General features: G+C 35.3%; 1 protein-coding gene and 1 non-coding gene across 2 annotated transcripts; one reads left to right on the top strand and one right to left on the bottom strand.

Annotated features, from left to right (window-relative positions):
* The first annotated feature begins 38,035 nt into the window (after nt 1-38,035).
* LOC104895812 (probable mitochondrial-processing peptidase subunit beta, mitochondrial) lies at nt 38,036-46,966 on the top strand. The gene is made up of 10 exons (XM_010682424.3): nt 38,036-38,819; nt 39,960-40,124; nt 40,258-40,395; nt 40,493-40,644; nt 40,930-41,038; nt 41,254-41,352; nt 42,555-42,620; nt 45,029-45,136; nt 46,481-46,597; nt 46,675-46,966. Exons 1-9 carry the CDS (start codon nt 38,190-38,192, stop codon nt 46,565-46,567), a joined length of 1,554 nt encoding a protein of 517 aa, XP_010680726.1. The 5' UTR covers nt 38,036-38,189; the 3' UTR covers nt 46,568-46,597; nt 46,675-46,966.
* Nucleotides 46,967-48,179: 1,213 nt separating this feature from the next.
* TRNAQ-UUG (transfer RNA glutamine (anticodon UUG)) lies at nt 48,180-48,251 on the bottom strand. Its single transcript has one exon. It is a non-coding gene; the product is annotated as a tRNA-Gln (tRNA).
* Nucleotides 48,252-72,089: the final 23,838 nt, after the last annotated feature.

Here is a 72,089-nt window from a genome sequence, read left to right as displayed (position 1 = left end):
TCAGCCCCTCCCGAGCCATTCCTCTCACTCATACACAACGTCTCATTAAAATCGCCCGCAACTAGCCATGGACCATTATAGTGGGCTTTGATATTTTCAAGTTCACGCCACAAATCTTTCCGCAACGAACTATCTGGGCTGGCATACACCGCTGAGAATAGCCATGGGTCATCACCAACTTTCTTAATCCCAACCGACAAGTGTTGCGAGTGAGATCCATACGAAGTAACACTCACCACCGTAGAGTTCCAAAACATCCAAATGCCTCCTGAGAACCCTTGCGCTTCCACCCTTAAGGAAGTACTAAAACCTATTTTGTCACACACTTTTTGGGCTTGGTCTCCACTCAAGTGAGTTTCAACAAGAACCAAAACAGTAGGCTTATTTATTCGAATCAATTCTCGAATCACTGAAACCTTATTCCCAGCACCTTGAACATTCCAAATTAATATCTTTATAGACATATTAAACATTGGGAAGTAGGGATAGCGATCATACTCATTAAGAGGAATCTGGGAAAGCACCGATAGATATGCTTTCCTCAATGCCCGCATCGGGCCGTCCGTCACATACGGAATTCCTATTTTCATCAGCATCAATGGCTTTTGATCCTCCTGTGGCAGGTATGAGTTCACCTCGATGTTTGCCCTATTCGCTAACGGGTGAACCACCATCACTGATGGACCTTCCATTGGCTCTTCCACAAACACTTCGATGGCCGGGGGAACCCTGGACTCCAGAGAGATGGGGACTTGCAAGGGATTCATTAGCTTTCTTAGACTCTAACGGTTTCAAAAATTTCCGCGAGTCTTTCACAGCTACGGAGACCGAATCAAGGGTTTCTTTCTCCCTTATTCCTAAGCGAGATGGTTTTTTCGAGGAACCTTTCTTGAATTTGGAATTACGAAAATTCGGTCCCTTGTTGAGCGAGGATAGCGGAGTGCGAATTCCATTCCCCGAGATTTTAGGAACAATAACTGGGGAAGGATTTCCTAAATTGATAGAGTTTCCTATCGGGGTAGGATTTTCTAAATTGATAGAATTTCCATTGACCAAAGATATCACCGAATCATTCAAATTCAAATCTCTTCCCGCCTCTGTAACCTTAGCCAAACTGGACCTTCCTTCCAAAATTGGATCATTCCTAACTACCTCCTGACTTTTCGCTAATTCGTTACCTTTTTCAGCGGGTTCTTCGCCAATCGTTGCCCTTGAGGTATGCACTCCAACCAAGTTCTCATTCGGAGGTTCCATATTCAGATCCATGGGTTCTTCCGTCTCGATGACCATACCGTGAACATGGACGTTCTCTTCATTCACACAAGTATCAGCATCACCCTGATCCAGAATTTCGAACCGGGAACCTTTCACGATATCCAAACTTCGTCTTCTAGTACTACTACTCACATTACCTTTTCCAGAAGTAACCAGCTCCTCTGGCTTCTTTTTGAGAGAAGGATGATTAGCACCCGTCGACCCACTACCCCTGGGATTTACCTTCCTAGGTTGACGTTGGACTAACATCCACGCTCCATAGGACTTATCATGAAGCTCAAGGTGAGCTTGTTTGACATTGAGGGACTGTCCCTCTCTCGGACCTCCGTTCACCTGAGCTTGCTTCATTTCACCTTGACTATTCACCGACTGGAATAAAGGACAACCATCTTCCTTATGCCCCAAGTGGCCACACTTGAAATAAATGAGCTTTAACCCTTCGTATTGTACCATCCAAACCCGCTTGTTTAATTTAAACTTGGATAACAGGGGCTTCGTAAGATCTACCTCAATGCAAAATCGCACATATTGTCCCCTATCCATTGACTTAGTATTCCGATCAATCTTGATTACCTTGCCTATCTTCTCTCCGATTTTGTGTAACACATATTTATCAAAATATTCCACTGAAAGATTTGGAATACGCACCCAGGCCGTCAAACTCTTTATAGGGGCTTCATCTGCTATGAAATTCGGAGTCCACTTTCTAATAGTAAGATAGCTATCTCCTATCATCCATGGTCCTTGGGTTAACACAAAATCATAATCGTCACTATTTGTGAATCTGACCACATAGTATGCAAACCCAACATCAGTTAGAGCAATGTCACCTTTTAAACTCCATTTCGCTTTTAGGCGACCTAAGAATAGTTCATACCCTAGCCTTTTATCAAATAACTTAATAATAAGGGCATTTTTCCATGGCAGACGAATACGTCTCTTTTCAGCACTTGACAACAGGATTGTTGGACAAGTAACATCTTCCTCCTCCTCTTCATCTGAAATATGATCATCATCGGAACTTAAACCCCCTGAGCCGTCGTCCCCCTCAAATAAAGGGTTACTAGATCTTCCAAATCCCTTCGCCGCTTGGCTATATGACCTATTTTGATGGTTACTCAGATTTATCTCTATGGACTGAGGGACCATAGATACATCTTCACAATCTCCTGAATTGGGTGGACTCTATCCACGCTTGAATTTCTTATTAGATTTTTGAAGAAGATCATTCTCCTTACTAGAAAGCGCTTTCGCTCGCTCCTTCTCACTTGAGAGCATTTTCTTATGTGGTTCTACCCTCTCACTGTTAGTGTTTTAGCTTATTAGGTTTCAATTCAAAACAACAATGCTAAAGTTTTGGTGGGCCAAAAGGAACTTAATATTCCATTTTTTTTAAAAAAAAAAATGAACACTTGCTCTTCTTTCTCAAAATGGCAAGAAAAAAAAATTTTGATCTCACTAATGCACCCTAACCCTAATTTAATTTAAGGTAAACCAATCTTATATCAGACTTTATACTGCAAGTCCGCGATACATGTGGTGTTCTGTTTTTATTTTTTCACTTTCATAATAGAGAGGGATGGACCAAATCCTCACCCGTTAATTTGCTTCCGAATTTTGAACCACTTGAAGTAGGGAGGAAATTTTCTTGGTTGTGCCTCATTCTGTGTAAATCTTTTATTGCAATTTACTGCACATTCGTAACTGTTGTGACATTTACTTTATTACGCAAGTTAAATGTTAAATACTAATTCTTGGAGCAGAGCATATATTATATTAAATGTGATCTTATCTTAGTTCCATTGTTGACTCGTATGAGTATCAAGATTGATAACTCTAAGATACTGGACAATTTAAAGAAGTATCAATATGATTATATAGGAACAAAGCTTTTATTGGAGTATCAATATGATTATATTTAATGTGATCTTATCTTAGTGTCTAGCCTGCAAAAGGTACACCAAGACACCGTACGGGTTGATATGTAAATAGAGTCCAAATTTCATATAAGTTTAGTTCAACAGAAAAAAGGTTTGATTTTCAATTCTCTCAAAAATAAGGTTCAGTTTTGTTCTAATAATAAAAAATTAGTTGAAAAGAATGGAGAGAAAGTGTAGGAGAGAAGTTGTAGTGTGTATTTTTTTTTTTTTTTTTTGACATCAAGGAAATTTGCATTACTGAAAATTGGGAGTACAACCTAATGGTAATACAACCAAACTAAACAGAAACAAGAAACAACAGACATTATGGAAACTACAATAACGCGGAAAAACAAGTTAACATAAACACTAACTAATAAAAGTACAGTCCGAAGAACGTTTGTCTTGTGCGATGGGGAGTGAAGGTGGATGTGAGAGAAAATCTGTTGAAAGACACAACTCTGACGATCTTCATAGAGAGATTGTCGTACAACTGCTAGTAGATCTTGTCCACTAGGCACGAAATCCCAAGGTCTTTGATGAGCCTCCTGGGATTCTCCTGGTTCAACGAACAAAGAAGTCACGTTTGATAGTGACTTTTGACCCTGCTGCGAGGGTATTCGAAGTTCAGTCACACTGGACTGAAACTCGAAAGACGTGGAGGTCTTCACGTGCCCCAAATCAAGTTGGGGGGCCTCCCACAAAATGCGTTTTTGAGGTGTGATGACACATGAAGTCATCACGAGAATTTGGGACGAGTTAGATTGATAAACTACGCCCCACTGACGGATCCTAAGATCCAAAGTGACAAACCCAAATCCAGAAGACCGACAAACAACAGATCTTAAACAAACAAACATGAAGATAATGAAAACATTAACGACCACCCGACACATAGAGCCACGCCGGCAAACAACACCGGCAAGAACCTGCAGCACACGCTTCCTAGGCACACTAAATACACTGACGCCAACTAACACTATAGCGGGGGACGGGGAGGGGACACGCGACTACACCTAAGCCTAACCAGGGGGACGGGGAAGGGGAAACTTAGACTAACCACCTTAAGAGGGGGGGATCGGGGAGGGGAGACTCCTGACCAAGGAAGCTGGGTGTTAAGCACCACGCAGCCGAGCCCAAATGGGGGTGGGATGAAGAACAGACCACAAACAGGGGTAAGCGGGGGAGGGGAACACATCGAACAAGGGAGAGGGTGGACTCGCACAGACTCGGGGAACGACTAAGGACTGGGTAGACCGACGCACTAAAGATGTGGGTGGTGCGAAACTGGGGAGGGGAACGCACCAACGAACGAAAAAGGCGACGAAGAGAAAATTGGAAAAGGCGATGAAAATAGAGAAAAAAAAAACCAAAACGAACAGCAAAATCGAACGCACCGGCAACCCGATCCACGGAGAGGGAAACACAATCGCCGGAGGGACAGATGCAAAACAGGGGGAGAAACGAAGAGGGAGGCGCAGGTGAGGGGAAAGGGAGCGAACGGTGGTGGAGAAAACGGGTGCGAAACAGAGGGCGAGGAGAGAAACTAACTACCTAAACTAATAGCAGGGGCTCGCCGGCGACCGAGGAGCGGCGCGGCGCGGCGCTCAGACCGGCCTCCGGCGAGCCTGTGCGGCGGGGTTGTGTTTTGTTTTCTTAGGTTAGGGTTTGAGAGAGTTTAGAGAGAGAAGTGTTTTATAGTGTGTATTTTTAATGACTAGAGGAAGGAAATGTAGAGGAGAGATGTACATTTTTTTTTTTTGAAAAAGGGGAGAGATGTTCATTGTGTGGATAAAGTAAGAACAAGTGAAATGTAACATCAATCTATGATGAAAGGAAAAGTATAACTATAAAATATAAACGAACATAAACAAAATGATCAATAAATAAAAAGCAAAAATAAGTTTTCATTATATCAAGTTTTCATCAACAAAAAAGTTTGTTTTGATTTGACTAGTACTTCCTCTGTTTTATTTTATCTTTCTCACTTGGAATCTTGACACTATTCATGCATAGAGCGAATCTTCTCAAATGTTCTCAATTCATAAGAAAAAACATAGTCATGTGGGGTCTTGTTTGATTCGTCTCAATTAGTACTTTATTAATATTCAATCGTTATAATTTTTACTAATATATAATGAAAGATATTTAAGTTTTAAAACGTGCATTGGAAGACGTGCACAGGAAGTGAGAATGATAAAAAAACAGAGGGAGTAACTTTTTATATAGCATTCATATCAATCATCAATTATATAAATTAATTGAACAAAATTGAAGTGATAATAATAGTATTTTTTTAAAAAAATTAACATTAATTCATTGATTCAAAGTCATACGACATCTACCATAGAAGTAGAAACTAAACAAATGCATATCAAAATGAAATAAATACAATTCTAATATGACAAAACAACTATCGTTGAATAGATCTATCAATTCTGAAAACCCTCGTCTTTCACATCGCTGTCTGATGCAACCTTCTGCAAGGGGTCTGTCGATCTTTTGTAGTTTTAAAATAGAACTGAATTTAATTCAAGTGATTGTAGATGAAGTCTTTACATCTGTTGCAATTCCGCACAAATTTCGATCAACAAATCAACATCTTGAATTACACAAAAATCCAAAAACAAAGTCTGCAAACTCTCACATGGAGAGAGATAAAACCCAATATATGGGTAGATATAACCCAATATATGGGTAGGAAAATTCTCCATTAGAGAGAGTCTGAAATTTATTATAAACATAAATTTAAAAAAACTAGTAACAAAAGGAGAAAAGGGGTTTACCACCGACCAAAAAGGTGGTGGTAGGTTGGTAGCCCCTAAATTGAAAATTAGGGTTTTATGGGTGAGGAGAGAAAAGAGAGAAAAAGAAAGGAGAGAGGAGGCGGAACTTTACTGATTCGATCTACTTCAATTAGCATGATAATAATAGTATGAAGGTAAAGAGATTAAGAAAAATTCTTATTTCTTAAATGTTAGGAACAAAGCCATCTAATAGTCTATACCTAAATTTCCCACAATACCTTCAAAACTTTTACCTCTCTCCAAAACACCTTCGTCATTTTCTCCTTTGATCGTTAATTAATAGGTCCTTTGATATGAAGTATGAACGACTTTCCTTCTAGGCTCTAGCCTCATTTTCTTAGAAATTAATTTCCAAAGATTAGGGACGAATTCGAACTACCACACAATAAGGTTTAAATTGGAGTCAATACATATGTATGCATGAAGACAATGTCAAGTAGCAAAGACAACTACTTCCAAATTCCAATAGAATGAAAACTAAACATATGTCTTCAAAAATCAAAACTGTATACTCAATCAACGTCCCAACTTGACCTCATTACTCATTAGTAGTTTTTTCACGGTTTGGTGTATTCCTACGAATCATCATCACATGTTTCCTGATTATTTCTTACCTCGGAACTTTTCTTAACCAACTTTCATCCTTCCTGGCGTGTCCAACGGAAAAAATTTGACGTCATTTCAAACATAGAAACTTCAAATGCAGCCCTTCATTTTCGAGCTTATTGTTAGATTAGACTATTAGAGTAATTTTCAAACTCTATTTACACGGTTAAGGCTATGTTCAGTTCACCTTATTTTTGCTTATTTCAGATCTAATCAGATTAGATCAGATCAGATCAGAAAAAATAAATTCAGATTAGATCAGTTCAGATTATGCTTATATTTAAAAATCATTATATCTTTCATTACATATTAGTAAAAATTATAATAATTGAATATTAAATAAAGTACTCATTGAGACGAATCAACAAAGACCCCACATGACTATATTTTTTTCTTATATATTGAGAAAAAATCTAAAAGATAAGATCTTGTAATCAGAAAAAATAAAGTTCAGATCAGATCAGATCAGAAAAAATAAGTTCAGATCAGATCAGATAAGTTCAGATCAGAAAATTTCAGGTAAACTAAACATAGCCTAAACCTTTCCTAAAGAATGGGAGGACTCAACGAATGGGAATCACAAACAGGGATTTTCATTCTCCTTCTAATCAACTAGAAATGATCAAATTGCGAGTCAGGTCGGGTTCGGACCGCGTCGAACCTAAAAGTTGTCATTAGTCAAGCCGGACCAAATTTTTGTGACTAGAACCTGCTTTTTTGGACCAAAATTTGAACTAAATAGTCATTTTTAGATTGTTCAAACTCCGTCCTAAATCAAAAAATCGGGTCAGTCCCAAATCCATGCTAAAAAATCTGACCAAGTCCGAGCATTTTTCGAGCCAGGTTCACTTTGATAAGGTATATAATAAACTAAATATTGATTACACCATGGGATGCACCGAGTCATTACCTGTTGTACAGTTTTATCTATTAAGGAAAATACAAGCAATTACATAGAAGAAAAAATTTGAACGATTTTAGAACTTTATAATATTAAAAGAATATGTATAAGTTGTTCGAATAATAATAAGATTAATGTGTTCCTGATAATCAAAGTATATCTTTATTATAGTAGTATAAGGAAAAGGGGAGATATTCCATATAAATTTATTTGATTACCTATTAGACCATTAGTAAATCAGCTACTCCAACAACAAAAGGATAAAATAAAGTCAATCTTAGATATAGCATAAAAAAATTAACGAAAATGTTGGAGGCAATCAAGTAATAATTTAGCCAAAAAAAAACAATTGAGCACTAGACTTAGTACATTTTTTTAGGTACAAGGCATATGACTTAGTATATTCATGCTGAAAAAAAGTAAAAAAGAGAATTATATCAATAAATTATTTGATCAATCAATACACAATCAAATATTACGTCAAAAAGGAAAATACAATCAATTAACAAAGTAAAATAATTTAATTAACACAAAATACTTTGTTGAAAAAATATAAGAAATCATAAATAAATTAAATCTATATAACATTCTTTTATCACTCATCAATTTTGATTTTAAAAACCTTAAAGAAAGTACAAATAGAAAAAAATTCAGGTTAACTAATTAAGTGATATAGGTTTAACCAACGAAATTTAGCTAACAAAAAAAAAAAATAATTATGTCTAATGTTCAAATTTAATCCTTATAAAGCTAGAATTTATGTTTAAAAAAAATGCGAGGTGTTGAGAAGTAATATTAGACTCGTAAAGTAAATGTCAAAATATATAATGGGTCTAGCACAACAACTATGTCGAGTATAACAGGACCCCTCGTACGCAAATTTATTAAAGGGCCACAAAGCAATGACAAAGATTAATGATTATGCTTGAAAATTATGGAAGAATGTATGAGTGACACATTAAAAATTTTGCTATAAAAAGTTGAAACAAGGTAGAGGTGATCAATATAGACCCGACTCACGAATTCGGCTTGGCCTGACCCAAAATTATGATCCAAGCAGTAGAATGATGAACACAACCCCCTTTTTTTTTTTTTTTTTGAATAGTAAAATTAATTCATTAATAAAAAGTCATACGACATCTACATAAGCAATCGAATCAAACAAATACATAAGTTGAATCAAACAAAAATTTCCTTCATAAAAACTACGATCGTCAAACAAATCTTGCAATGTGGAACATCTCCCGCTTATATCGCTGGAAAATACAGCCTTGTTGGAGAGACAATCTAACGATCCCTTGTAGTCGTGAGGATGATTTTCGTTGGATTTATCTGACCGTATTCGAAAAATTGATAACCTTTGTGATCCCGCATAATTCTTCACCAACAAAATAATTTCACGACAATCCATTAGATCTAGTATCCCGGATTGTAACCTGTAGAAATTCCCCCTCTAAAAGAGGAGAAAAACTCTGTCTTTCGAAGGAGGTCGAAAAACCTTGTCTTTCGAAGGAGATCGAAAAACCTTTTCTTACGAAGGAGATCGAAAACCCTGTCTTTCGAGGGAGAAATCGTTATTGGAAACCTAAAAACAAATAGAAAAGCAAAGGTGGGGGCTTTCCAACGGTAAAAACCGATGGAAGCCCCTTTAAAAATCAACAATGGAGGCTAGGGTTTTTAAAAGTAGAGAGGAGAGAGGGGAGAGAAAAAAAAAGGGTATTATGAACACAACCCCCTTAAGCTTAGATGAATCATTGTCCTTAATGTTTAAACGAGATAATTAATCAAAAGCATGAAGGATGGAAAAGGAAAAGCAACAACATCGACAAGCAATATAAAGCTCTCCCCAACACAAATTCTAATTTTGATGAATTTGACAATAAGAGAGTTTTAAAAAGATGGAATATAAAGAACGAAGGAAAGAGGTTATCTAATGTGAACTAGGTAGGTGCAAAATGGGATCGAAACAAGGGATGCAAAGGATTTAAATTAGAGTGATATATAAATATCATAATGACACTGTAACGACCTATTTAATCATATCGAACGATAAGCATATTAGGTTATTGGAGTTGTAGAAACAAAGATAGGAGCTCATGTTGAAGTTGAGATTTCATCTCATGAGTATCTTAACCCTTTTCTTAGTTTTTATTTTGGTAATGATTTTTGGGGAATTATTAATGAATCTAAATTAATAGCGTGTTGTAGAATTTTGGAAGGGAACTTAAAATATTATAATTAAGATGTTGTATGAATATTAACTTTTATTTCTCCAATTTATTTAGTTAAAGGTTGGTTAACATACAAAAAAAAAAAGTAAAATAAATCTTGCGTTTCACCATGGATAACACTTTGTACGACTTCCTTTGTATCCTTTCTATTGCATTATATATATGGGATTGTGCAAGCTTACCAATGTAAAATTTTGACAATATATCTCTAGTCATATACTCCCTCCGTCCCAATTTATTTGCTACAGTTGCTTTATCACAAAGACCAAGGAGGGAGTAGGGACCATTGCCATAACAAGAATTAATAAAAAAGCAAATAGGTAAATTGTGGGACATATGTACTATATATGGAAATATTTACAAAAATAAGGAGGGAGTGATGGCAAATTTGTAAATAAAGTGTGGGACCTATGTACTATATATGGAAATATTTGCAAATGTAGCAAATAAAATGGGACACACCTAAATGGCAAAATGTAGCAAATAAATTGGGACGGAGGAAGTATTAATGAAAGTTTCTATATGTTGAAAGCTTTAAAATCTTCGTTTATATGAATCCAACAACATACTTCATTCGTTATTTATTAGTTGCAATAACCAGATCGATTGGACGAGACTTTTAGGGGATTATAATCAATCAAAATATTTGCTCATTCCGTTTTATAAGCCGCAGATAATATTAAAGGATGAGATATGTTTGTTAATTACTTAGTTCATACTCCCTCCGTTTCCTAAAGATTTTCCTTGTTACTATTCCTACAGATACCAGGGAGGATCCATTTGTGTGAGGTGTGAGGTGTGAGGTGGGTAAAGTAGGAGAGATAAAGGGGTTAAGATAAATAAGCAAATAAAAAGGGGTTAAAGTAGGAGAGAGAAATGGAGTAAAATTGAATTAATATTGTAATTGTGGATCATATGATAGAGACATGAGAGGGTAAAAAAGAAAAAAAAATCCAATTAAGGAATAAAGCAAAAAAGGGAAGATCTTTTGGAAACGCACTTAAACGGAAAGAGGGAAGATCTTTAGGAAACGGAGGGAGTATTAATAAAAAGTTGCTCTTTTCTTTCTATATTAATTTAAATAGTTTGACCGACACACTTAACAATGCAAAACCTTAACTATCTCCAACTGTATAGTAAAAATTATGAAAAATGATATTGATACGCGGAAGATACACATGGAGCTAAACCTTAAAACATCTTAGCTATTAGCATTATTGTTTATATTATAGTTAAAAATTATGGTGACAATGACACATGTGAATATTATAATTTTATAAAAGTGAAATTGTTGCAATTAATATAGAATAAAGATAGTATAAGAACATAATATGATGAAACTATGTTTTTTATATTTATTAGCTTAATACTCACCAAAAAAACAAGTTTTAATTGTCATATACGAATTTTTTGTGGTCAAAATAGTTATGTAAAGTATGTATGTCAAGCAAAAAGAAATTGAGGGAAGTGTAATTTTTATATGAAGTTGCTAATTATCACCCTAAAATTTCTATTATCACTATTAATACGTATCTCTATGTACTCCTTCGTTATACACCCATAAAGTTTTTCTCCTTTTCTTATACAATCAGCATCTCTTCTTATCAACCAAGTAAGTGTTGGCCCAGTGGTAATGGGGGTTGGCTTTGGTAGGACGGGCCCGTGTTCGGATCCCCGCAACACCCTTGGGAGATGAATGGAACCTAACCACCCCGAACTTGGCCTCGATCCAGATGTAGCCCGAAGGGTGAACCGGGTGCAAACACCAAAAAAAAAACATCTCTTCTTATCATTGATAGTTACACATAACACATTGGCTAAATGTAATAATATTTCTTTTCGCAAGAATAGTACAAACGTCAAGACTGTTGTGGCATATTTGCCACATGAAAAATTTTCAATTTGAGTGGAATATCTAAGTTTCAGATCCAGCGATATTGCCATTTTGGTTGATTTATGGGTAGGTTACGGGCTAGCCAAATAGTTGATTTTATCGTAAACTCACCTGACAAGAAGCTTTGAATACCTTCCACAAATCGCAAAATAAAACAGGCCGGTGTGCTTTAAAGCTTGATATGAAAAAGTTCTATGATCAAATAGAATAGGAGTTCCTATGGCAAACTCTTGAAGCTTTTGGCTTTCCCTCAACTTGGATTTTAAGAATTAAAGAATGGGTAAGTAATATTTCTTATACATTAAAGTTAATTGTCAACCTTCTCTATGGTTCTTCCCTTCTCGAGGTCTTAGACAAAATGACCCTCTATCACCCTATCTTTTCATTTTATGCATGGAAGTCTTTATTCGAAATTATCCCTGCAAAGTCGAGATAGGGATTTAGGGATTGCAAATATTCCTTGTCTTCTCTTCGTTGATGACAACTGCTTTTCTGTAAAGCCACTACTACAACATGTAGAAATTTTAAAAACATTATGGGTGATTCATGTAATCTGCCAGGACAACTAGTTAACTTCCATAAGTCATCCATATTTTTTTTCGAAAAATTCTCTAACAACCGTAAGACAACTTTAGCAAATCAATTCAATATACTGCCAAAATCCTCGTTAGGCCGTTATCTTGGAATCTTTTTTAGCTCCTACAACCCAACTAAAGCTGATCTTAATCATATTGCTCAAAAGAGTGATAAAAAAATAATAATAAGTGGGTCGTTTTACACTTATTCAAAGTAATCTTGAAGCCATACAGTCGTACTCTTGTGTCTCAACCATGCTCCCTACCGAATTGGCTAAATCAATTCTGTTGAACCCTAGTTTTGATAATGACAAAGAAACAAAGGAACAAACTAAGTAGTGAACTAATGAATTATTTAAGTGTATGGTGTCTAAGGTATCAATGCAAGGAACTGGGAGAATACGAAGTCAATGAAGAAGTCAAGAGAGGATTTCAAAGGCTAAGTAAAGAAGTTTCTATGTTGATACTGGAGCAAGCATTGGATCAAGAATAATAGAAGCTAGGCGTTTTATTTTTTAGTTCCAATGTAAAGGAACAAAGAAAGAATGGTAAGGAACTGTGGCAGAATATTTGAGAATGAAGCGTTTGTTTCTTTGTAAGGAACAAACTAAGTGGCACTTAGCAATATGTTAAAGGAACTGAACTAATATAAGGAACTAGACTTAGGCGTTTACTTAGTATAACGATTAAAGATAATGGAGTAAGTCATGCCTAGATTATAGGAAATTAGTTATTTCTAATTTCAAATGATAAAATCAGTTTTAAAAAGAAAATCTGTTTTGGAAAAGATTTTATTTTTCGGAAAATAAGAAAATAAATATCCGGTTGTTAGAAAGATTTTATTTCAAAGATATTATTTTCTTAAAGATTAGAAATTCAGATTTAAAGATAAAAAGAGTTTATAAAAACTGATTTTCGGATAATGCTCAAGGAACTCCTATTATTTAGGAGTAATGGCTGCATTTTATCCACGTTCATTTATAGTTCATGGGATCATGGGACATGATGTAAAACGTGTTCCTTAGGGGAAGGAACATCATGGGTAAATGGATTAAAACGTGTACTCTAACATTAATCCCACGTTCTTCATGATTAACACTATAAATATAGAAGTCTAGATAAGTTCCAAATTGTGTCTGACTAAGTAATTAAGTGAGTTTAACTTATTAAGTGTCAGTGCCTTCATTCTCTCATAATAGCCATTTGTTCTTTGCCTTCTTACTCTAATTCCACTAAGCTTATTTCGATCAATTGTATTTTGGTTTTTGGGGTAAGGGAACTTTGAGTGAAGTTCTGTAAGAGAAAGGCTTTGAGTGAAGCTTGTATGTGTGAGAAAACTTCGAGTGAAGTTGAGAGGAACTGCTGTTAAGGGAACAGTGGTTCAGGAACTTGAGTTTAGGAACTCAAGGTAGGGCTCGAGTTAGAATTAGGTTGTAACAGAGTTGTTTGGCCTAATTAGTGAAAGTGTTGAGTTTAAAATCCCTAGTGGTCGAGGTTGTTTCTTCTTGTTGGGCCCAAGAAGTTTTTCCTCGTAAAAATCCCTTGTGTTCCTTTAGCTTGTTTATTCGTTTAAGTTTTAATTTCCGCAAAAAGTTACGTTTATTTCTACACCTACAATTCACCCCCCTCTTGTAGTGTTCCTAGGGAAATAACAACTGGTATCAGAGCTAGAATTCACGTAAGATAGGAAACCCTATTGAGGAAAAGATCCAAGGAACAATGAATACCACCGAGAAACTTGAAGAAGGTTATTCCACTCAAAGGCCTCCTATGTTCAATGGGAAGTACTACAACTATTGGAAGAACCGCATGGAGATATTCATCAAGGCTGAAAACTATCAGGTATGGAGAGTCATTGAAGTTGGTGATTTCGAAGTCACAACTACAAATGACAAAAATGAGGTAACTCTTAAACCCCTCTCTGATTATGACAAATCTGATTTTGAAAAAATGGAAGTAAATGCCATGGCTATTAAATTATTGCATTGTGGACTTGGACCCCATGAACATAATAGGATCATGGGATGCAAATCCGCAAAGCAAATATGGGATTTACTAGAAGTAACCCACGAAGGAACTAATGAAGTTAAAAGATCGAAAATTGATTTACTTATGAATCAATATGAACTGTTCTGCATGAAATCCAAAGAAAGCATCCGAGACATGTTTACTCGTTTTACTAACATTATAAATGAGTTGGCTTCTCTTGGAAAGTTTATTTCATCTGAGGAACAGGTTCGAAAGGTTCTTAGGAGTCTTCCTAAGGACAGATGGATGGCTAAAGTCACGCTCTTCAAGAAACAAAAGACTTCACTAAGTTCAACTTAGAACAGCTGGCAGGGTCACTTATGACTCATGAGCTTCACCTTGATACTGAATATGGTGAAAGCTCCAAATCAAAATCAATTGCTCTCAAAGCAGATGATGAAGATGATTCGGACTCTGAAGAAGAAGAAGCAGCCCTCATGGTTCGAAAATTTCGAAAGATGTACAGGAACATGAAGAATGGAAACTTCAAAGGTAAAACTAAGAAATTTTCTAACAAAGCTGCTTGTCATAAATGTGGAAGTACAGATCACTTCATCAAAGAATGTCCTCTTTGGGAAAACGACAAAACCAAAGAAAGGAACAAGGAACGCTTTGCTGAAAGGAACAAAGAATCAAAAGCACCTTTCTCTAAGGCAAATGTGCGCAAAGCTATGATAGCTGCTTGGGGAGATTCAGAGACGGAAGAAGAAGAGGAACAACCAACTGAAGAAACAGCAAACCTTTGCCTCATGGCAAACACTGACGAAAAAGAAGATGAAGAAAAATTGAGGTAAGTCAACATGGACTTGAGTCAGAACTAGATGGTAAAACTAGGACTGAAATATATGATCTTCTTTATGATGCAATTCTTGAATGTAGAGATGAACGTGAAAAACGTGAACAAACGGAACAAGCCTTAAAGGTTTGCAAGGAACACATAGAATGGCTTAAGAAAATGAGAACTGATGTCGAAACTAGATTTTTTGATTTGTTGATAAAAACTTAAAAATCAAAGAATGTTATGAGAGTTTGAAAAATGAAAATTATCTAATTAATTTAGAGATTTCACACTTGAAGGAATTTGTCCCTGTTCTGAGTTCCTTTGATATAAGATCAACCCCTTTGAAAGGATACAGATCTGAGATTGAAAAATAAATAAAGAGAAAAATATTTTAAAGGAACAGATCTGTAATCTTAAAAAGGAACTGGTTGTCGCAAGGAACAGAGGCAAAATCATGAAAGTTCCTAAGTGGATTGAGAAACCACAGACCAAAAGGAAGGAAGGTCTTGGTTTTGAAAACTACAAGAAAAGGAACAAGACAAAGAAATATGTTGATCTACCTAGTGATAAGTTCTGTTGTATTGTGGCAAGGTAGGTCATTACATAAATCAATGTCAACTAAAATCTGAGATGATTGGGAAAAATGTGACAATAAGTAAGAAAAAATGGGTTGTCAAAACAAATCCTAGTCAAGAACAGGAACCCACGAAAGATGGGGTTCCTTCAACTAACAACTAGTTGATTTTTGCAGGTTGGAGGGAGGAACAACACTGGTATCTCGATAGTGGTTGTTCCAAGCACATGACAGGAGACAAAACGAAGTTTCTCTCACTCACAACCTATGAAGGTGGCAGTGTAACATTTGGTGATAATAAGAAAGGTAACATTGTTGCTATGGGTAAGGTCGGTAAGTCACCATTACACTCCATTGAAAATGTATTTTTAGTTGAAGGTCTAAAACATAATCTATTAAGCATTTCTCAATTCTGTGACAAAGGAAATACTGTAAAATTTGATAAAGAAAAATGCTTAATCATCAACATTAAAACTAAGAAGGTTATTTGGAAGGAACAAGGAAAGGGAACACATACATTGTGGATCTAGACCTTGTTCCTCAAATCAATTTAACTTGTCTTAGTGTTATTGAAGATGATTCACTTCTATGGCACAAGCGTCTAGGACATGCTAGCTTTTCATTACTTGAGAAACTTAGATCAAAAGACTTGTTTTAGGATTACCATCCATAAAATTTCATATTGATCAAGTTTGTGATGCATGTGCACGAGGTAAACAAGTAAGATCCTCTTTCAAATCTAAAACGATTGTAAGTACCACTAAACCATTAGAGTTAATTCATATGGACTTATGTGGCCCATGAGAATTCAAAGCAGAAGTGGAAAGAGGTATGTACTTGTGATTGTAGATGACTACTCTAGGTACACTTGGGTTATTTTTCTCTCTAGTAAAGATGAAACTTATGATGAGTTCCTTGTCTTTGCTAAAAGAGTTCAAAACCTAAGTGGACATAAAATAATGCACATTAGATCAGATCATGGCAAGGAATTCGAAAATTATAAATTTGATGACTAAGCAGAGATAATGGCCTAGATCATAATTTTTCTGCCCCTAGAACACCACAACAAAATGGTGTTGTAGAAAGGAAAAATAGAACTTTGGAGGAAATGTCTAGAACCATGTTAATTGCTAGTGAACTTCCAAGGAACTTTTGGGCTGAAGCTGTTAATACTGCTTGTCACATAATTAATCGTGCCATGATGAGACCTATCATTAATAAAACTCCTTATGAACTTTACTTTGGAAAGAAACCAAACATCACCTATTTTAGAACATTTGGTGCAAATGTTATGTGCATAATAATGGAAAAGATAATCTTGGAAAATTTGATGCAAGGAGTGATGAAGCAACATTTTTAGGATACTCCTCACATAGTAAAGCTTATAGAGTATATAACAAGAAAACTATGTGTGTTGAAGAAAGCATTCATGTAATCTTTGATGAATCTGACAAACATAATCCAAGCATACAGGTTGATGACTATGAGATAGGGTTAGCACAACCTAGTACAAGGAACACAGATTCACAAGAAGAAGAAGAAGTGAAAGAGGAAAGGAACGAGGAATTCGAAAATAATGATCAATGATGTTCCTGTTCCTCAAGGAGGAGAAGATGTTCCTGTTCCTCAAATGAAGGAACTGAGTCCACCGAGGCTAACAGAGGAACAACTGAGCAGAGTTCCTCATCACTCAAGGAACTCATGAGGAACAACATGTTCCTATAAGAGAGTTTCAACCAAAACCTTGGAGATTACAAAAGTCACATCCTGTGGAACTCATAATCAGCGACATATCCAAAGGTACGCAAACTAGATCTCAGTTAAGGAACTTTTGTGCATTTCATGCGTTCCTATCAATGATGGAACCAAGAAATCATGAAGAAGCCTTAACTGACTCTGATTGGATTATTGCAATGCAAGCTGAATTAAATGAGTTTGAAAGAAACAAGGTATGGCATCTAGTTCCTTCATCTAAACAACAAAAAGTAATTGGCTTAAAATGGGTGTTTAGAAACAAACTAGATGAATATGGAACCATTGTAAGAAACAAAGCTAGACTTGTAGTAAAAGGTTATAACAACAAGAAGGAATTGATTATGAAGAAACCTTTGCTCCTGTAGCTAGATTAGAAGCCATTAGAATTTAATTGCATTTGCTGCTTACATGGGATTAAATTATATCAAATGGATGTTAAGTGTGCATTTTTAAATGGCTATCTAAACGAAGATGTATATGTTGAACAACCCCCTGGTTTGAAAATAAAATCTCCCAAATCATGTCTACAAGCTTGATAAAGCTCTTTATGGGTTAAAACAAGCACCTAGATCATGGTATGAGAGATTATCTAAGTTCCTTTTAGAAAACAACTTTAAAAGAGGAAAGGTTGATAAAACCTTGTTCCTAAAATCTAAAGGAACTGATATTTTGCTTGTTCAAATATATGTTGATGACATCATATTCGGAGCTACTAATGAAACATTGTGCAAAGAATTCTCAAGTCTCATGAGCAATGAATTTGAAATGAGTATGATGGGTGAGTTAAATTTCTTTCTTGGACTACAAATCAAACAAACTGAAAAAGGTATAATTGTTCACCAACAAAAATACATAAAGGAACTATTAAAGAAATATGGCCTCGAAAATTCAAAGATAAATCACACTCCTATGGGAACTTCAACTAGATTAGATGAAGACTCCATAGGAACAAGTGTTGATCAAACAAAATATAGAGGAATGATTGGTTCACTTTTGTATCTAACTGCTAGTCGTCCAGACATAGCTTTCAGTGTTGGTTTGTGTGCTAGATTTCAAGCAAATCCAAAGGAGTCTCACCTCACTGCTGTGAAGAGAATTCTTAGATATCTTAAAGGAACAGATGATCTTGGACTCTACTATCCAAGAAGTGATACATTCGAACTAAAAGGATATGCAGATGCAGATTATGCTGGAGATCTTGTAAATAGGAAAAGCACCTCAGGTATGGCACAATTCCTTGGTCATAGTTTAGTTTCTTGGAGTACCAAGAAACAAAACACAGTTGCTTTATCCACTGCTGAAGCAGAATATGTAGCTGCTGCTGCATGTTGCTCTCAAATGCTTTGGATAAAACAACAACTTAGTGACTATGGAATAAACTTTGAATGTGTTCCTATTTATTGTGACAATACAAGTGCTATAGTATATCTAAAGATCCAGTGCATCATTCTAGAGTAAAGCATATACATATTAGACATCACTTTTTAAGAGAAATATGGAAAAAGGTTTGATTAAACTTGAGTTTTGTCAAACTGATTATCAGATTGCTGATATCCTAACTAAGCCTTTGCAAAGAGATAGATATGAAAAATTAAGGCTTGAGTTAGGCTTAATAAAAATTAAGTGATTGTTCCTATGTCATTCCCCCATGTTTGAATCAATTTGAGTGACTTTGTGTGCTAAAAATAATTGTGTTTAATTGCCTAAGACCATTGCAAATTGGAATGTTGCAAAACATAAACATGAAATCAAAGAAATTAAACAACTCACAAATGTCACATAATACTCCCCTTACTGTTCCTAAGGTCAAGAAACATGCATATTATGAAGGATATTGATGTGTAGCATTAGTTGTTCCTATAGCACAAGTTCCTCAGCATTTATTTTCTTTCAAAAATTAAAATTCATAAAAATCCGAAAAATCTCCCAAAAATAAGGGGAACCAGTTTAATTAAATCTTGGTTCTTTTTATCTTTTCGTTTTCTTCCTTTTTATTTTTATTTTTACTTTTTTGCTTTATTTCTTTCCCGCGTGTCATAATTACTATTACATGCAAAACTTCCTTCTTCAATTCATCTAAGAAACCGTGTTCCTCTAAACGTTTCATCTTCACCAAATCCGAAACCTCATCACACCCTTTGATACTCCATAAAAACCTCCAAACCTTCATAAATCATGGCAAAAACTTCAAGAAACTCACCTTTTCCAACACCAAAAACAACCGACACTTCAAAAATGGAAATTTCTTCATCTCCAACTAAAACCCTTGAAACCGACATAATTCAAGAAAACCCCATAGAGGAACAGCAATTAGAATCTCCTAGAAGGAGCATGAGAAGAAGAAAATTGATTGGGGAAGGATGAAGAAGAAACCCCGGAACAATCTCAGGGGGAAGAAGAAGAAACTGCACCTGTTCCTTCCAAAGGAACTGTTTCTTCGTCTTCCAAGAAAAGGGTCGAACGAAGTGAATCTAGGTATGTCTTGGGCTTTTGCGTCGATTTAGAATGGGCAATAAAATTGAATTTCTAGAATTAACCTCCATTCTAAAGGAACAAGGCATGGAATTCTTGTTTGAATTCGCCTTTAATAATGCTCTTGTTCCTCTAGCTATGGATGAGTTTGTGCAAATTGTTTAATACTAATGGAACTTGCACAACTGAAGTTAGAGGAAAGAAAATAAGGTTTAATCAAGCAACTTTAAGCAAAGTATGGGAAGTTCCTTGCAAAGGAACTGATTTGTATTTTAAAAGGAAAGGAACTGTTTCCTTTCCGAATTTTCCTCAAGACAAAATCTTAGAATATTTTGGAGGAACAGCTGGCCAAAACAAACTTAACCATAACCTACTCTCTCCCCTTCACAAAGTACTGTTTAACTTGGTTTGGAGAGCACTCATTCCTCGAACTGAAAAGAGGAATGAAGTGGGTCTCTTGGATATGTGTTACATGTTTTGCTTGGACCAACACATACAAATAAATTTCCCTTCCCTCTTCATTCAACACTTAACCCACTGCATTGAAAATTATTGTGTTATTGGCTACGGTGCCTTGATAACTTCCTTACTTCATCATTTTGAAGTAAGACTTACTGGTTGGACCACCATAGGGGTCAACAAGGGAACATTTGAATGAGAAGACCCTAATGGACTTGGATTGTCGTCCAAGAAGGTGTTCTCATTCAAGGAAGAATGGCTTCCAGTTCCTCAGGAAAAAGAAAAATGCCCAAACTGACTTAGAAGAAGATGATGATGTAATCTTGGATAACCCTGTTCCTAAGCCGGAGGAACCGAAACCTAAGAGGTGCAAACACATTACCACTAAGCATAAACCCTCTGTTCCTTTGAGAGTGAGAAACACTACAAAAAAAACTACATATAGAGGCAAGCCAAAATTGCATCTAAATATATATTTGTAGCCTCTAATGGTGTTTAGAAGCAATTTTCTTGCTGCCTCTAATTAGTACGTCGCTAAATATAGGTTGCCCCTAATGCCACTTTTTAGAGACAAACAAGTTATGGTGTTGCTAAAGACACTTATGTTTAGAGGCAACCATATGCTTGTCGCTAATTGTTGGTTGCCCCTAATGCCACCTTTTAGAGACAGACAAGTTATGGTGTTGCTAAAGACACTTATGTTTAGAGGCAACCATATGCTTGTCGCTAATTGTTGGTTGCCCCTAATGCCACCTTTTTCAGGTACAAAACTTGAACTGTTGCTAAAGCCACTTACATTTAGAGGCGACCATCAGTCAGTCGCTAATTATAGGTTGCCCCTAATCACTAGTACATAAATAGTCATTTGTGTCACACCTTAGTACCTTATTTACGTCGGTTCTAATAGTGGCGCAACTGGCATTGACGCAATAAGTCCATCAACTATTTGCTTCGGTTCTACCTACGACGCCAATAATGATCCAATTAAATTGAAATTTTAAAATTGATATTTGTGGCTGACAAATTTTTTGGCTATCAATTTTTCTGAATCATGTCAGACAAATATAAAATAAACAAAGGAGGCAATTGAAAATAAAAAAATAGTATTATTTCAACTTTGACCAAATTACAATGATTATTTCTAAAAGAGTATTAAAAAACAAATATATAAATAAAATTCCCTAACAAAAAAAAGTTACAATAACTTATCAATTAATCGATGATAAACCATAAAAAAAAAACACAGAAGGGCCATTCTTAAAAATCTTTATTCTTCCGATGTTTCGAGTGCACTTGGAACTCTCTTATGATTGCTATAAGCCTGTAACTTCTTTGAATCATCCATCATCTGTAAAACAAAAAACAACAATTAAATCAACATAATCAAAACCCATAAAACAACAATTAAATCAACATAATCAAAACCCATAAAACATCAACAAGCAATTACAAACTCAATTCTCAAGCAATCATTGTTGTTGATATATAATATTAAAACATCAATTCTCAAGAACTTGTATTCTTTAGAGCGTAACGAGCTTTTAGCCATATGAGAAAATGACTTGACAGTCAAAGCTATACCTTCCTGCAACCAGCAAGCCCACACAATTTGAAAAGATAAATCAAAGATTTACAGTCATCTATAAATTTTAAGAGATAAGAAGAGAGAAACAATTTTAAAAAGCTACCGAAAAGAACCAACAAACATATAATGAGAGCTGAAACAAGAGGTTCATAGAACTGAGTAAAAGGATCCATGAGATAACATCTTCACTCGATTCCTCATACGAGTAGAAGTATGTTCCTTGTTATGCAAAATTGTCCATGGTTATGTAGTATATTCTGTGCTTCTGCACATTATCTTTTCTTTTCTTCTTAATTTCTGAGCAGTCTTACTTCATTCATACTTACTCTGTTCATACTTCATTCATACGACATCATACGAAAAAAACGCAAATCAATTGAAATAAGAAATCGAAAAAATTGAAAAACCCAAAAAAAAATCGAAAAATCAATTTAAAGATCGAAAAGGCCAAAAAAAAAAAATTTGAAAAACCAGAAAAATATAAAAAATAAATCGAAATAATTGGAAAAAAACACAAAACCAATCGAAATAATTGAAAAAAGCAAAAATCACTGAAATAACTGAAAAACCCAGAAAAAAATCGTAAATCAATCAAAAGATCGAAAATGCCAAAATATTTATTGAAATCAAAGCGTGTAGTTTAGGGGTGCGCTTCTTCCAGAACCTAGACTTTGTTCTGCAAGAATGGCTTTCTCTGATAGAGGCTCGCTTCGCTTTTGTTGCGGCAAAGCAGCTAATGTTATTCTTGCTTTTTTGAATCAATTTAAGGAGGGCTTTGACTACTGCCTTTTTGGTTTCAGGACTTGACTGAGATTACAAGCAAGCTACCTGGGCCTAAAAGACTGCTTCTTGAGTTATCTTCCTTCTTCCCGGCGTCTAATATCAATCGAAAAACCACCCAAGCAAATATATCAAAATAACCAAGAAAAAACAATTAGAGAACTGTAAAAACTCCAAACCGAAAAGAACACAGAATTACCTTATATAATGAATCTAAAAACCCAAGAAATCATATATTTCAACCGAAAAATCAAATAATTGAACCCTAAAAACCAATGAAACCGAAACTAAAAACCTAAAAACATATATAATCGCACCTAAAAAACCACAAACATACCAGATCTGAAGAGAGTGAGAAGCGCATCGGCGGTGGTTGCGCAAGTCGTCTGGTGGTCCGGGATTGTTGTTAGTGTGCAGTGGGGTTTTGCTTGTCGAGAGGAAGAAAATTGAAGAGAGAGGGAGAGTGAAGAGGGGAAGAATCGGAGAGAGAGACAATGAAGAGGAGAACCGAAGAGACAGAGAGAGATAGAACGAAAAATGGCGATATGAGAGAGAAAAGAGATGAGTGATGTCGGCTGTAAAGATGAGAGAGAAATGAGAGGTAGGGTTTTTGTTGGAAAATGATTAACTCTTAGGGTTGCTAACCCTCTTAGACACATAAGAATAAAATATTTATATGTATTCTATAAAAGAAAATATTAATATGTATATAATAAATGAGGATTGTGGTGCTAAAGTGAATTTAGAAAGTATGATCTACAAATTCAGTAGTTTTTGCATTAGGCAACTTCATAAAAACTTATGTGAATCATAAAATTTGAATAATCAACTGCGTAAAACCACTCTAATGAGTAAAAAAAGTGGAACGACTCTTCATATGTTTTAATATTATATATTATAACCAACTACAATAATAACGAGTAGACGATCAATTCCAAACTTTATATAAATGATTTATTATTATAAGCATTATAATTGATATATAAGTTCGTAAATAGCTATGATGGTAATGAGAATAATAATACTAATAAACATAAAGCGACAACGATAATAGGTAAAAATACAAATAATAACAGTAATAGTAGCAATAGTAATACAAATAAGAACAGGAATACTAACAATAACAATAACAATATAAATACTAATATGTTGAATCATTTTAATATAAAATTGATATCAAAATAATTGTAAAACCAATCTAATATTATATTGATTATAAATTTTCTTATTATTTTATCATCGTCTTCCATAAGAAATAAGTTATCTATGGGGACAAAGCCCCCTTTGTGGATGACCTTCATCGTCATGTAAAAGTAAATAAAACCACCTCCTTCGGCTCTATCCATACTCCTAGTGCTACTACAGTTACAAAACCTCCCATTCCAATTCAAGTGCTTCCCCCGCCTGATCCCAAGAGAACTATGTCCTTGGTGCTTTCTACTGACTTCTGTAGTTTTAAGGACAACACTACTTCCATTAAGCCTACCCTTGGTCAAATTCTTTTCTTTGTTGATGAATCATACCTACATGGATAAGATCAGATCAGACGTCTGATCATAGAACTTCATAGGTTGAACATTACATACACTTATTTGCTCCCATATCGAGTTGTGTTTTGCTAAGATGAATAATCAACTGCGTAAAACCACTCTAATGAGTAAAAAAAGTAGAACGACTCTTCATATGTTTTAATATTATATATTATAACCAACTACAATAATAACGAGTAGACGATCGATCAATTCCAAACTTTATATAAATGATTTATTATTATAAGCATTATGATTGGTATCTGTAGGAACAGTAAGTGGGAAGATCTTTAGGAAACGGAGGGAGTAAATACTAATATGTTGAATCATTTTAATATAAAATTGATATCAAAATAATTGTAAAACCAATCTAATAATCTATTGATTATAAATTAGTATAGCGACAGTACGATATAATAATATTGGAACCATTCTAGCTAATACGTTAATGATTATTAATGAGTATCGACTCTTCATATGCTATAATAGTATAACTAACGATAATAATGACGAGTATTATATATTAACTACGAGTATACGATCAATTACAGGATTTATATAACATTTTAATGACTCGATTATGGTAAGTATTATGATTCGAAATAATAATAATAAAATAACATGATAACAATAACAATTATAATATAAATGATAATAATAATAATAATAATAATAATAATAATAATAATAATAATAATAATAATAATAATAATAATATATTGTTAATTGGTTATTCAATAATTTTTTTTGTCACAATCCATAAACATTATCATTCTCAAATCTCATTGGTCAAAAGACAAATACATGAATCCTAATTTCTAGCCTTTGATTTGTAAAAGAGCAAAAATCTTATTGATCTAATGGTCCAAAATGATCCAATTTCTCCTTTTTTTTCAGAAATTCTCATCTCTCCTTTCTTTCTATCCTAACCATTAGATCTAATCCAAAAATGAAACCCTAAATTTCTATCATTTCTCTCATACCAAACCCAAACCCATCCTAACCAATTTCCTTTTGCCTCTCATTAATGTCCTAATAAGGAATCTCTATATTCTTATATGCGAAGTTGATGTTAGTCTTACGTCGAAATAAACCAAAGAGACCAGCATAGATATATGATCAGAAGCTCTTGTTTAAGTTGTTTCTTCCATCATTGACTAGCTAAGGAGCAAGTTGATCTTGTATAATTGAGGGTGTCTATGTAGATTTTGTTTGCTCCCCCTTATAATTAGAGTTTACGTACATATGAATCATATGTCATCTTCTTCTTTTTTACCTTCTTTATGTTCTCTTCATACTTTCATTGGATTAGCGTGATCTTATGTGTATATTTTACTTTACAAACCTCGATATCACTCCATAACATATATCTCTACCATCTCAACATATCAAAACTACCTTGCCTTCATCTGTTATTCCACCTTAGAAGTCAACATATATTAATAATATATCAAAACTACATTGCCTTCATATGAATTCTAACTTGGAACAGTCTAATAGTTTTACTTCTTATTTTTTGGAAGTAACTTTTTGATTTCTGTTTTTTAAGGCAATCATCAAAATCTATATACTTTTACTTCTTATTTTTTGGAAGAAACTTTTTTATTTCTGTTTTTTTAAGGCAATCATCAACATCTATATCTGCTTTTCAGGAGAGACTTGGTGAAATTCCTGAAGATTTGGGATCTAACCGAGCTGGACAACCTTTGGTTAATTAGTGAAACTCAGGAGAGCAGCAAAACAGAGCAAGTGGAGCGGTATTTAGAAGGAAAATGATCTATATGTAAAATGGAATGTGTGGTACTAAAACAAATATTTATTAGTTGGGTTTGATTAATTACGTTAATTTTCATTAATTAGGATTTGTCATATATACTCTTAGTTTAATTAGTTTTGGAAATTATGATACAGATATATATGAGAATTATTTTTGGCATTTCAAGAGTATTTTTGCATTTGTTGCATCGTTACTAATATACCCATAATACCCTCATGAAAATAATTTAACTCCCAAAAAGTCCTCATAATTTCAGCTTCCAATGCACCATTATTAATGATTAAAAATAGAATCTCATAACCTATTGAACTCCTCTACACATTAAACTATGCAATATTAATGTTAAGTTTTTATTTTTTGTTAAAAAAAAAAAACAATATAAGTGTTTTCCAATAAAAATGAATCTTTTTATTTAAATAAGACAAAATTCTACTTTACCTTAATTCCCGTGTAAAAACAGAATCAGGACTTATATTATGAGACGGAGGGGGTATGTACTATATTTATACGTACTATTCTTCTTTTTTATTTTTTTAAATGGTTTTCCCTCCTTGCAGCAACAAATAAGGAGCATCCTTTCTTTTGAAAAAAAAACAAAAGTTGTTCAGTATTCCTCATTTACCTCTCTCACCTTCCTCCGCCTCTCTCTTCTCTTTTGTTTTTGCCGAATTCAAGGGTTTTGCAGAGCTTTCAAGATTCTCTCATGACATCAAAGCGTATCCTCAAGAAACTGAAGGATCTTCACAAAGATCCTCCGACTTCATGCAGTGCTAGTAAATTCTCTATTTATCCTCCATTTTTCGTCTTTCCTTTATCTTCAAAGTTTTTCGCTTTTATAAATTTCTCTCGAATTCGATGAAATTCGTGCCCAATTTGAGGAGAATTATTGTTCAGGTTGATTTTGGCCTTTGGGGTTGATTTAATTTTTTCCTTCTTTTACCAGATGCGGGTTGTTTAATCTGGTTCAGGTCATAAAGTTCTGTTTTAAAGTCTAAAATTTTGGTTGATTTCCAGTTGAAATTAGTTTTGCCTGCTCTTATTAAGTCTCATGATCCTTTTATTTTCTCATATTATGAGTTGTTACTTATTTCTCTTTTATTGATGGTTTATGCTATTACAACATCTATTGCTATAATATTTGATATTTTAGAGCAGTATTTGACTCCCTCTTTCATTGTGTTGGGAACCCAACACATTGTGTCTAAAGAAATGTCGTAGAAATTACCTGCGGTCATTAAAGGGTATCCCTAGAATTATGAGAATGATGTAAGTGGTACTGTATGTCCAATATTTACTGTTCTCTGTCAGAAATTTGTATTATGGAGAAGTTTAAAGTCAGCTTATGTATATCTATTTATGCAGGCTTGTGATTAATCATCTCTAATTTTGTCAACATAAGACTCTACGGGTAGAGCTTTCGGTGAATAATATATTCGCATTTTGATTGAATATGTACTTTGACAATGCTTTGTAACATTAAGCAGCTAGCACATTAGTATATTGTATGATAATAAAAATCCTAATGCCTTTGAAGAGGTGCCTGCCTAGGGCAGATTTAGGTTTACTGGATGACATAGCCTTACTCTAATAATAGAGATGTTCTTTCCATTAGACTCTTGATCCAAAATGCAATGAGCTTCTACAATCATGAAAAGCTCATATTTCTATATGAGCCTCTAGATGTATTATGTAATAACCTAAAGTCTAAAAAAGCTAATCTTCTACCTACGTTAAATGGTTATTGCATGACTTTGGATGTTGTGATTAGTAACACCAAAATGTAGGAATGTAGTATGTTTTGGTACATGTGACTTGTTATGTGGACTTAAATTTGCTACTCTTTTTTTAGGTATACCACTGCAAGAGATGTGGCACATACTACTTAATAGTAGGCATGTTCACATCACAAGGTTCTAGGATTTTTTTTTTCAATATTTATTATTTTTTTTGGGGGGGGGGGGAGATCTAGGTTTAGTTATGCTGGCTGTGAATTGTGATGTATGTTGCTGATCTGACAGTTTCTAATATAGGCATCCTTAGTTACAAAGTAGTTTTCTGGGTTGTCCAACTAATTACTTGGTTCTATCTGCTTAACAATTCTTTTCTATTGATTGTAGTCGAGTTGTGTCACTGCTGTTACCAATATCCTTAAACTCAAACCCACAGCTTCCTTCCTTTTGTGTTTCTTATTCTAATTTCTTTTGGGCAGGGAGATGGGGAGGCAATTGTATGATTTTCTCCTGATTTTTTTTAATGTGTTGGTTTGCTATAGGCTTATAGCTGTTTGAAGCCTTGGAATTGCCAACTGATTTGTGTTTCTGTTGTTAGTAGTGCCAATCAACTTAATTTGAAGCTACAACTCGCTTTTTTTTCATATTTTCTTTTTCTCAAAATTTGTTGCATTTGTCCGAAATTAGTCGCAACATAGGGTGGGGGTGGAGGCACAAGTTTAAGGGGTGCATATGAGGAGGAGAGAGATAGAGAGAAATAAGGAGAGGGACTCACGTGATGAGGAGAGAGATCGAGAGGATACATGGGAAAATACAGAAATGCTGCAATTAATTTGGAAAATGTTGAGTCCCTTATTAAGTTATACTTATTAAGTTATAATGGTATGATGGTATGACATAATGTTTCTAGTTTATATGTTCGGAAAATGCTGTAACCACAAGTATGCAAGGTTGTTTCTGTATCCTTGGGGTAGTATAAAACTGAGGGTCATATAGATGCTCGAATCTTCTGGTTCATATGCTAGTTTTAGGAGGTTTGTCATTAACCTTGCAATTATGTCATATTCTATAATAGTGAAAACTGGAACTTTGACATATGTTCTACTATTTCGCTGTCCATGTATGTGCACAGTTACCAAAGCTACCTGTGGAACCACGCAACAAGCATTAGAATGGAGAAGTATGGTATGTGGTTTGCTACCTTTGAATGTTATGTTTGCAGAAAATTCTGTCGTATCCTACTTGCCTTCTTGATCGTTTGTTTCTTTCACTATATACTTTACTGTCCAACTTTCACTAAAAGTCATTGGAAAGTGTAGGAATGAATCATTGCAAAATTTGAGGATGCTAAGTTGAAAATAATTTAGCCATACAACAGGAAAAGTCAAACATATATCAGAAGGTACATGAAAAACTAGACCTCAGGGATGGTGAAAAAGAAGACAAGTGTGAACAAGGATCTCCTTATGGTGGTGAGTGAAAGAAATCGAAGGATCCTAATCTAAGATAAAGAGATCAATAAAAGATGGAGGATGTCAGAAGTAGTTCTGCATTTTTAGTTGATTGTTGTCAATTATTTCACTCTTGCTTTATTAATTGACGAGCACTCTAATTATAATTATCTAAAATTATTTTATTGGACTTTTCTGGATTTTCTAACACTTATTCGCAAGAGATGATTGACGAGCTAAGAGATATGTGGGCGGCATATTTGAACAATCAAACACAAGACGATAGAGATTGAAGGCAACGACGATCAAGCTTGAATTGTACATAATTTTTTTTTAGAATTCTAGTTTTAGTAGATAGCATTAGATTATAGAAACTTTATGTTTAAGATTTTATTGGAAGAAATTGATGCTTTGAGAGAAATTATTTTTGCATATAAATCAAATGTACCAATTTTTTTTTTTAGAAGATGAATAGAGTAAGCAAAGAATTCATGTTTAATAGTATTGTTGTAGTTATTTATATATTGTTTTTTATAGAAAAAAAACGTATATACAAGGATCTGCAAATAAATACAGGATCATTTACAGGACAATGTTTGTATACTGTATTGTATTCTAATTTTTTTTAAACGTGTAATAAACCTAAGAAACTCGTTGTGGTCAATAACTGGTTTCCAATGGTAGGTAAGGAGACTGGTTTTAGATGTTAACTGGTCTCCTATCCTCTTTACATATGATATGTACGCTTACATAAGAGACTGGTTTTAGCTGTTAACTGGTCTCCCAAATAAACAAAGAAACCATGCATTATAACCGGTCTCCTAACCTAGGACACCTGTGAGATGGAGACCGGTTGTAGTATGGTTTCCTAGGCCGTTTTCAACCGGTTTCCTAGGCCTTTTTTGTAGTAGTGTAATATTATAATTTTTCAACAAGTTATTCTAATTTAGTTTTCTTTATTCTTTGTTTTTTATTAAAGGGTTTGGTTAGTTTCAGATTTGGATTCCAATTAATTAGTATTACTTGAATTTTTGGTAACATTGAAGATTGAAAAGCCTTACAAAATCAGTTTTATGATTTATGGAAAAGGTTTAATTAGAATATAGATTATATTGTTGAGAAATATTAGTATTGTTTGAAGGAATTGGAGTTAGCTTATAACTTATAAGGAATTGGAGTTAACTCTTAAATTAAATCTAATTTAATTTTTTTATTTAATTAATTATTAAATGTAAGTAATTTAATAAATTTATATATTTAAATGAGTTTGTAGATATAAAAAAATAATTAAATTTTAGTAATATCTGGTTGAGTATTGTCGGGTTTGAGTTTGAATGCAGGTCTGTCTGGTCAGGTCAACATATAATCTTGCCAGGTGTCGGTCAGGTTTGGGTAATCCCAGGTCAGGTTTCGGTCAGGTTTGAGGACTGACCCTCACAGGTCGAACCAGGTTCAAGTCAGGTCAGAATCAGGTTGACCCAGCGGTCAGATCTGTTTCTGACACCACTACGGTCAGGTCTGGGTAATCCCAGGTTAGGTTTCGATCAAGTCTAGAGACTGACCCTCACAGGTCGAACCAGGTTCAAATCTAGTCAATATCAGGTTGACCTAGCAGTCAAATCTGTTTTTGACACCACTAACGACAATTCAAGTGACACTAAAAAATATCTTTAGATGCAACAATAATCTATTGTGATGCTGAAAAAAATGGCTATCGAGACAACTAAATTCATGTGATATTAAATACATGGCTTTATAGACAACTAACTACAGTTGATGCTGGAAAAAATGGCTTTAGAGACAACTAAATTCATGTGACGCTATATACATGGCTTTAGAGACAACTAACTACAATTGATGCTGAAAAAATAGCTTTAGAGACAACTAAATTCATGTGACGCTAAATACATGGCTTTAGAGACAACTAACTACAGTTTGATGCTGAAAAAATGGCTTTAGTGACAACTAAAGTCATGTGACGCTAAATACATGACTTTAGAGACAACTAACTACAGTTGATGCTAAAAAAAATGGCTTTAGAGACAATTAAATTCATGTGATGCTAAATATATGGATTTAGAGACAACCAATATTCATGTGATGCTAAAAAACATGGTTTTAGAGGCAACCAACATTCGTCTGATGCTAAAATGTATCTTAGAGGCACCAGAATATATACTTGACACTAAAAACCATATAATTAGAGGCAACCATGTTTATGTGATGGTAAAAGGGGGTTTTAGAGGCAAGTCGGCCAAATGATGTGCCTCTATAGCCAATTTTTTTTGTAGTGAAAGAGCACTCGTCGAAAAATTGCTCCTGTTCCTGTTCCTTCCAACGAGGACTCTCCTTTAGTTCTTTCGGATAATGAGGAACAGGTACCCTATACTCTCAAGGAACCAATACCCCACCATCTCCCAAACTCTCTGTTCCTTTCACAACAAAACCCTCCATTTCACCTTCGTCCTTCTCTGTTCCTTCAAGTTTTGAGCAGTTGAAGGATGAAATAAAAGGACCAAATCCTTTTGCTTCCACCTCCACAACTCTTCCACCCACACCACCATTTCTTCCTCCCATTTATCACCCTTCACCTTCTGTTTCCATTCCTGGAACAGATGAGCCTTCCACTCAAACCTCCCAGTTCCTTCACAACATCCCCCATCTGCCTCTAGTTCCAAGGGTAAGGAACAGGAAAATCCGGATGACACTAACTGGGTTAATGAAGTCTGCCTTCCTGCACAACATATGATAAAATTTTACAATCATCTTCATTGGACTTTGGATGCCAAAACTGATACTATGTAAGTCTTATGAAGAAATTGAGTGATACCGTGGTTGCGCAGCACAAAGAAGATGGAACTATGGCTCGTACTTGGAGGAGCTGAAGGAACAGGTTGAACTACATCATGGGGTGGTGATGAAAAAGTTGGAGGATGTGGTTGAAGAAGAAGTTGTGAGGAACACCATTCCCCTTCCCTTTCTTAGTTCTTTTTATTGTTTTGTTGTTCCTGTTTCTTTCATCAAGGAACACAACTTTTGTTTCTTCCTTTTTCTTTTCTTTCTTTGTTTTGTTATGGAACAAGTGCTATATAATCAATGACTTTTGCTATATTGTCTATGTTTCTAAATGCTTTGCATAATTTCTTCCTTGGAATGGCTAGTATTATGTGATTGATGTTTGAGCAAGTTTACTCTTTGATTTTCTAACTTAACCACTAATGGTGCTTGCATATTGGTCTTAAGGTGTTAAATCAATTCATCAATTCATCAGAGTCTATTCTTTTTGAGGATGACAAAGGGGGAAAAGGATTTAAGGAACAAACTGTACATAAACTTAAAAAAAAATGAAAAAAATGAAAAAATTAAAAATTGGATAAGGTAAATGAAAAATCAAAAATAGGTTAAGGTAAATGAAAAATCAAACTTCAGTTACTCATATAATTGTGTTTTATTTTTCATTTTCTTCTTTATGTTTTTATTTTCATTCACTTATATTATTTGTTATTTTCCTTAGTTTGTACCTTTGTTGTCATCATCAAAAAGGGGGAAATTGTTGAACCCTAGTTTTGATAATGACAAAGAAACAAAGGAACAAACTAAGTAGTGAACTAATGAATTATTTAAGTGTATGGTGTCTAAGGTATCAATGCAAGGAACTGGGAGAATACGAAGTCAATGAAGAAGTCAAGAGAGGATTTCAAAGGCTAAGTAAAGAAGTTTCTATGTTGATACTGGAGCAAGCATTGGATCAAGAATAATAGAAGCTAGGCGTTTTATTTTCTAGTTCCAATGTAAAGGAACAAAGAAAGAATGGTAAGGAACTGTGGCAGAATATTTGAGAATGAAGCGTTTGTTTCTTTGTAAGGAACAAACTAAGTGGCACTTAGCAATATGTTAAAGGAACTGAACTAATATAAGGAACTAGACTTAGGCGTGTACTTAGTATAAGATTAAAAGATAATGGAGTAAGTCATGCCTAGATTATAGGAAATTAGTTATTTCTAATTTCAAATGATAAAATCAGTTTTAAAAAGAAAATCTGTTTTGGAAAAGATTTTATTTTTCGGAAAATAAGAAAATAAATATCCGGTTGTTAGAAAGATTTTATTTCAAAGATATTATTTTCTTAAAGATTAGAAATTCAGATTTAAAGATAAAAAGAGTTTATAAAAACTGATTTTCGGATAATGCTCAAGGAACTCCTATTATTTAGGAGTAATGGCTGCATTTTATCCACGTTCATTTATAGTTCATGGGATCATGGGACATGATGTAAAACGTGTTCCTTAGGGGAAGGAACATCATGGGTAAATGGATTAAAACGTGTACTCTAACATTAATCCCACGTTCTTCATGATTAACACTATAAATATAGAAGTCTAGATAAGTTCCAAATTGTGTCTGACTAAGTAATTAAGTGAGTTTAACTTATTAAGTGTCAGTGCCTTCATTCTCTCATAATAGCCATTTGTTTTTTGCCTTCTTACTCTAATTCCACTAAGCTTATTTCGATCAATTGTATTTTGGTTTTTGGGGTAAGGGAACTTTGAGTGAAGTTCTGTAAGAGAAAGGCTTTGAGTGAAGCTTGTATGTGTGAGAAAACTTCGAGTGAAGTTGAGAGGAACTGCTGTTAAGGGAACAGTGGTTCAGGAACTTGAGTTTAGGAACTCAAGGTAGGGCTCGAGTTAGAATTAGGTTGTAACAGAGTTGTTTGGCCTAATTAGTGAAAGTGTTGAGTTTAAAATCCCTAGTGGTCGAGGTTGTTTCTTCTTGTTGGGCCCAAGAAGTTTTTCCTCGTAAAAATCCCTTGTGTTCCTTTAGCTTGTTTATTCGTTTAAGTTTTAATTTCCGCAAAAAGTTACGTTTATTTCTACACCTACAATTCACCCCCCCCTCTTGTAGTGTTCCTAGGGAAATAACAAATTCACACAATGCACAAAAAGGTTTTTTGACGACAAATTAAAATAAGGATATAAATGCAATCCCGCTTATTTCATGGGACAAAATTTGTAGTCCCAACTCCCATGGAGGTCTAGGGATAAGGAAAACCTTAACTTTGAACAAAGTTTTTATAGGAGAGCTAGGTTGAAAAATCCTCACAAATCCATCTAATTTTTGGATCAAATTAGTCTCAGGAAAATATTTTATAAAAGATCATTCCAAATCCGGACCTTAGAGTCCCTTATTTGGAAAAAGATTATGCTTCAAAGATCACTTCTGCGTAAAGGTATCCAATGAAAAGTGGGTCAAGGCGCCGAAATTCTCTTATGGATGTACGACTGGTGCTTGATGAAACCCTCATGTATGGATTGCAACTCACAGAGCAACAAGTGGATATCTCTCTTCACTTAAGAGAATTTATCCTCCCCAATCGAACTTGAAATATAGACAAACTAAAAACTCTACTTCCTTAGCAAATTATCTCTTGCATTAAAGGCATACCCATTCTTGTCCATCCCTTTCTTGATGAGGCTATATGGGGTCCTAGCTCGTCAAGTAAGTTTATGATGAAATCAGCTACTTGGCTAGCCCATAACCTACCCACAAATCAACCAAAATGACAATATCACTGTATCTGGAACTTAAATATTCCACCCAAATTGAAAATTTTCATGTGGCAAATACGCCACAACAGTCTTGGCGTTCGTGCTAATCTTGCAAAAAGAAATATTATTACATCCAGCTAGTGTGCTATTTGTAACCATCAAGATCGATGAGACCTTGAATCATCTTTTTAGGTTTTGTCATTGCTTTACTACCTTATGACAATTGTCTAAACTAAAAATTTGGATCCCTCTTACTTTGCACACATACCCTTTTTTAGTGTCTCTTTCAAAAATAAGACAAGGCAAAACCTCTATAGTCAAATATGTTTTTCTCATATGGAGTATTTGAAAAGAAAAAATGACATAATTTTCCATAATGCTTCTCTTAATATCTATAGGATCATTCACAAAGCCAAATTTTAATTTTCAGAATAAAAATTGAGTAATGCGGACATGCGGTAGACTACTACATTTCTTCAGGTTTCCCATTTCATCACTCTTCTCTTCCTCCTTCCAACCCGGCGTACCCCTCCTCCGTCCTTATAGCTTGGGAGCCACCTCCCAAACTTGTTCAAACTTAACTTCGACGGTTCGATTTGTGCAAACTCCACATCATCAAGTGTTATTATCAGGGATTCTCTTGGACATCTCCACAAAGCTGCAACCTTCAACCTTCACTAGTGGAAAAATGAAGAAGGGCTGCGCTGAAAAAGGCATGTAGGGCTGCGCTTTTTTACAGCAGCCCTTCACATTTTTAGTAGGGCTGCGCTTTTACCTAAAACGCGCAGCCCTTCCTACCAAAAAAAAAAAATTTTTTTTTTTTGACATTTTTTACTCATAATCTCACATTTTCTGAAATTATACAGAAGAGAAGAGAAATGAAACGAAAATAAACCCAAAACAAAAAAAAAAGAACGAAATGAAAATGAAAAAAAGGAACAAAAACTAATATACAAAAGTTATAGATCTGAAAATACAAATTAATCAAAACGAATATGAAAATACAAGAACATTAATCAAAACAAAGAGAAGTATACAAGAACATTAAATCAAAACAAAGAGAAGTATACAAGAACATTAAATCAAAACAAAGAGAAGTATACAAGAACATTAATCAAAACAAAGAGAAGTATACAAGAACATTAATCAAAACAAAGAGAAGTATACAAGACCTATAGATCTGAAAATACAAGAACTACCTCCAAACATTAACCTAATAATGTTTAAATACATAAAACAAAACCCTAATACATAATTAAGGAAAAAAAATTTCGGAAAAACTTAAAATGGCTATTTGGAGGCTTAAACGAACTCGGATGGCTTAACCTAATAATGTTTAAATACATAAAACAAACCCCTTCACTAGTAGGGCTGCGCTTTTATCAAAAGCGCAGCCCTTCCTCCGCAACCCTTCCTTTTTTTCCCCTAGTGCTTGGTTCTTCCTAAGTCTTCATTGCCGAGGCAATGCACTCCATCAAGGAATCTATCTCGCAATTCAAAGCAACATTCAACACCTTTAATTTATATTGAATGAGATAAGCTTTTGGTCATCAATGCCGTTAAAGTTCTTTGGTCTTTCCTTTGGCAGATTGCTCATATTATCAAAGATTTTCAAGTTCTATTACTTTCTTTCACCTTTTGGACTATCCGTCACGTCTACTGGGAAGCAAATAAAGCAAGGATAGCGGATGTGAGACATTTAGTTGATTCTCGATTTAATATTGAAAGTTGTAGTAATTTACCTCTTTCTTCTTTTTTCGTAAACGATAAGGTTGGAGGTCTCCTCGTCCAGAGTCTTTTATCTCAGTTTTTTTAAAAAATATTATCCCACCACCAAACCACTATTATTGGACCAAACACACTACCATTGGCAACCCCCACTATGTTCACTGGTCCAGGATCAGATCGGACTGGAAAATCTTTGGATCTGGGCTGGATCGGAAAAATTATGGTCCAGTTTTGGACATGTTGTACCAGAATCTACAATTTTGTAAATTTTTTTATTTGGTAAAACACATTTAGATACATTAAAATTTCATAATTTTGATAACAATATTGCTAAAAAGTAATAAATAGTAGGTTTTTAACTTTTTTACTTTCTACTTTTTAAACTCTTTTAACATATAAACTTATTTTTACTAAAAAATAGAAATTTCGGTTGAATGGTCGTTACCGAAATTTTCCGGGTTTGGACTGGATCAGACCGCACCGCAAACCCGAAATCGAGATTTTTTCTAGATCGAGCACCGAACCGAAATTTTCAGTCCGGTACAGTTTGGTCCGACCCAGTTCTTTGCAGAACACTAACCCCATATGACCCTAATAGGCCAAATTCACCACCATTGGACCACCCCTACCGAAACATTTGCTCCTCTCTCCTCATTAAATCCCACCACAAAGGCCTACAAACATAACACCATCGGAGAACCCTCTACCGTACCAACATGCAAAATGATTGCAACAAACGTCCTAGCTCATGGTCAAACGTCTAAAATAAACATCCTAACCAATAGTCAAAGGAATGTTAAAAAAAGGTTTGTTATATGTAGTTCTTAGCATCATAAATAAATATAGACCGGAATCCATGACCTCTCATTTTTTTTTTGAAAGAGAAATTTCATTAAATGAAGGCTAAACGACATCTATAATAGATATTAAAGAAAAACAAGATCTCATTTGATATGCTAATGCACTAACCAACTGCACTACAATACTCATGGTAGTTTTTGTGAGGAAATAAATTATTTAAAAATAATATACAAACTATATTTTTTGAAGACTTCAAATATGCATTGGTAAATCGTCTGGGACAATAACTATAAAAAAAACTAATATGAACCCGGTGCACACTAATTAGTGTGCACCCGATCCATATCACGTGAGTTTATGATATAGTGTATGTTAAAATGATATAGTGTATATTAAAATGATATAGTGTATGTTACAGTGTATGTTAAAGTGATATAGTGTATGTTATAATGATATAGTGTATGTTAAAGTGATATAGTGTATGTTAAAGTGATATAGTGTGTGTTAAAATGATATGGTGTATGTTAAAATGATATAGTGTATGTTAAAGTGATATAGTGTATGTTAAAGTGATATAGTGTGTGTTACAATGATATAGTGTATGTTAAAGTGATATAGTGTATGTTAAAGTGATTTAGTGTGTGTTAAAATGATATAGTGTATGTTACAATGATATAGTGTATGTTAAAATGATATAGTGTATGTTATGGTCACGTGCCTGGGCCTGGTTCACACTATTTTTAGTGTGAACCAGGTCCACACAAGTCGGATTGAATAACTATTTATCAATCATTTCCCTACCACAAACCGAACCACCCGATCGTTTGACGTGGCCACCCAATGATGGAATCCTAAAAAAATTTCCGCACATCCCAAAAAAGCATCTCCATTACCCAAAATCCCCCCTATTCCTATTCCTATTCCAAGTTCCAACCACCATTACACCAATCCATAGTTTCCCCCTTCCTCCATTCTCCACCCAAAAATGTCAACTCGGAAACTAATACACCACACTCTCCGTCGCACAAACCACCACTCTCTCTCCTCTCGCCACCATGCCACCCTCACTCCCACCTCCTCCACATCCCCCTCCACTCCCTCCCCACCTCCTCCCACCCACATGATCTACGATCGTTTAGCTGAATCCGTCAAATCTAAGATCAAACTCCTCGAAAACCCCGACCCACGCTTCTTACGCTACGCCTCACCTCATCCTACCTCCGCAGATCACTCTCAGATCCTCAAGTTTCCCGACACTCGTGTCACCGTTCTTCCTAACGGCCTCCGAGTTGCCACCGAGTCAAGACTCGCTGCTGGATCGTCTTCTGTAGGTGTCTGGGTTGACTCCGGAAGTAGATTTGAATCTGAGGAGAAAAGTGGTGTTTCTCATTTCTTGCAACGCGTCGTTTTGATGTCTGAGGTTGAGGATATGGCTAATATTGGCGCGCAATTGGATGGTTTTTCTGATAGAGAGATGTCTGGATTTGTTGGTAAGGTTGGAAGTCAGAATTCTGGGAAATTGGTTGAGGTTTTGGGCAACTTGTTGCAGATGAAGGATTTTAGTGATGATACAATCGAGAAAGTTCGAAATGCGATCCTTAGGGAAAAAGATCAGGTTCTTTTCTAAATTTTGTTGTTTTCTTCATTTCATATTGTATTACCGATTAATTGTTTGTTATCATTTATGATGGATCTAGTTTTTCCTCTATGATTCAAAATTGCACCTTGTGATGTAAGTTTAAGGACAGGAATTGAGGCTAATACTAGTGTGCATTGATTTGTATTTAACGATCTATTTTTGAATCCTGGCGGCAACTGTTTAGTAGTTGATTTAGGTGGAGTTGATGATGCGTTCACAATCCACACATCATTGATGTGTTCCGATTAGTTCATATAAGCAAAAATAAGTTGAATCCATAACAAAATAGATGTTATACTCATACTTTCACGCTTGTCAATAGAGTACTTTAACCATCATTGAGTGTTTGGTTCATATGATTTTGGTATGAGGTATGAGTTCAGAATGAGCAAAATCTATACCTAGTGTTTGTTAATAATTTGATAGATTTAAAACCCATGCTTCAAACCTATAAGGTATTGGGTTTAGAAACATAAAGGGGAGGTGGGTTTGGCTCATACCAATACTTCTAGGTATTAATAGAAGAAAAAATTTCATCTCCAAATAAAACCAAACACATGGTATTAGGTATCAAGTTCCAAACCCATACCACCTTGATTTCATTCCTGATTCCAAACCCATACCACTATATGAAACAAACGGCAAACGTTCCCTTAGTGTTATCATCTTAAAGTAAATGAAAATTTTCGTTACCCGGGATAGCCGGGCCTAATAACTAGGTAGTAAAAATTATAAGATGTTAATATTATGAAAGTATACATAAAGACGAATCCAACAACATATCATATAGTAACGGTTGATTTTATCTAAAACTAAAAAAAATGCATGGTCAGATGTAGTAGATGCTTAGTGCAATTTTCAATGTGTAACATCTATTTTGTTACTGAGGAAGTAGAATACACTCAAATGTGTGCATTATAATTCATCCGATTCCAGTTCTATTGCTATAACAATCGAGACATCGTTAATATGTGTGCGGTTTTCTCATGACTCTAGAGCTTGGAAGGAGCATAAATCTTTATTTTGCTGTATATTTTGGTTTTATTTTTTTTGCAGCTGTTAGCCTGTTAGTGCTTTGATATTTAATCCAATATGCTGATTTTATATCTCTTCTAGATGGGTGTTGAAGATGACCAAGTTATCTTGGACCAGTTACATGCTACTGCTTTCCAGTATACTCCACTAGGTAGGACAGTTCTTGGATCTGTGGATGATGTAAAGTCAATTACTAAAGCGGATATTGAAGACTATATCTCGTCTCACTGTGCTGCCCATAGAATGGTAATTAGTTTTGTGGTCCATATATGTTTTACCTAGAAGCATTTGATTTCCTCTCTCCATGTTGATTAGAGAAAAATTCTCTGTGATGGACGCTGAATTATGTATGAATAGTTCCAGTTTATATGCTTGGCAGGTGGTTTCTGCTTCAGGAGCTGTTAAGCATGAAGATGTCGTGGAACAAGTGAAAAAAGTCTTCACAAAACTGTCAGCTAATCCTGCCACAACTTCTCAGCTAGTTGCCAGTGACCCAGTTAATTTTACTGGATCAGAGGTTTGTTCTTGTTGTCTTTTGGCCTTCAATGTGCTTTCTTTGCACATGGTGACCTTTTATCTCTTTTATCTGTTAATATTTTCAGCAATGAATTTAGGTGAGGATGATTGATGATGATCTTCCCATTGCACAATTTGCTGTTGCATTTGAAGGAGCTTCTTGCAAAGACCCAGATGCCATTACTTTAATGGTCATGCAGACTATGTTAGGTTCATGGAGTAGAAAGGAAGAGAGTGGAAAGCATGTGGGGTATGTATATCCATAACGATTTCTAGTTTTTCTAACATGGTACTGAGAAGAGCTGATTGTACACACAAATGAGGCATACAGTGAGAGTGCTCCCTGTTTGCATGTAGCTTTAGGGATTTTTTGTGTGTGTTCCACTTCTCTTGTTCAGTGTACCAAAAATGAGTGCCACTTTAGCATTTTAGATGTGGTAGTGAACTTATTTGTTTGTATAACATTAATTTTATCCCATGGAATCATTACCGAATTTAACTAAGAAAATGGATCCTTCTGGTAACCTGTTAACAGCTCAGAGCTCGTCCAGATGACTTCCATTAATCAACTTGCCGAGAGCATCAAGACATTCAGTATCAATTACAAAGACACGGGTCTCTTTGGTGTCTATGCAGTGGCCAAGGTGCGTAGATTTTTGTAGCTTACAAAAAAACATTACTTGTTAAATGAATGCTGTTTCTTTTAGCATCTAGCGTCTAGCCTAGGAGGTTGATATATAGCCCTTCAAGATCTTTTGTTGTCATCACTGAAGAGATTTTGAGACATTTTCTGATGCTTACCCAGCCATTTGTTGTCTTAGAAATGAGACTTACACGTTTCATTATCTTTTATTGACAGCCTGACTGCTTGGATGATCTTTCATATGGAATTATGCATGTAATAAGCAAGTTGTCTTATCGAGTTTCAGATGAGGATGTTATTCGTGCACGTAATCAGGTATCTAGAAAATATTCTCATCTCTGATACTTGCTGATCCTCCCCCCCCCCCCCTCAGATATATTTGTTATTGTTGTTGCCATTGCGGGCTGGAATCAAGAAAGTTAATTTACTCTTGGTTATTGTTAATCGAACTTTATATTACATTTATATCTCAGCTAGATTTAGACAGTTGGTGATTCAAGTTTCATTAATAGTTGCCATTCTGATGCTTTTTGGGTACCACAACTATGAAGTACTCCCTAGAAATATTTGACGATTTGCCTCATTATTATTTTGGTGGAAGATGGCTGTCAATTTTTTTCTGGATTATGATAGTTAGCTGTTTGTTGAATTGTTGCTATGCGGGGTCATTATCGGAGTGTCCACTCAACTCCATATAGCTGAAGACTTACAAAATTTTGGGAACCTTCTTTGTGATTGTTCCTATTGGACTGAAAGCGTCCTTTTTCTTTTGATTTTGTTTTTCCCTGTTTTTCCCTGGACACTGATCTTGATATTTGTAAGGCTTGATGGTTGATGCCTTTGTTCTTAATGTCTGGAATTTGCAACATGAACATGTTAAGCTCGCCTGTCTAACAAAGTGGGACTGTGTGCTGCTATAGCAGGTTATAAACTTGTAAGTTGGGACAGCACAAAACCTGTTAAAGTGCTCTTCTGGTAATTTTTCCGTTTGCCACTTCATGGTGGTAAATCTCTTCTGTTATCATTTTGGTGGGTTAAGGTGCTTCCGGTTACTTAGAGATGGAACCATTGTCATGAAGTTATAAATCTGCATTCTGCTGCATGCTATTTGTTGGGTTCCTTATTATCTGTAATATTAAATGCATTAGTGTTGTTCCAAGTGCTGACAAAGATATCTATTTTCAGTGTATCTTAGCATGGTATAAGTTTTTCTTCTTAATTTTGTGTAATATTTCAAGTTTACAGTTGTATCGAAGCGATATATCCTGTGTAAACTTGTGTGCTAATTGGAAAATCCCTTGTTCAGCTTTTTTTTATTAATTATTTATTTGAATCCTCTTATACTTTGGGGGAGTTAGTTTCCTCATGCCTTTTAGTTTGTGAGTGATGTGTCCGGGCTCTGTGAATCTCATGCATGTCCTCGGACTTGGACTTGCTTATCTAGTTCTTTTTTCTTTTCGTAAACATGCCCGCCCCTTCGCAGTATTAATCACTATTACCTATGTGCTTATATGCAGTTGAAGTCTTCTCTTCTTCATAGCAGCAGTGGAGTCAATGGAGTTGCTGAAGACATTGGGCGACAGGTGAAATTTCTTAATTTTTTCTCCTTTTCTCCCTTTTTGTGGGGTACTTTTTTTTTTTTTTTTTTTTTTTTTGGGGGGGGGGGGGGAGTACATATGTACTTGACAATGTTGCTTTACTGGCTTATCTTCTTAAGTAATTGTTGTGAACATAGCTTAAGTTGACTGAAAGCCTGAAAAAGCTGCTAGGATGATTTTTCTTGATTTAGAGTTTCAGCTTGAATAGAGAATAACTGTATTTTCTTCTCCATGGTTACCTCTTGTTCGCTAATCAGCGGTGGCAGCTTTCACAATGTTCCTTGTGACAGTCCATCTGGCTTGTGAATTGTACACTCGTCTGTATATAGTCTATAGATGCTCATCAATGACAAAAAACATGTTTCCAGGTGTTCATGTGTTTATATTCCAACTCAAATATTCTACCTTTTGTAAAATGTCAACATGTTCAATGTCTTTGGGACGTAGGGAGCATATAGTTGGTGTATGTATGTTTGCTCCTTTTTCAATCGCCTCTATGGATAACAGTGAGAAAATAAGAAAATGAGGATGAAAGTAAATATCATCTAATTAGTTTGGCCTGCTTTTAAATATATTTTATCATGATTCGGTTACGCCATCCTTTTTTGAGTTATTTTAGGATAGCAAGATGCTGTTCTCATCATCATGTGATTTTTGATATGCTTTACTAGGGGAAAGAAAGAGAACTACCTATTTTGTCTTCCTGCATTCTGGATTGTGATTGCTGTTTTGGTCATATAGTGGTTGCCGAATCATGCACTTAATAGGGGATCTGATCTAGTGAAGCAATCACTTAAGGCTAATGGCCGGGCTATTGGTGAAAATATTGCAAATACACGAGGATTAAAACTTAGTAGGAAGTCAGTGACCATTGAGTAATGTTTTTTTCTTTCATGGCTTTATTGTGAAACATGAGACCTGAATTGAAGGTCAAAATTATGAAGTGAACTTTGGGGCCTTTTGTTAAGTAGCAAAGATTGATTTTGTTGGTGCGACTCAGTAGCTTTGAGGTTGGCGGTCCCACGGCTAACGATAGTACATTTGGAGGGGGGTAATGCAATGAATTATGCTAGACCTCCCATTAAGGTGACGTATGTGAGAAGGAAGGCAAAGAACGCCAGCAAGGATAACTTCTAGAAAGGGTAGCATGGTCCTTTTGCTGTTTTTGTCTGTTAGTACATGAATATCTGGCCTTGATTATTCTGTAGTGGAGAATGGTAGTGAGTGGGAGAATAAATAGGAGCTGAGGTAATTTTGTAAGGATCATCCAGAAAAGTAGAGAGAGAAAGACCTTAGGAGAGACTCAACCTCTCGAAAGTTGAGCACTTGTATTGGCTGATTTCCTGGTCATTTTAATACAAATCTATCCTTAACCCTTGTTTGTGTGCAATTTCCAGTTTTCTTGTTGATTCATAGCAAAGCAATATGCAAGAAAATGTTTGCAGATGCATGAGGATTAAACTTACTACAAAGTCGCGACCACTGAGTAATGATTTTTTGGTTCATAAACTGAAGGTCAAAATTACAAATTGGGAGTTCAAATGTATATGAAGCTTTTGCTGAGTAGTAAAGGTCTAATTTTGTTGGTGCAATTCAATAGCCTTGCGATTGGTGTCACTGCCCGTTGGCAGTCTTTTTCCTTTTCTTCGATTTTTTTCTACATAGGGTGATTTCTTTGCTGGATATTAGAGGGTTGGTAAGCCATATGTATGATCCAGTAACTATGCGGCTAGCAGCTGGGACTCATTCTGGCCTTTTTATGAATAGGACTATTTGCCATTTTTTGTGCAGCCTCCATGGAGGGCCTCTTGTCGGGTATGGAAGAGCAATTGATGCCTTGCAAGAGACTTTGTCTCTATACTCTCCTTTTTCCTGTCTTGATCCTCTCTGTGACTCATTGAATGGCTAGCCAAGCAAAGCATACTGACATAGGTTTAATTAATGGCTCCTTTTTTTTTTCAACTTTATTTGATTGTGTCTGTGTTTGTCTGCAAGTGCAAATAATGGCTTTTTATTTACATTACAGATTTATGATTTGTTGGTTTAGTTTATGACATGGCTTGGCTACATATCTGATCTGACGGCATTTTGTTCTTATTTGCTGAGAATCTGAATGTACTTTAAAAAAATATAAGAAATGGAGAGAAACAAAGGAGATAAATCTAAGAATACATGAATACAACCTATGAAATATTTTATTGGGGAGATCCCGTTGCACTTATTTCCAATGAGATACGTGTTGTGGATCCAACCTAAACTTGCAAACTGTTTTGCCGCAAATTCGGTCATCCTGTACTTAAGAGTGCTTAATAGCATATGCATGCATGTATTGCGTCCATGGTCTATCTTCCAGAATTTCCTATAAATATAATTATGTACTCTTTTACTTGCAGTTGCTAAACTATGGAAGAAGAATCCCTTTTGCTGAACTATTTGCAAGAATTGATGCAGTGGACGCAAGTGCTGTGAAACGTGCGGCAGATCGCTTCTTATTTGATAAGGTAAGGCCATATACTTATGCCTTTCAGTTTCATTGTTTCTGATTTTTGAGAGCTTTAAAGGCAAAAATATAGAGGCCCTATGAGACAATTAGCGGGTAGCTGATAGTTGTTGCTAATTGTTAGTTAATTGCTACCTGACTGTGTAAAATGACCAACAAGGACATGGTTATAATCCATTATTGTACTTCTTATCTTTTATAAATGTAATTTCAAGAACTTTAGAACATAAATATAATTTAGCACACTCAAGTTGCTTCTCCCCCAGCTTTTTCAAAAAGAGCTTTCTAGGCCCAATCAACTATTTCAAACCTCTCGTTGTCAAACACTCAGATTAGAGGTTTGACTAGTCAATATGAGAATTTTTCCCTTGTTTGTTGATTGTATCAGCTGATTGTTGTATTAGCTTTTGTATTAAGGTGTTTGGTAATTAGCTAATAGCTGATAGCTACTTGATTGTGTAAAATGACCAATAAGGACATGGTTATAATCCATTATTGTACTTTTTATCTTATATAAATGTAATTTTCAAGAACTTTAGAACATCATAATTTAGCACACTCATTTTGTTCTCTCACAACTTTTTCAAAAGGAGCTTTTTGGGCCCAATTAACTATTTCAAACCTCTCGTTATCGAACACTCAAATTAGAAGGCTGACTAGTCTAATATGACTTTGAACCTATAATTTCCCCAAACCTCTCTTCACCAAAGAGGGACACAGTTTTTTCGATTTTTCTATGATGGCTTTTGGATGATTATTGACGTGTAAACTTTCTTCTGCGAATGACTTTCTCTTTATATGTTTGTATATATTAAGCAAACCATTGAACCATTGGATGAGACTTCCCTATAAATTATGAATTATGATCTTGGGGAGAACTGAAGTGTGCGACCTTGTTCATTAGTTGTAGTTGAAGAAAGATTAACAGTGTCACAGACTTACTAGCTCACGAACTGTACAACTGATAGGATTAAACTAGTGAGATACATGCTATAGTCCACACATTCAAATCTGAAAAGACCCTGTTCCCTGAATGTTGGAGTGTTGGTAGAGGGATTTTGCCATGATGTAGGATCGTTGAGTATTTATTTTCCTGAACAATTGGCTGCAACCGAGCATACAAACTTATCCTATTTTGACAAAGTTCTCAACTGCTAGAGTATTGAGTAAGTGTTTTAGTTGAGGCCTGAGAGCCATAAAAAAATTCATTTTATTGTGCAGTTAATTATATTATTGTTACACTATCCTTTGCCTATCTTCTACTCTGTTTGTTGTGATATAAAGTATCACAAAGGTCTTCATCTTTGTACACTTTGAAGATGTTTTTTTTTGCTACACTTTTTAGGATATTGCAATTGCTGCTAGAGGACCAATCAAGGGATTACCAGATTACAATTGGTTCAGGCGCAGAACATACTGGCTACGCTACTGAATTTGCTGTACTTTTTGGTTATTTGGAAATGTAAGGAAATCTACTGTTTGATGGGGCTCATAGTTCATTTTTCGTTCCCCGCTAATATTGTCATACATTTTTACCAGATATGTTGCACCTTCTTGGTTGGGTGAGAAAAATTTGGCCATCACCGACACCAACAGCCGTTTTAAGAGAAATAAGCATAATAAGCACTAATTTTATGTACTGCAGTGTTGACACTGGCAGATATGAGTACACTATTTTTTTGGTAGATATACATGGGCTTGTGCTCTAATTTTTTTTGTATATTTCTTTCTTTCAGAGCTCTGTGAAAAGGAATTACACTTGCCTCCCTTCTCTTTTCTACTCCTACATTTACATAAAAAGGAAGAGGCGACTTTTTCTTTCTTTTGTTTATTGAGAATTGAGATCTCACCTCTACAGGTTGATTCAATAATGTATTTTTCTGTTAAATATTGTTGAAATTCATTGAAAGCCCATTTGTAAGTGTATCACATTAGAGAAAGAAGAGAGATTGTTACACTTTATAAGGTAGATGAGTTACTCCTATTATCACCAGTTGGTTTTAGGATGGAGCCTCCTCTAAACTCTCCTCCTCCTTATTGGCTATTTCATATAATCTAAAAATTAACAAATACAGTAATCGAAGGGTCTTTAAAAGTCGACTAGAGGAAGGCAAGATGTCGTTCAAGTCCTGTAGCCTCCCAAATGCAAATTGGGTTAATTTGCAGTGGTAAATTGACCCTTTAAAAATCTTACATCATAAATATAAACACCCTAATTTTGATTAAGCCTAAAGTTAATTACCCACATCTCACATCTCACCCGAAAATAATGACTTGATTGTAGTTCAGTTAAATTAAGATCCAGAATGTAATCGGTGGCTTGATGTAGTTCACTAACGTACTGACGATTAATGTTGCTTGATTTATTTACTTATGAATCATAAGCAATCGATGTGCTCATTAAATTGTAATTCCGTTAACACAAGATTATCTGTAATGTGTGACTAAATTGTGTGTGAAAACAAGAATTTTAGCGCAATTCTATCACTTCAAATTCCTACAAATCTTCTTGGATCTCAGTTTGGCTTATTTAAGGAATAAATCACAAATCATGCTCATTGAACTGCGAAGCATTACCTTTTGATGGTGCAAAGTGCGAACCATTGCATTTAATGTATATATAATCGGAGGAACTGTCAACGAGGATAAAATTAAGCAACTGTCAATAAAGATGAAATTAAGCAACTGTCAATGAATATGAAATTAGTGAAAACTAAAAGTGTTATGTATACCAAGTGAATGATCCACACATACTAGAAGTAATAATTATAAAAATAGAAAATACAGTTACTAAATTGAATTTCATAGAATATGTCTACCTCTAGTGGTAATTCATCTTTGAAGCTCAAAAAGTGATGGTTGGAAAACGATAGTTTTCTTACTTACACTAAGTAAGAAGGGTGTTTGGGTTGTAAATGAGTTTTGAGTTGATCTATGCGTATATTTACTTGCTGAGAAAAAAAAAAGAAAAGGAAAACCATAGTTAGAGATTATAAAATACTGCAGGATCCGGATAAAAACAATTTCTGTTTAATCTTAAAATGAGGTCCTACCGGGAGTCGAACCCAGGTCGCTGGATTCAAAGTCCAGAGTGCTAACCACTACACCATAGAACCTCTGATGTTAAATAACAATTAAAACAATATTTGTATTATTCTCTTCAATGCTTCAACTGGCATAATGACGACAAAATTGATACGACCGAGCAAGTAAGCAACTCGTCTTGTCTATTTGATTTGTCAAATTAGTGAATTACCATATTAAATTAATACAACACCCAATTAAAAAAATTCAAATCAAATAATAACTTTTACCTTACTCATTGAGTACTTCTATATAAATATTGAGTTAAATATCTTCGACTTGAGGCAATTCATCAGTTTATTTATTATATTGAAAAACGATATGTATGGATAACAAAACAACATTCTCTCAAAAATCGAGAGTTTCTCTCACTAGAAACGTGAGTCTCCCGAATTAACCTCCACTTGCTTGCCTCGTGGGTTACCTTCCTCTGAAGGTTTTCGTCAACTCGTCCCAGCAAGTTACACGTCAGTTTCTTCCTGCCACGTGGTGGGTTGCATGCGCCGGGTGTCAAGGCGGCGTTTCACCGGTAAAAAATTTCTCCAGGTTTTCGCTCTCACTCCTTTAATTCATGCTGGTATTTATAGTTTTTGATGCAGTTAAATTAAATTACTTGCATCTCTCCTTCGCTTAGTTCCAATACAAACCCAGTAATAAATTCAGCCAAAACCTTTAAATACAGAACTTATGAACTCTTCGAACACTCAAACTAGCAATAGTAACGGACTGCATATCCGTTCTATACATAAAAGAATGGGTATTCTCATTAGCCAACCTCCATCTTCTCGACCACCCTTACCTAATATTGAGTGGAGCCACTCAGTGGTTGGTCGGTTTTTCGATCTAGTGCCACCAAATACGAGCCTCGTGTCTAATATAGTCAACAACCACTGGCGTACGCGAGGATCTATTCGCGTTCTTCGAACTGGAGTTTACTTCATCTTTGAGTGCCAAGATCAGCGTGATTGTGAGGCACTTCTTCGCAAGCATACCACTGTTATTGATGGTAAGATTATTACCTTTAGAGCTAGTTCTGCAACGCAAGTACCTTTTTCTATAAACTTCGACCTCGCTACAATTTGGGTTCGAATACATAACTTACCTTGGCAGTTTTTGGTGAATGATTGGACAACGAGAATATTGTCCCATGTTGGGTTAGTGGATTTTGTGGAAGACACTGGACCCGGTTTAACACCGGAAGCGTTTCTTCGCGCAAAAATGGTTATCGACTTATCACAACCGCTCATACCAGGTTGTTTTCTTCCTTTGGGGATGGGCAAGTGTATGGTTTATTCAGGTATGAGGGTGTTTTTAAATTTTGTAAGCAGTGTGGTTGTGTTGGACATCATACTGGACGATGCCCTATGTCTGCTTACGATGCGCATCATCTCATTCATCGTCGGTTTACGGATTTTGAACACGATGGAATGACTATCATGTTTGGTCCTATAGAGGTTCCTCTTTATACAAATATCATTAGGGGTCTGCCTGATCGATTTATTTATCGAAATGCTCACGTGGATTTAACTCGCATTATTCCCGAACATGATCCTTATAATATTACGGAGCGCCATGTGGAGGTGCATGTAGTCGCGTCCAGTTCGAATGAGGAGCCGGAGGAAGTGGCGAGTCATGAACAATCTATGGAGCCTCCTAATTTACCTGCTCAGCCACATGACCCTTCTTCCCATGAGTCAGATTATCACACCAACCCTCCCATGTCGTTTCCTATGGGCTCTATGGATAGTGTCACTCACAGTGTTAATAATGGGCCCCTTGGCCGAGAAATACTATCATCCCCAGGACGACGTTTCGGTCCAGATGAAGTTACATCTGGTCGGGTCGGAAAAGTTGTCGACTACCAAGACTCCCATGTCTCGGGTGTACAAGGTCCAGGCATTCCACCAGCTACGGTTCGCGTGCAAGGCAACCGACATCTTTTTCGCCATTTGGGAATATCCACGAGGCCTCCGCAGCACTTTCGTCTCGCGCCTCGACAGGGTGCAAGGGCTGATCCTTTCGTTGCGACGGGAGGAGGGGCGGAGACTGATCCTATATGCCCTAATTCTCCTATTAGGGTTCCTACTTCTCATGTGGGCACTCTTGAAGCGCTAGTCGCACAAGGATGGACTATAAACCAACCACCGGACCCAGATGAGCCAGGTCCCAGTAGCCGGTTGCGCATTCAACCACCCCATTTCGAATCCCAGCAGGTGTCGACGTGTTCCTTTGCTGGACACAAACGACGGACTAGGGCATTCAAGCGTAGCCTTTCGGCTAACGCACTTGCTGCTGAATCGAGAGATAATGATTATGAATTTCGGGTGGCGAAGCGGCACAAGCTCGATCACTGGGAGGCCAAAGGCGGATTTCAAGTGGGAACGAAGCATGCGGGGCTTCATATGAAGGCAATCACTGATATATCGATGGCTCGCACATTTGGTGTGGAACCTGGGGAGGAACTTACGTCACATTTGTCTAGGAAACGCGGTGCTGCCACTTCACCCCTCCTTCCTGCTGGTAAATGGGTTTTTAAGCGACAACGGGTTCGAGGCATTGCTCCTGAGGGGGAGGATTTGGGTCTTCGATTTTCAATGACAGTCAAGGTTTCTGATGAAGTGCTAGGGTAGTGACTGACCCAGACCAGTCACCCAGGGTGCCATGAATTCCTTTCGTTAAATTGTCGGGGTTTAAATTCCAGTGATGCCCCGATAATTCCGTACATATTCTGGTTGAAAGCTACTATCAAGCCGACGTTTTTTTTTTTGCAAGAGACGAAATGTCTGTAAATATGTACAGTCTTGTTGCGTTGTACTAATCCACTTACTGTAGTTGGAGTTGATGCCTTAGGTTCTAGTGGGGGTTGGTTGTGGCTTCTTGGGGCCTTTTGCAGTTGATGTACTTAGTTCTATGAGTAACTTTGTCTTCTGTAAAATATCAGCTAATAATGGAATGAACTGGTACATTTTGTTCTTGTACGGGAATCGAGCAACAACATCGTTCTATAGTGTGGGACCATCTTCTACACTATACCTCTTACCAGATTCCTTATTATTGGTGATATAAATCAAGTTGATCAATACAGTGATAAATTGGGTGGGACTCCTATTATTAGAGGTTGGGATGAGTTCACAAACTGGAAGCACGATTTACAACTACAAGATATTCCTTTCGTAGGCCTCGTTTCACTTGGACCAATAATAGGGACGGTAACGACCTAATTATGGAACGCCTTGACCGTGCCTACGCTTCTCCCACTTGGTATGAACGATACCCACTTGGATATGTTAAAAACCTTCCTATTCTGCATTCTGATCACTCTACTATTTTATATCAAACGGAGCCACCAGTTCAGGTCAATCGTCGGCCATATCAGTTTGAAAACTGGTGCTTCAGGCACCCTGAGGTGCTTAACCTTATTTCATCTATATGGAGCCTGCCAATTGTTGGGTCAGTGATGTACTGTTTCACTAAACATCTCTCACTTTTTCGAAATCGTCTTCGGAGATGGTGTTTGGATCATAAGGTTGTTTGGGGGATTGATTGGAAGGACCTGTCTACGAAATTAGATGCTACGGCAACAAATATTTGCACCCTTGGTCAGGGGCATGATTTCATGAACCAACGACAACATGAGTTGGACCTAGCATCTTTAGGCCACATCTATTGGTCTCAACGATCTAAAGATCGGTATATCCAACTTGGAGAACTTCCCACCAAGTTCTTTTACAATAAGATGAAAAGCAAACGACACTCTGCATCTATCTACATCCTCAAAAACTCTGAGGGACAATGGATTGACGATGGTCCCACCATAATAAGCCACATCTTAGAACACTTTAAAAGTGCTTACGACCTTAATCCAGACACTACCACTTCTATCCAGGATCATGATGAAGCTATCGATCTGGAACTTCGACGACTCAACTTACCACATCTTTCTAGGATGCAACAGCAACAACTCCTGCTTCCTTTCTCTGAGAGTGAAGTGCGTGCGGCCATGTTTGGTATAGGAGATGCCAAATCTCCGGGGTTAGATGGGTCTACTACCGAGTTCTTTAAAATTCATTGGGTTCGTCTTGGGCCACAAGTTTTTCAAGTTGTCAATCATTTTCTTACCACAGGCTTCATTCTTCGTGAATGGAACCAGACACTTATGGTGTTACTGCCTAAGTGTATGAACCCTGAAGATGTTACTCAATTTCGGCCTATTAGTCTTTGTAACACAATTTACAAATGTGTCTCGAAATGCTTGGTTAATCGCCTTCGGCCGCTGCTCCCAGATCTTATCACAGAAAACCAGAGTGCCTTTATTCCTGGTCGCCATATGGACGACAATATTTTGATAAGTCATGAGTTGAGTCACGTTCTCAATAAACATCGTCGGGGCAACGTTCATATGGCAGCGCTCAAAATTGACATGAATAAGGCGTATGACCGGGTTAATTGGAGGTTTCTTTAAAGGTTCTTCAGGCATACGGCCTTCCTGGACAATGGATTAATTGATTAGTCAATGTATATCCACAGTTACCTATCGCATTTTGATCAACGGACAATTACGGAGGCTTTCCATCCACTTGTGGTCTCGCGCAGGGTGATCCACTTTCTCCCTATTTGTTTCTATTCTGTATGGATATCCTGTCCCGCATGTAACACTGGCTACTGATCTTCGTCATTTCGATGGCTTGGGCCCACAGGTACGCGCCTTCTATCTCCCATCTGTTTTTTGCTGACGATGCTCTTCTTTTCTTTAAAGCCTCAACTACGTCATGCACGGCAATTTCCAATCTTCTGGGTCGCTTTTGTCATATTTCCGGGCAAATGATCAGCCTTCGTAAATCTTATGTAAAATTTAGCCCCAATATTCCTGAGAATCGTGTCCTTGAATATAAAGGTCTCCTGCAGTTGGACTCGACAAAGTCTTTGGGTACATATCTTGGTGCTCCTGTGGATATTCAAGGAAAGAAAACTCAACATTTTACCTTTCTACTGGATAACATTACGCAACGCATCACATCCTGGAGTCATCTCCCTCTATCACAAGCGGCGAAATTGATCCTCATAAATTCCATACTTTTGGCTTCTATCGCTCACATCCTATCGGTCTTCTTGATTCCCACAACCATAGCAAACAAGGTAGATGCAATGCTTACTCGATTTTTCTGGTCTACCAGTTCTGGTAAGGGGATTGCTTGCGAAGCAAGGACATATTACATTTGCCAAGGGTGCTGGTGGCTAGGGTTGCGTAGTATTACTTTGCACAATCGCTCTCTATTGATTAAGAAAGTTTGGCGTATGCATCGGAATCCCAATTTCTTATAAGCAAAATTTTCTGTTCGATTCCACGGGGTAATGCAATTACACTAACTAAGCTATGGCCTTTACGAGGACAATGCTCTTGGGGTGCTCGAGGGCTGCATCAAGCTCAGAAGGTTCTCTTAACAAATTATGTTTGGAATATTGGTTCTAATTCGGGTCTACTTGCGGGAAAGGAGCGATGGGTCAATGGGACGATTCCACTATTTCGGGATGATGTTCCTCTTCGTACTGTTGCTTTGATGACAGTGGCATCACTTTTGTTGCCTCAACACCAAGGTTGGAATGTGCCTCGTCTCTGTGAGCTTTTTCATCCTCTACAGTTCGCACTATTCGTGAATTAGAGATTCCACGGTTCAATTCTCCTTCTGACAGTCCTGTTTGGCCTTTCACAACATCTGGCCAATATACCACTAAATCTGGGTACTTTTTCCTCTCTCGAAACACAGATATCTGTAGCATGAACGTCCCTCTAAATTTGAAGTTTTTTCGAATTTTATGGGGACTGCGCATCATGCCTAAGTGGAAGATTTTCCTTTGGAAACTTTGCCACAATGGGATAGCGACATCCGCCAATCTCTCCTCGCGGGGTCTTGCAATATCTGATACTTGTCCACAGTGAACATGGACCTGAAACATCCCAACACATTTTCGGATTTGTCACTTGGCTACCATTTTATGGCAATCAGGCCAACTGGGTATTCATTCAAATTCAAATCCTGATGTTGCTTTCCAAGACTGGCTTATTGCCTGGGTCCATTATTTCTACCAACATGATGGCTATCATGGTACTCGTCTGCCGATATTTGTGGCCACTTTATGGGGCATTTGGCAGGGTAGGAATAAGCATGTTTTCAACGGAATAATTCAGGACTTGGCATGTATTCGCTCTCTAGTAAACCAAGGTATTCAGCAGCACTTCACGTTTTTGGCTCAATCGCTATCCAAAGTCCATGCTTGGTCTGTGACTCAGGACCTCCAGGGTTCCTTTTCGCATCATTTTGGAGCATCTTTCTGCGGAATCCACAGCATATATACAAGTGGATGGTTCTTGGACCCCAACTTCTACTTCGGCAGGTATTGCATGGGTAGTTGACCATATTTCAAGCCACACTGGGAAGGTAAGGCAGTTGCATTATCGCTCCTTCGGCTCTATCTGCGAAGCCAAAGCTTGTTTGGAAGCTTTGATTTGGGCTCAAGGACATGGCTCTTCGTCACATCATGGTTTATACGGACTGTGAACTGCTGGTCCAGGGTTTACGGCATCAAGGCACCCAACCAAATTCAATTGCTTGGACCTGGACGACATTCGAACCATTGGACAACAGTTTCAATGGTGTAGGATTACAAAGGTTTCTCGTCTACTAGTTCAGCAGGCTCATGCTGGCTACTCATATCGGAAAGGCAAATTCCGTTTACGGCTTTTTAGATTGTTTGTTTGTTTATGCTTCTGTATGTTTTTCCGGTGTCCAAAAAAAAAAAAAAAAAAAAAGAAAAACGATATGTATTAAATACCAACTAAATAATCAAGTCCCACAAAAACATATACTTTTCCAGTAGATTTCTTTCATTTAATATCTTTAGTTACGTCATTACGTGCTAATAAAACTTTAAAAAGCTGATAGTAAAAAAATTATATATTAAGGCAAATCTAACAAAATTTCACGTGAGTAACTGCATATACTTTATTTTATATGTGTCAAAAATTTTAAAATTTGACTATAAAAAATGAAACAAAAATTAATTTTAAAACAGAAGAAGTAGAAACTATATTCTTTTATCTTTTGAAATGATCATATGAGAATAATAATATGCTCATTGTTGAATGTGCAATTGGAGAAAATGAATATAATGTACAAAGAATATACTTCATACATTTCAAGATATGACATATATTATTGTGTATTATCGTCTCTAAGCTATTATCTCCGTTTCCTAAAAATCTTCCTTATTACTATTAGTACAGATACCAATGAGAATCAAGTTGTGTGGGGTATGAGGTGGGTAAAGTAGGAGAGAGAAAAGGGTTAAAATAAATAAACAAATAAAAAGAGGTTAAGGTAGGAGAGAGAAAGGGAGTAAAATTGAATTGATAATGTAATGGTGGACCATATGATAGAGACATGAGAGGGTAAAAAGAGAAAAAAATTCCAAATAAGGAATAAAGTAAAAGAGGGAAGATCTTTTGGAAACGCACTTAAACGAAAAGAGGGATGATCTTTAGGAAACGGAGGGAGTATATTTTTAACTATTAATATATTTAACTAGTTTTAAACCTGTGCAAAAATTGCACGGGAGTCATATTTGTATGTGATATTATAAACTATTTGTCACACAAAAAGAGACATATTATTAATGTGTTCAACATTTTTGTTTAATGAGATTGATTGAATCAAATTGAATTGACAATACAATATGAAAAAAAAAAAACAATTGCACTTTATCTAAATTGATACATTAAAAATAAGGTCAATTACAACTCAATACACAATTCAAACATTTTGAAAAACTTCCTTATAAACCACACTGGTTGTAACAGATTAGTTGCCACGATCTTTATTATATATTAAGATTTTCAAACCCTATTTGCTTGTAACTCTTCAAACAACGTCATGCAATAGTCCGTGTCTGAATACATAACCCAGGCTTAAAAAAATGGGTAACTTTCTGCCGTAAAAGGGTCAATTTACTTATACAAGGCTGACTTGTTTAACGTTAAAAGTTGTCTTTTATATAAAAGTGACCCATTTTAAACTAAAAAGTGACTCATTTGGACTTGAAAGTGACTTGTTTTGACCAAAAGTAAAATAGTTTGATATAAACTTATTGTACACTGAATGCACATAATAGTAATTGAATATAAAACCTACTAATCCTAATACTTTTATCAGCCACAACTTCGTTATACACCCTCGTTCCTGCATTTTTTCCCTTTTCTTCTTCTTCTTCTTCCTCTTCCTCTTCTCTTTTCTCATTCTCTATCTTTCCCTTGAAAATTCCCAAAGCAACATGAGTAATGTAGAAGTTATAGGTTTTTATTATTATGTTCTAATGAACTTATTCTCATAAATTTTCTAAGTTGTAGTACGTACCTATGTTCGATTTTGAAATATTAAGTTAGTGTTAAACTACTAATTAAAATTGCAAAAAAAGAAGACCTCCTCGTTGTGGAAAGTCTATGGATGTCATGCCAAAGGTGCATGATGTGATAATATATCCCGTTAGCAAGTGCACTAATTTCTTGGAGAAAAATCAATTGAGTACTTATAATTATGCTTGTATCCACATTATGATCGATCTTGGTAATGCCAAAAACCCACCCATGGGTCTGTAGAAGCGATGATTTACTAGTTAAAAATAGAAAAGATAATTTCATATTACTTTAGAAAAATAATTCCAAAATATTTTTTAATCTATATAATCATATCCACCTACAACTTTCGTAAAGCCTAAAAGGTTTAATTTGTGAATAGGAAATCACTATGAGAGTTTCATATACTCTAAGCTTTAGTTTCTTTTTTTGAAGTGGGGGTTTCAAATATTCAACTAATATGATAATACATCTACCAATGGCATATTCTATATCTTTTGATCATATATGATGATATCTTTAAATATTAAAGGGAGATAAAGTCATCCATATATATGCCCACAGCCCACCCATCACCCGCGGCAAGTACAAAACAAAAAACCATCCCTTTTCCACTACCCACGCACTTCTATATCAGTACATTTTGATACCCAACCCCACCACTTACCTTGTCCTCTAAAAGATTCACTTTACATGCCAAAATATCCACCCCATTTATGTTAATTAGTTTTAAGTAAAAGTAACTATATATGTGTATATTCTACGGGCCATATGAATTATTATAAATCATAAAGTAGAACCTGACACATACAATTACTGATTATCTATTTAGCAAGTAATTTTGATTATAAGATAATATTATAAATATAAATGATATGTTGCTCAACACAATTTTTTTTACAATAATTATAATAATACATTAAATTCATTTCAAATATATTGTTATACTTCATCCGTCTCTTTTAACTTGCAACTGTTTTACTTTTACACTATTCATAAACTCTAATTAGTTTATCTTTGGTGATTTATAGTTAACGAAAAACATATTCATGTGTAATAATTTTGTTATGCTATGATTTGGTAAGCTCAAACATCTAATTGTATTCAAGAACTTTGACGAGTAGATTTCGTGCATTCCCAAGTTGCCTTCCTCTTTAGAAATTGAATTTGAACTCATATAGACTTTTATTCTCCCCTGATTCAAAACTGCGCAATTTGCACGAAAAATTTTCTATTTCATAAATTTAAGATTATTTTTTTTCAATAATCATGGTCTAGTTTGTGATTTGATGTTTTTTAATTGCATATTATACATACATTAAAATTGGCTTATGACCCGTTTGTTGAGCTGCTGATTTAGTTAATGCCATGGTGGATCAATGAACCACAATTTTTTTTACAAAAAAGTTGATTAGAAAGTACGGATAAAGCACTTCTGATAAGTGACATTTATGTCACTTCTAGGAGTAGTTTTTACATTGTTTTCATAGTTATTTTCATAAATGTCTACCTATTTTAGCCTTTATTTCTTCTTTTTATATTTTGTAGCTTAATTGGAGTTTTTAGTTATTTTTACTAGCTTTTATCTCTTAATTTCATAATTTATGTATTTTCTTTGTTTTGTTAATTTATAGATTATTTAGTTTAATTCTCTATTTTTCTTTCCTTTTAGTTATTATTATTTGTACATTTCTCGTTTCTCCCTCTATGATTGGTTGTGTTTGTAGGTGAGCTTGTTGGAGCTATAATGAGCAATTTGGAATTATCATATACAAGGCATATCCTACACCACACCATGACTTAACCTACACCACACCATTCCTTAAACTACACCACAAGCCACCATCTCCCCAATACATCACACCAATCCACCACCATCTTCCCTACTCCAAAGTCCAAACACCGCAGCATCACCATCACCATGGCCTGCAACACCGCCTACTCCACCTCCGCAATCTGTCCCAGGCAAACGGAGCGGGCGCTCCTCTGTAAAACGGAGCGGGCGCTCCGTTTGAATTTTCCCTAAAACAGTGAAATTCCAGAATGTATGAGCGACCCATGAGCGACCATGGAGCGGGCGCTCATCAATCTCACCCATTTACTAACAGCACGTGATGTGGTCTTACCTGGCATCCTAAGATTACTTCGTACGCCATTGATTAACGGCAGAGATTAATCACATAGAAGCAAATTAATTTCGAAAATCAATGGCCGTTTATTCCCGTTGATGATGAATTGATGATGATGATGGACGGTTGATAATGATGGCGATGAAGATCGACGGCCATGGACATTGATGGTGATGATGCGGCGAACTCGCGAAGAAGACGAAGTCTGATGGTTTTAGTTTTGGTTTTTTTTCACTTTTCTATTTTGGACTTCCTTTTTCCTTTAATTTCTTTTTCTTCCTTTCTTTTCTCCCTTGTACTTCACGTGTTTTCCTTGTTCTCTCTTTTTCTTTTTCCTTTTTTTTTTACTTCTTTTTATTCCTTTTCTTTAACTTCTCCTTTTTATATTTTTCCCCTTCTTCTTATTTTTCTATCTAATTTTAGAAGTTGTATATATTCTTTGAACCCACATTTAGTTTAGGGAGTTTTTTTCTTATTAGCCTAGTTTTATTTTCACCACTCTTAGGTTTTAGGGTTTTAAGGAGGTTTAGCCTCCATAGATTAGTTTAGGAAGAAAAGGGAGAAAACTCAAAGAAAGATGGAAGATTGTAGATTCAAGGGTGACATTTGTATCGAAACTTTCAACCATTAATCAATGAGCATTTCTTACTCTTTCTCCTCTTTTATTGTTTTATTTTCATTGTTTTTCTTAGATTAGTTGTTCTTGATTAGTTTAATTATTTATGATTTATTTTATTTAGTTTAATGTTAGATTAATGATTATTATCATGTTATTAAAGTTTAATTTCTCTAAAGTCCTCATTTTTGTATTTATGGAGTAGTTTGTTGGTTAGGGTTTGGGTGAAAACCCAACCATGATTGAATTGGGCATTTGAATTGGATTTAGAGATTTGTGTGATTAAATTATTGCTTGTTTAGCTCTTCTAATCTATGTTGCATTCTCTTTGATCACTTGAATGTCGTATTAGATGGAGTTGATTGATTTAGGTTGGCATGAGAGTGTGACCTATTGATTTCTATTATTGACTTGGGTTACTTGAACCTCGGGATATGTTAGTAATGGATGAGAGTCCTTATTTGATGTCTTTGAGGATTTCTCCGCCTATGAGAGTAGGATGGGAGTTGTTGTTGGGTCAATAGCTAATTCAAGTAGTGTTCATGTATTATCTCTATGTTTGATATTCTTATGCCTATTTCATGATTAGTTGGTGTTTAATCCCATCTCCTAACTTTAGTTATCTTTGATATTTAGCTTTTTCGTAGTTCTTAGTTGGTTATTGACAATTTCCGACTTGATTCCGGCCTAGCTTATTTTTTATCAATACATTTTGGTGTTCCTTAGTCCCTGTGGATTTCGACCCTTACTTATCACTTTACCTAGTTTAGTGATTTAGTTAGGTTTTGTTTGATTTTAGGAGGCTAGTAACGACCTAGTTTTTCCTCATGTCAAAATGGCGCCGTTGCCGGGGACTTCGGCTAACATTGATTTGTGTTGATTAGATGAGTCTAGGCTATTTGTGAATATTTGATTTCATTTTCTTTTCTTTAAAAAAAAAAATTCAAAAAATGGCAATCTTTTCCCTTCCCCAATATGAATATGAAGTATTTTGGAGGTACTATTGGAGGCTTGGAGATTCTCTTGGTTGTGACCATAGTTTTGAAAAATGGGAAATATGTGATGTGATGTTTGAGGGTCTAAATGAAGAAACTAGAAAGATGGTAGAGTCTATGTCTAATGGTGATTTCCATGCTCAATCTTTGGATGAGCTTGGAGTCTATTTGAATGGTTGGCTAGAATACATATGAATGGGAAATGTCAATGATGCTAATCACAATCTTGAAAATTTCTCTAATTATGAACCCGAGACTTGTATTTCTACCCCATCTTCCTTTCATTTGGATGAATTTGCTAATGTTGCTCATGTATCCTATGAATTGCCTTCAAACCATTGCATAAATTCTTATGATCAATCCTATGCTCCCAATGATGAATCTCATATGCTTGACTATGAACCCCTTCCCCAATTTGATTCTCAAAATGCTCCCCTAACCATTGTTGATCCCCTTTTGCAATTAGAAATTGATTTGAAATTGCTTAGGGAAAAATTGGGTTGCAATGATGACATTCTTGAGTTCAATTATGTTGATTCGAGTGATGTTAGAAATGAAAATCAATTGGGAAAGAGTTGCATAGAGCTTGAAGATGATTTTGAAGTTTTGATGAATAATGGAGATATTCTTGAGGATAACTCATTAATGGAAGAAGTTTTCCCTCTTAAGTCTTGTGATGTGAGTGAAGTGTGTGAAAACCTTGTTTCTATCCCTTCCCCTCATATTCCATTTGCAAGAAGGATTGACATTATTCCCTCTAGTCCCATTTTATATCCATTCACATGTATCAAAACTCCAAATCTAGATGAGCTTCTTGCCTCTTTTGACCTTCAAGTGCCCAATCCATTCATTATTGAGGAAAAGAGTGAGCTTGCCACCAAAAAAGATTTTGTTGAGGAGAGTTTGCCATTTTATTCTTATTTTGATTATTCTCTTTCTTACTTCTTTGTTTTTCCTTTTAATCCTTTTCTTTTTGGCATCCCTCTCCTTATTTGCATGGAGTTGCATTGCACTTTATGCATATTTTGCATTTTATCATTGCATATTAATAATAATTGAAATGTGTGCTAGTGCATTTGACAAACTCTTGCGATCTTTGAATTGCTATTTACTAGAAAGGTCAAGCTTAGGACCTTAAATAAGCCTTTCTCGGGAAGTAACCCGTGATTTATTGCTTTCATTTTCTTTCTTTTAGTCTTTCTTATTTTTATTATCTTTCTATCCTTATTTTATTTAGGTACATAATTGGAATAACACCATTCTCAATAGCACGTGGAAAGCAAATCATGGTGTTGAAAAGTTGATTATAAGTGGAGGAAATGGGTCATTTGCGGGTATCTACACCCACTATCATCCGGTAGCATCCTTCCTTTTCTCTTTCTTATGCTTTATGATTGTGGAACATTGGTTGTTGGTTTGGATGTTTCTTCCCCTCCCTCCCTCCCTTTGATCGTCTTGTTCAAGCATTGAGGACAATGCTTTATTCTAGCTTGGGGAGTAGCTATTCGCTAGCTTGGGGAGGTGTATACACTTTATTTCTTTACTTTTCTCATTTTCAAAAATTTCAAAATTTCAAAAAATATTTTCCTTTCTTTTCTTTTTCCTTCAAGTTTTGAGTTCTTCTTAATAAAAAAAAAATTGAAAAAAAAAGAAAAAAAAAGGATGTTTAGCAAAATGAAAAAAAAAATTGATAATAAAAAAGTACAAAGCATTTCATGCCAAGGAAGATGCTAGTTGATGATATATGTGGATTCCTTGCTTTGATTTTGAGTAATGTTTAGAGCTCCTTTTGAAGAGTGTGAGCTTGGGTTGTGATGTTTTAGAAGGTGATTAATCTTGATTGCATTAGAGTCTACCAAAATGAAACTAATGAATGCTCAATTGGATGTCTAGTCTTGATCTTGACTATGTTGCTCATGCTTGGATAATTTTAGCTTCAAATTTGCGGTCCCTTGTGTCCCTAGATATCTCATCATGTCCATAAGCAAAGCTCTACAAGAAGCTTAGTTTTTAGTACTTTTCGTTTGAAATAAGTGGCACAAAGCCACAAGTTCTTATGTTTCTCTTTAGTGAGTAGTTACCTTTCCTTGTATACAAAGATTCCGTAATAAGGGAAAAAGAAAAAGCCAAAAAAAGTCAAAAAAGGCGTGAAAAGAGAAAAATGAAGAAAAACGAAAAAAAGAATAGAAAATTTCAATAAAAGAGGTCAATTTGTGGATGCCTCCCACCTTAGTTCTATTTTCTTAAGTTTTGAGTAGAGTGGAGTCTAAGGCCTATTTTGTGTCTAGGGATGGTGGACTAGTGGTTTAAGCTTCTATAACACTTGAAGAGCCATAAGTCTTTTGGATAGCTAGGTGTTTCTAATGAGCGAGTAAAAAGTCTAATTAGGTGTCCTATTGCAATCTTGATTAGTTCTTTCTCTACCCATAACCTTTGAGTACATTTGAAAATTAGTTGTCTTAAAGTTGCTCTTTATCATTGCTTGTGAACCATTTCATTGATAGTTGACTTGGGCATAAATCTTGAGTTTGTTGAATAAATGATTGATGAAAATAAAGAGTTGTGGGTTTAAGCTCTTGGGAAACCCTCGCGAGATCTCACTCGCCCTCTAGAGCGATTTAGGGGTTTAAAGAGTTGTTGCATATGCTAAATGCAACCGTGATTCCTACGAAAGTGAGTTAGTGCATATTTCTTCATCTCTTTTCTTTTGTTTTCCTTGAATTTCATCTCTTCCCTTGTTTTCATCTTGTTTTGCTCGAGGACGAGCAAAAGCTTAGCTTGGGGGAGTTTGATAAGTGACATTTATGTCACTTCTAGGAGTAGTTTTTACATTTTTTCATAGTTATTTTCAAAATTTCTACCTATTTTAGCTTTATTTCTTCTTTTATATTTGTAGCTTAATTGGAGTTTTTAGTTATTTTACTAGCTTTTATCTCTTAATTTCATATTTATGTATTTTCTTTTTTTTGTAATTTATAGATTATTTAGTTTAATTCTCTATTTTTCTTTCCTTTTAGTTATTATTATTTGTACATTTCTCGTTTCTCCCTCTATGATTGGTTGTGTTTGTAGGTGAGCTTGTTGGAGCTATAATGAGCAATTTGGAATTATCATATACAAGGCATATCCTACACCACACCATGACTTAACCTACATCACACCATTCCTTAAACTACACCACAAGCCACCATTCCCCCAATACATCACACCAATCCACCACCATCTTCCCTACTCCAAAGTCCAAACACCGCAGCATCACCATCACCATGGCCTGCAACACCGCCTACTCCACCTCCGCAATCTGTCCCAGGCAAACGGAGCGGGCGCTCCGTTTGAATTTTCCCTAAAACAGTGAAATTCCAGAATGTATGAGCGACCCATGAGCGACCATGGAGCGGGCGCTCATCAATCTCACCCATTTACTAACAGCACGTGATGTGGTCTTACCTGGCATCCTAAGATTACTTCGTACGCCATTGATTAACGGCAGAGATTAATCACATAGAAGCAAATTAATTTCGAAAATCAATGGCCGTTTATTCCCGTTGATGATGAATTGATGATGATGATGGACGGTTGATAATGATGGCGATGAAGATCGACGGCCATGGACATTGATGGTGATGATGCGGCGAACTCGCGAAGAAGACGAAGTCTGATGGTTTTAGTTTTGGTTTTTTTTCACTTTTCTATTTTGGGACTTCCTTTTTCCTTTAATTTCTTTTTCTTCCTTTCTTTTCTCCCTTGTACTTCACGTGTTTTCCTTGTTCTCTCTTTTTCTTTTTCCTTTTTTTTTTACTTCCTTTTTTTAGTCCTTTTCTTTAACTTCTCCTTTTTATATTTTTCCCCTTCTTCTTATTTTTCTATCTAATTTTAGAAGTTGTATATATTCTTTGAACCCACATTTAGTTTAGGGAGTTTTTTTTCTTATTAGCCTAGTTTTATTTTCACCACTCTTAGGTTTTAGGGTTTTAAGGAGGTTTAGCCTCCATAGATTAGTTTAGGAAGAAAAGGGAGGAAACTCAAAGAAAGATGGAAGATTGTAGATTCAAGGGTGACATTTGTATCGAAACTTTCAACCATTAATCAATGAGCATTTCTTACTCTTTCTCCTCTTTTATTGTTTTATTTTCATTGTTTTTCTTAAATTAGTTGTTCTTGATTAGTTTGATTATTTATGATTTATTTTATTTAGTTTAATGTTAGATTAATGATTATTATCATGTTATTAAAGTTTAATTTCTCTAAAGTCCTCATTTTTGTATTTATGGAGTAGTTTGTTGGTTAGGGTTTGGGTGAAAACCCAACCATGATTGAATTGGGGATTTGAAATTGGATTTAGAGATTTGTGTGATTAAATTATTGCTTGTTTAGCTCTTCTAATCTATGTTGCATTCTCTTTGATCACTTGAATGTCGTATTAGATGGAGTTGATTGATTTAGGTTGGCATGAGAGTGTGACCTATTGATTTCTATTATTGACTTGGGTTACTTTGAACCTCGGGATATGTTAGTAATGGATGAGAGTCCTTATTTGATGTCTTTGAGGATTTCTCCGCCTATGAGAGTAGGATGGGAGTTGTGTGTTGGGTCAATAGCTAATTCAAGTAGTGTTCATGTATTATCTCTACGTTTGATATTCTTATGCCTATTTCATGATTAGTTGGTGTTTAATCCCATCTCCTAACTTTAGTTATCTTTGATATTTAGCTTTTTCTTAGTTCTTAGTTGGTTATTGACAATTTCCGACTTGATTCCGGCCTAGCTTATTGTTTTATCAATACATTTTGGTGTTCCTTAGTCCCTGTGGATTTCGACCCTTACTTATCACTTTATCTAGTTTAGTGATTTAGTTAGGTTTTGTTTGATTTTAGGAGGCTAGTAACGACCTAGTTTTTCCTCTGTCAACTTCGCAAAATCAAAATTTTACATTATCCACTTTGAAATATAAATTTTTGTTTATTTGATTAAAGGGAGGTAAAGCTCTTTTTTAATCTATTAACAATTTAATTTGGATAACATTAATCAGATAAGCTCCTTTTCTTTTAGTTTGGAATTGAAGTATGGATTATGAGAACATTAGTTAGGTTTCAACTTTTCATATTTATTAACTTTAATGAACTTGTAATGAGCCTTCAATTTTAGACTACACTCATGACAATAATCAAAATATACAACAAATTTAATTATACTGTTCCTTATAAAATCACCCTACTTAGGTGACTAAAATAACAAATCTAAAATATTACTTCTATGTCATTATTGATAGGGTAAGCAATATATAATCTCATGTATAAAGTTTGATGAAAATTAAAGAATTATCTCAATGCTATATGCTTTCCACCATCTCCGTAAAAACTTTTTTTTTATCTGCCACTAAATAAGGCTAAAAGTCTAGGTAAAATGGGGCTTATTAATACCCGTAATTTATGGTATCTATATATATAAGGCCAAAAATCCATCGAAAAGTATAAGGATATATAAAAATTAAATATGATTTTTAATTAAAGAATGCACATTTTTTAAGAATCCAAAATCAATTATTTGCCACATATAAAAGAGATGCATTAGTAGTAGCTTAATGCATGAAGTATATATGATTAATTATCGAATTGAATTATGGATAAATCCATAAATCATGGCATATTTTTAGGGGTTGTGATTTGGGATGCAAAAATCAACTCTAATTATTGAATCTCAGCGGCTGCCATGATTGAAGGAAATGGTAAAAAAAAAAACTTACCGAATTAAGGAGATTTTAATTGATTGATCATCTTATTGAATGGAAAAGTTTAAAAAGGAATGGATGACACACTTTTGGATTGAAGGGAAGAATGACGACACATCAGCATGTTCAACAATCATACGACACATGGCATTCAAAATTTTGGAGGAATTGATTAAAGATGACAAATGTGTTGATAGCCTAAATTGATGACAACTAAGCTTATTTTTCTAGGTTTATATATATACTAGAACTTTTTGCACGCGATGCGTGCTTGAATTTCTTTTTTTGAAACAGAAACTCGATTTTCTTCGGCATAAGAGTCAAAATTTGAACATTAGACATACGAAGTATAATTGTTTTTAGTTGCAAAATTTGATTGGTTTAGTTTCTGTCACTTAAGTCTCTTACCATTTTTTTTTTTTTTACTTTTCAAAGTTAAATTCTATGAACAAAATAGACATTTTATTGAATTTATTTATGATTTCTAATACTATAATTTTTAGTTGATTTTCGAATTAAGTATAGTACTTCATAAATTGTAAAGAAAAGTGGACACTTTGATTTCAAGTCAATTTTTTCATAGGTTGTAGTTTGTGAGTGATTGTTATAATTATATTTTTGGTATTTTGTAAGTAGCCACCTTTGATTTGTAAATAAATCTGTAATTTAGAATGGGAAGGGGGTAACATAGTCTCTTCATTCGGGGACACTATAACTCCTTCCCTTCCCTTATATAATAGAGATATGTTGTACTTTAATTCTTTTGAATGATATTTTACATAAACCTTTTTAGCTTGATAATTAATCGCTATTATATTATAGAAAAAGATAGGTCCAAATATATGTAAAAGTTTTATTATATATAGGAAATACTATAGAAAGGTAATAAATTTTTTTTCTTGTCTAACTTCTAAATTCTGATTTCACTACAAATACACCTCTATTTTTTATCATGGCCCACCACTAATTGTGAATGATTCTTGAGAATAGTGATTTGTAAGTAAATTTTTGTAAATGTTTTTGTATGTATTCACGTTCTAGGTTATTAATTAGTTTTAGTTTGAATGTTAATTTTAAGTTTTAATAAAGTTTCCTGATTATTTGAGTGATTTGCGTGATTTTTATAATGCGATTTTCTCAATTGTATGAGTGATTTGTAAAGTTTCTTTTTTTAAGTGATTTGTGAGTGAGTGCTGTAAATTAATTTGCGGTAGTTTTCTTTGAGTGTCAATTTTGATTTTGACATTCCTTTTGTAATTTAGAAAGGGAAGGGGGGCAAAATAGGCATTTCAAAAGAGGACACCATTGCTCCCCCCTTCCCTTATATAATACTAGTTGCATATGCACGCGATGCGTGCGTCGACAATCTTATGTAGTTATAAATAAATGGACATGTTTTTTAATCTAAAATTATTTTGATAGAGATGTAAATTATTGAGGTCTTTTTTGTAGATGTTATTATCTTTTTAAATTAAAGGTGAATGATGTTTAACTGTTCAATACCGTCACTGTAAAATTTGGTCGATGATTTAATAATTTTCTTTTCAGCGACTTTAGTATAGTTCTTTAACAATTATAGATGTTAATAAACCATATTGTTTGAACTTTTTATATATGAAATATTATGTTATCACGATATGTTGCTAACTATTTTTGGTTGAAGATTCTAATTGATTTCGTGAATTGATTGTGTCAATCTAGTTTGTCAAGTTATTAATGGTATTGCATATTCCATTCTGGCAAGTTTTATTGATTCTCATTTTTCAATTTTTTTGTAAAAAAAAAAAAAATGCTATTTTAAATTATTAAAGGATATTTTAGTCACTTCAAAAGAGGACACCACACCTCCTCCCTTGACTTATATAATATATATATATTATGTGCCAATAAAGATGTAAAACATGAATATTTTGAAATTACAAATTAAAGCTATATCTTCATCGGTAAATTTTGTAATTTTCTCATATATATATTAATAAAAAAATATGAAAAATTATTATAATTTGATAAAGCTCACCTCATCGTATAAGCCATAAGGTATAACTCATATTGAGCAGCACTTGGAACGATTAGTTCGTCAACGAGAACGACTTTTAACTTTCACCCAAAAATTTTTGGGGAAGTATTCTCGAAAACAATGGTTGACAAAAGGAGATCGCAACTCTGCATTTTTTCATTCTAAGATTACTGCTAAATTCAAACGTCAACGCATTTTGTGTATTAAAAATCATTTGAATCAATGGATTGATTCCCCGACTGAAATACAATATGCTTTTCTATCAGAATTTCAAGAACGATTTAAATCTGCCCACCGGTGCCAACGGCAAGTAACCACGCCTTGCATCTCCCCTGTAGTCTCCGATACAGATAATTCACATTTAATTGCTTCTATTTCGGACAAAGAAATTAGAGACGCTATCTTCAGCATTGATCCCTCAAAATCCCCAGGATCAGATGGTTATGGGTCTAAATTCTTCCAACAATATTGGGATATTGTAGGTCCTGACATTTGCAAAGCCATACATGATTTTTTCAATCATGGTCACTTTTTGCGTAGTGTTAATCATACATTAATCACTTTGATACCGAAAACAGCTAATCCTGAAAATCCAAATCAATTCAGACCTATCAGCTTATGTACCACATTATATAAAATTATCTCAAAAATTTTGGTAGAACGTCTTCGGCCAATTCTTGTTAAAATTATTAGCCCATTTCAAAATGCCTTTACTCCTGGAAGGCTTATTCATGATAATGTACTTATTGTTCAAGAAATCCTGAATATCTTTAACAAATCAAAGAGTAGAAAGGGATGGTTTGCCCTGAAATTAGATATGGAAAAAGCATATGACCGTATCGAATGGGATTTCCTAGCCCATGCTCTTAAAAGTTATGGTTTTCACCAGCAATGGATCAAATGGATCATGCAATGCATCTCGACTGTTTCCTACTCACTTATCATCAATCAAGACACAACATCTGTCTTCCACCCCTCTCGAGGACTTCGCCAGGGTGACCCGTTATCACCTTATCTTTTCATTTTATGTATGGATGTCCTGTGTCGACAACTGAATTTCGCCGCACAAAACTCAAAATCAGGAATTGGAATCAAACTTGCTCCACATGCTCAGATAATTCCAGGGCTATTCTTTGCAGACGACGGCTTATTATTTTGTAAAGCTAACCTAGATTCTGCTCATCGCCTCAAAAATATTCTCGACTTTTTTTGCCTCAATTCAGGGCAGTTAGTGAATTTTCATAAATCATCGATCATGTTTTCTAAACAAGTCCCGAATTCTAGACGAAGATCGATTGCTGCAATTTTCAATATGACCCCAAAGGATTTTTTGGGAAGATATTTGGGCGTTATATTCTCCAATTATAAGCCAATGCCTAGCGATTTCCACCACTTAATCCAAAAAGTAGACAACAAAATTAATTTTTGGCACAATCATTTTCTCTCGAAAGCTGGAAAATCAGTACTTATCCAGAGTCATCTAGAATCTTCCCCAGCCTATCTTATGGCAACGACTCAGCTACCCAAGAAAATATGCTCTACAATAGATAATATTAACTGAAAGTTTTTCTGGCGCTCATCAACGAACGCTTCAGGACTATCCCTTATTGCATGGTCAAAAATTTGTCGTCCAAAAAAATATGGTGGCTTAAATTTTCGGAAAACAGCCCATGTAAATGAAGCATACTTAGCTAAAATGGGATGGCGAATCCTTTCTGACCAACACTCTCTCTGGCCAAATCTTATGCGTCAAAAATATCTTAGGAATACTACTTTCTTTGAATATAAAGCTAAGTCAAAAGACTCTCATATTTGGAAATCAATTCTCCGATCTCGAGAGCTAATTAAGGAAAGGAATACGTTGGAAAATTGGAACTGGAACAAATGTTTATTTTTGGAGTGATAACTGGTGTGCTAATCAAAGCATTATTGAAATGCTTAATCTTCAAGTCATGTCTATTGCTAATCTGGAACTTACTGTCAGTAATGTTATTCTTCCATCTAGGCAATGAAATGTTTCTCTCCTTAATGAATTAGTTCCACCGAATATTATCCACCTAATTTTGGGGATTCCTATCCCTACCTATCCCGCCGCCGATGTGCCTTGTTGGGGGCTTACAACCTCTGGAGAATTATCTGTTAAAACAGCCACCTGGCTCGCTCATGGAATAACTCCTCAGAATATTCCTTGGTCTTTTAACTGGATATGGAAAATTAACATAGCCCCAAAAATACAAATTTTTCTATGGCAATGTTTACAAAATGGTTTGCTGTTAAAATTCAATTTAGCTGACCGTCAAATCACTAATGACGCTCTTTGCCCTCTTTGTAAAGCTAATAATGAGACACTTGACCATTTATTTTTCACATGCCCTCTAATCAGTCAATATTGGAAATCAAATTATCTACGACCAAAAATCCGTTATATAATGCCTCAAGAGCTGGAACAATGCCTAACGAGTCTCCGATCCTATCCTAAGGCCTTACAATTGTTCTGCCAATTTGTGGAGTATTTGGAAGGAACGCAACTCAATTATCTTTGAGGAAAATGTGCTTAATTTAAATCGAATTTATTACAGAGCCTGGCATTTGTATTTGGAATGGACTACGCGAAATACGATGGATTTTTCCTTCATTATCTCTTCAATTCCTCCTTGCAGGTCCCCTACTTCCATTGCAGTTAGTTGGCAGCCTCCGCCTCCCAATCACTTCAAGCTAAACTTTGATGGCTCAGTCATTGACTATTCAGCCGCTGCCGGTGTTGCCATTCGCAACTCAGCTGGTCTTCTTGTGGCCGCTCAAGTTTATCGATTTGGCCAAACCTCAGCTCTTGTTGCTGAAGCCTGGGGATTAAGAAATGGATTGATACTTGCCATTCAGCAGCATATACAAGATCTATATATTGAAGGAGATAATCAAGTAGTTATAAGAGTGTTGCAAGGGCATTACAATTGCCCCTGGACTATCCAAAACCTAATTGATGACATTCGGCATTTGCTTCGACAGTTTAGATTCTACACCATCAAGCATATTTTCCGAGAAGCTAATCGGGTAGCAGATCTTCTATCAAAAAAAGGTCACAATATTTCTGCTCCTTCGCTAGACGTTGATGTTTCTACGGAACCTTTGTTAAATAAATTAGTTCTTCTGGATTCGTTAGGAATCTCCCTTGAGAGAAGGGTGTCCTAACTTTCTTTATGTACCAAAAAAAAAATAAAAAATAAAATAAGGTATAACTCAAAAAGGAAGTAATCAAATTGTTTCTTAAATCCTCATATCATTTTTATAAAAAACTCTCATATCAACATTATCAATGGAAGTAATAATAACGTCAGAACAGACTTACGTGTTTGTTTTCTTGGAAGTATTAGTGCATAAAGTACCTTAAAACTACAGCTGTGAAAAACTGACCTAATTTGTTTAGTGAATCCAAATCCAACTTAAAATAAACGAGTTTGGATTGAGATTTTAGACCCATTTAAGTAAATGAGTTGACACAATTTTTCCATTTAATTAAATGGATTAGATTAAGGTTGACATTTTCAACCCGAACTTAACCTGCTTTGATCTGTTTGACTCATGAAAATATAAATTTTCTAAATTGGTAAAAATATTAATTGCAGAATACAAATACTGAAAATAAAATCTAACCATGCATACTTTTTTTTTTTGAGGGGAAAAGTAGCAAATATATTAACTCAAGGACAAATTGTCCATCAAAACATAGGGAGCCACCTCCGGAGGACAATGGTTCTCCCAAATCTGTTCAACCCCAAAAGGGATGAGCTTAGCTAGATGATGTGCTACATAATTCCCATCGCGTTTAACATGCGACCATAAAACAGAAGAAAAACAAACACAAGAGGATAAAATATTGAAGAGGATAATATCTATATCTGACAGAAAAATAGCATGCTTAGAGAGGCGATTAATAACAACTTGACAATCCGATTCCAGGATGACCTCTTGCAGGCCATA

This window comes from Beta vulgaris, chromosome 6 (genome assembly GCF_026745355.1).
Source record: "Beta vulgaris subsp. vulgaris cultivar EL10 chromosome 6, EL10.2, whole genome shotgun sequence".
In the NCBI taxonomy this organism is placed as follows: domain Eukaryota; kingdom Viridiplantae; phylum Streptophyta; class Magnoliopsida; order Caryophyllales; family Amaranthaceae; genus Beta; species Beta vulgaris.
Note: the sequence above shows the minus strand (reverse complement) of the source record. Positions and strands in the feature narration are given on the sequence as shown.

Excerpts from the sequence above, each read along its gene's own strand:
- LOC104895812 (XM_010682424.3), top strand. The coding sequence starts at position 38,190 with ATGTCAACTCGGAAACTAATACACCACACTCTCCGTCGCACAAACCAC. Across the intron at positions 41,353-42,554 it reads TTATTCGTGCACGTAATCAG|TTGAAGTCTTCTCTTCTTCA; the intron begins GTATCTAGAAAA and ends GCTTATATGCAG. Across the intron at positions 42,621-45,028 it reads CTGAAGACATTGGGCGACAG|TTGCTAAACTATGGAAGAAG; the intron begins GTGAAATTTCTT and ends TTTTACTTGCAG.